Source organism: Lepisosteus oculatus, chromosome 5 (genome assembly GCF_040954835.1).
Source record: "Lepisosteus oculatus isolate fLepOcu1 chromosome 5, fLepOcu1.hap2, whole genome shotgun sequence".
Classification (NCBI taxonomy): Eukaryota; Metazoa; Chordata; class Actinopteri; order Semionotiformes; family Lepisosteidae; genus Lepisosteus; species Lepisosteus oculatus.
In genome coordinates this window covers 28,030,622-28,102,710 of record NC_090700.1, presented here as the reverse complement: position 1 = coordinate 28,102,710, position 72,089 = coordinate 28,030,622, and the positions used below count along the sequence as shown (strand labels likewise).

General features: G+C 37.2%; 1 protein-coding gene across 1 annotated transcript; it reads right to left on the bottom strand.

Moving 5' to 3' along the window:
• Nucleotides 1-24,058: 24,058 nt before the first annotated feature.
• On the bottom strand, nt 24,059-59,021 carry LOC102697084 (Fc receptor-like protein 5). Its single transcript, XM_015342058.2, has 17 exons — nt 58,916-59,021; nt 49,022-49,057; nt 46,434-46,724; nt 44,896-45,189; nt 44,074-44,367; nt 42,369-42,662; nt 41,543-41,839; nt 41,122-41,415; nt 40,556-40,852; nt 39,561-39,860; nt 34,516-34,617; nt 34,171-34,236; nt 34,027-34,089; nt 33,608-33,658; nt 33,132-33,176; nt 28,377-28,421; nt 24,059-24,862 (listed from the first exon to the last, which is right to left on the bottom strand). The coding sequence occupies exons 1-17, from the start codon at nt 58,944-58,946 to the stop codon at nt 24,822-24,824; spliced, it is 2,841 nt and encodes a 946-aa protein (XP_015197544.2). The 5' UTR covers nt 58,947-59,021; the 3' UTR covers nt 24,059-24,821.
• Nucleotides 59,022-72,089: the final 13,068 nt, after the last annotated feature.

The following is a 72,089-nucleotide window of genomic DNA, read 5'->3' as shown; positions in this document are numbered from 1 at the left end:
ATGCATTTTAGTTTCGTTTTGTGCTGGAACCCGTGGATTGATTAGAGATATCAAGTACATACAAGTCATTTTTTAAATGTTGTAGTTCGTCTTGAAAAAATGCTACGAGTACATCATCTATCAACAATTACACAGGTTCTGTTTCCATATTGCGGATTTTGGTTAGGTACAGTATTATCAAATCCAGTGGCACTGTGTGTTACTTTACTGAGTCCCAATCTGTGATTGAAACCTGTAAAACCGGTTTAATTCGTCACAGCCAGCACTCTTCAGGTGTGAGGGTCTTCTGCTCAGAATGAAATGCTAAAATGTTTGTGTATATTCTAATGGTAGCGGGGGCAGGGTGTGTGGGAACAGGTTTGTTCTTCACACCTGAAACATTTTCTCTGAAAGGATTTTCTTCACAGTTTTACAGATCTTGTTACAGCATGTTACAGTTTACTATTATTAACCATATTAATTTTAAGTGCTTAATGTAAAATCTTGTAAAAATATATTTTCATTGTTCAAATATACATTAATATACATTAAGTCTGACTATCATATAATAAGTTAAATACAAAACTAAAGAAAAAATAGGGTTAAATATAATTCAAAATATTTTGCTAACAATGTTAACTGTTTATGAATAATAAAATGTATTAACTAAGGAGTAGGATGGCACAGTTGTTAGTATGTTTTTTGTTTTGTTTCTTTTTCATAAATACAACAGTAGTACCTGATGTCTCAGTGGCTTTCAAAATTAAATTATGCATGCAAACCTGTGAACTAGAAAGATAACTAAGATTTTAATACTAATTAAATGACCGCGGGCACTTTCCACCCCCTCTACATTCTCAGAGTAGAACAGACTAACCTTCTAATGAAAGACGGTCCACCCCCCACGGACAGGAAAAGTGCCCACAGGCACTTAAACTTAATATGGTCAGTAACAGTAAACAGTAACATGGTAAGAAGGAGCACGTACAAACGTTTTCGAAATAACCACATGTAAGACTCTGATGCTTAAAATGTTTAGGGAGAAAGTGGAATACTGGTGTGTATTTTTTCTTTAAACTACCAATACCAGCCATATACAGTCTGTAACGTAGGGATTTCTATATGTCTTTATTTAGTGTTTACATTAGTGACAAAGGCTAAACTTTTAGCTTCAGTAACGTGTACATATCTCCCCTTTTTATAAAACGACTTGGTTGAAAACTGTTCCAGAGCCACTGTTGTTTCATCAGTGAAAAGTACATCATGAAATGCCTCTCCCTGTTCAATCCACTGGAAAAAAGAAAAGGAGCATAAAGCTTCTGATGGTCATAAACGATATTCATTTAGGAGCAGCATCAGAGGTATGTTTTTAACTGCACTGCATTGGAGAGAATACCATAGTGTGGTTTTTTTTTTTTACTCCCTGGAGGAAACTGGCTTCCAGAAGAATCAGTATGGCTCAGAGATTAAACAAAACTTCACAGACATTAACGAAGAGCATAACGCGTGTACTGTATACACTGCAAGTACAACCCAACTCTCTGCAGGAGTGCTGGCTGTGACGAATTGAACCGGTTTCACGGGTATTTTCAAAGTAGGAGGCGAGATTTCCAGCGAAAGACACCCCCCCTCAAAAACCCAGTAAATACAGTACTTACTAGTTAAAGGCTAGGCTCCCGACTACGGCGAAAGGAACCCTTCTTTCATTAGAAGACAATGAACATATTTTAGCCCTGAATGAATTAATAGCAAACATGGTTTACATAAAAGACATTTTTCCAAGAAAGTTTAGCCTTTGTCACTAATGAAACCACAAAATAAAGACATAAATAGAAAAATCTTAAGATTTTTAAAATACATGACTTTGCTAAAATTTATTTGAAAATAAAAACAATTACAACCGCCAGGGGAGAGAGAGAACAGGGGAGGGATGTTGGGTTTGCATAAGGGGCGGGGCTATGGAAATTAGGTCTGTTTGGGAATGTGTAGTTACATGTTCTGGCTGTTTGTGAATTATCGTTGTTGAGTATGGAGTGTTGAGGTATTGATTTTGTGTAATGCTTTATGTTGAAAATTGAGGTGGATTTTGTTTATGATAAACAGGATAAACTGGGATGGGAGGAAGGTTTGGTTCTGCATAAGGGGCGGGATTATGATAATTGGAGGACTTTGCGAGTGTAAAATGGTTTGATTATTTGATTTTGTATTGTGGTTGTTATCTATGTTTTTGGTTGGTATTATGTTTATATGGTTGTTTTTGTTGGTTGGTTGTTATTATGGTTATTAATAATACGATCTATAGTTGAAATCTGAGCCTAAATAAAAAGAAAAAGCAAGTGATTAGGTTTATGAGCAATCTAATTACTTATTCGTTTAAAAAGCTATATAAAATAAAGTTTATTATTAATTTGCTGGACACAGCGGTGAACATTATTATGCATAAGACAAAGATAACGATCCTGATCAGTTTAGAAATCTGTGTACGCTGTAAGGTTTTTACTTCTTAAACTTTTAAAATACACGTTTTGAATAGAAAGAAATCCTCTTCCTGGTATAGCAAACCAGCACGTCTTTTTTCTCCAATCAGAGGGGTGTCAGATGGTGTCAGCCAATCACCATTCTGCGTTGGGTAGCAACGGGTGACTGTTCTCAGGCGGAAGATGTAAACAGATTAATGTTCGTGTTAAATAATTTTTTTAAATTAAAATTCATTCTATACAGCAATCGCATATTTGGGTACCGTTTCATAAAACTTTCATGCTTAAAATGTTTAGGGAGAAATGGAAGACTGGTGTGTATTTTTTCTTTAAACTACCAAGACCAGCCATACACAGTACAGTTTACATACATACAGTAATGTTTATGTTCCTAAATTAATATCGTTTATGACCTTCAGATGCGTTATGCTCCTCTTCTTTTTATGCTCAGCTACTAAAATTTCCCTTTAGTGGTAAAATCCATATAAATATTCAAAACTAAGCGGATTAAAATGTGCACAGTAAAGACATTAAATGATTAAATCTTTGCACTACCAACCAATGCACCACGAGTGCCCCTGTCGGTCATTTTGGCCAGCCAATCACTTGCCCAGCGGTACCCTCCGGTGCCCCGCGGTGGCTTGTGGGTAGGTTACCGTACCGCGGGTTTTTACCGCGCATTTTGAATGGCTGTACTGTATACTGCTGGTCTTGGTAGTTTAAAGAAAAAATATACACTAGTATTCCATTTCTCCATAAACATTTTAAGCCATTTTAAGCAAAGTCTTACATGTGGTTATTTCGGAAACGTTTTTACGTGCTCCTTCTGACCATGTTACTGTACTTTTATATACTTTGTGAAAAGTGATAGTTTTAACCTTTTCTGCGAATACGCTCGTTATCAGATTAAACAAAAACATACTTTTAGAATTGGATTAATAGGGAATATAATCTGGATTCGTGTATCTGAATAAATTAATAACGGTATAACTATATTCATGTACTGTTGCACAAACAGTACTATAAGACTTTCCATTGATATGTATTTGTTACATGAATGCCTTGGTGGTGTAATAGCTTAAGTGACTAACTTATAACCATGAGGTTGAGTGTTCAAACTCAGCTGTCGCCATCAGTTTTCTTTTAACAAATAAGCATTTGTTTGAAAAACAAAAAAAGCAAATATTATTGGCATTATATTGACATTTTTTATATTTCTAAATATCACAACATGTTTGTACTGTATGTGCACTGCGGTACCGCAGAGTGTAGGGCGCATATCCACGTGAGCCCGAAAGCCCTACATTAATGTTACACATTCGCCTGGCACTGCACGGTTATCGCATCTCTCTCTCTTGCTCTCTCTCTCTCTCAATAGGCGGGTGCAGAAAACAGACAAAACACATCCAGAATCATAGTCAGCAAATGAGGCATAGTTCAAAGCCGGATAGACTCGATGGATGCACAAGAAAATATCTGAAAACCAATCTCCAACGAAGTATTCCAGTTACATACTGTAGCCAAGCAGAACAAGAGAAATCCAAAGCCTGAGTTAAAGCATGCAAAAGTCTAAAGCAAATACATATAAAGATTGGGAGCAAAGCAATGATGAAAATCTATAATGGAACACAAAGCACTGCTAGGTCAGACTTTCACCAAGGGAGGAGACAAGGGAGGATGTGATTATCTACAGGTGAAGCAAGCTTCCTGTTTAAAGGAGTTACCATGGCAACCAGCCTCACAAGTGGAATGAGCTTGGCTGGCTGCCATGATAGAACTAGCGAAAACTGCAGCCCTCCAGCAAAAGCAGTCATGACATGCTTGAATTGAAAGCAAGGCCCCAGTGATGAGAGACAGTAATGCTAATTACTGTGTCACTGTGCCACCATAGCAGGTTATCCTTTGCACACAACATTTTCATTAAAACAAGTATAATACCATAAAGGAAACAAGGGGCATCAATTTTGTTTTTTATGGTAACTGTTCTTCTTATAATCTGCTGCTTGCGAATCCATCCATTTCTAACTACTACTTCCAATTCAGGGTTGCAGGGGAGCTAGAGCCAAACCCAGCAGAAAATGGGTCCAAGGCAGTGTATACCATGGACAGGAAACAAATCCATCACAGAGCAGACTGATTCCAACACAGATACACACACACCAAAGGCAATTTACCCAGAAGCCAAATAACCTACCAGTTTAATTTTGGGCTGCTGGAAGAAACTCAAGCAACTGGAGAAAATGCACACTACTAAAGGGAGAACATACAAACTCCACACAGACAGCACCACAGGAATTGAACCCAGTGTCTTAGCACTGCAACGCATTAATGCTAACCACTGTGCCACTTACTGCTGTTTAATGTTAATATTAAAGAAATGGTCATGCAGTTTCAAGACTACTTCAAAACAAAACTCAGATTTGATTAAATGATTGATTGAATTGATTTGATTAAAACTCAGATTTTATTATCTCTTACCTGCATGTTGAAGAGAAAATGCCAGTACTATCAGAACTGAGGGACCAAGAACACAAAAAAGTTTTTAAATACAATCTAAAAAGTTTAATTTCTATCTTATTATTTAGTCTTGATAAGAATGGTAATTCAATACTAAACCTACTCAAGATCTGCAAATCTTAGATATAAATTGTGATGCAAAGAACTACAGTAATTCTGAAAGAATATTTAGTGAAGCATATTTTTACAGCAAAGCATTAAAATCATCTCTTGAAGTGGCAAAACCTAAATCTGCACAATTGAAATAGCCATTCCAAAGTTGCAACACTGTCAGATATTTATGACAATTAAAAAAGCATCAGAATGCCCTGATTCACAAAGATCACACTTTTTAACTTGGTACAGTAACTCTAGATCAGCCATGCCAAAACTGCACTCTTAACTACGAGAGTGGCTGTACAGTGTCATGGATGCCATGAATGGAAATTGAAGCAAACCTTGATTTTTTTATGTGCTTTGTCTCACTGAAATTCTCATTAGACAAAGGAATTTCATGGGGTGTCTGGAGTGACACTGTTAATATTGAATCTTGACAATATATTGATGATGTATACACTGCTCGAAACATGTTATTGTTATTTTAATGATCGCTTGCAAAACAGTGGTGTTGATAATTTAATCTACTGTAGATGAAGGCATTCTACAACGGCAATAGTATTTATAACTGAATATTTGAGAAACACTGCTAGATGACTCCTAATAATCAGTTTGAACATTTTTTTTCTTGTCTGGTAATGTGCTTGCCCTTTGAAATAGGGGTGATCACCTATAAGAGGAAAGCTTATTGTGGGAATCTGGCAGTAAATTAATTATTGCACAGTATATGTTCTGTGGGTGTCTATCCTAATGTTTTGGCTTCTTGTTCTTTCTCAATTTGAAATATTTCTTTACAATTAAGTGTTGACACAAAAAGTTTCAAGTGCTTGAACCAAGATAGTGCACTTGTACCGCCTGCTCGCACTCAAGGTCCAGCATTTTCTCAGATCTCTGCTAGGGTTTTTTATTTTTTTCGAATCACTATTTGTAATTTAATCACTATTTGTAAGTTTTGTTTATGTGTAATTTTGCATGGACTCCATACTGAGATATTTGCTTAATTATAAATTCAAAATAGTTACAATCATGCATCTTGTGTGAGTATTGGATTCAAGTCGTTTTTTGATTACTCAAACCCTTTATGTTCTGTTTTCTTTCAGATAAGGGTCTGTAGTATTGCATCTACATAAGTTATATTTTTGTAAGGAAGAAAGATGTTCTTCAATAGAATTTGGACCAGCGCAATCATGAGGTTCAAGTCAAATGTTGTACAAAGTACACAGAACTGGTTTACTTCCACAATCTTTCTTTGATTTGTGAAGCTTTACTTTGATTTTAATTTTTTAATATGTCACTGTTTTATATGCAATATGTGTACTGCAAAAAACATGGTTTATCTGGCAAACAAAAGCTTTTAACTGTGAAAAAGCCCCCCATTACTAAGTACTAAAAGGTGAAAAGAAAGTGAAAATGTTGACTGTGGACGAGCCTTCTTCTGTCCTCTTACTCTTCCATATTAAAAAAACCTAAATGAAAGTTTCACAAATCAAAGAAAGCTTGTTGAAGCTCCAGAGTGGTTGTCTGTTGGTTGTAGAACACTTGGTTTGAACATCATGGGTGCTCTCATTAAAATGAAATATTGAGTACAGATCATCTTTCCTTGTGCCAAGGGTATTGCATGTTCAGTTGATTCTTATCTCAATGAAAAGTTTCAGGAAAAAGAAATGTTGAACCCAATGCTCACACTAGATGCACAATTGTAACCAATTTTGAGTTTGTAGTTTTTTGTTTCATATGGTCTTATGATAGAGGATGTATTTATAGTTTTTAGAATCATTTGGCTTTCAACATTAAAGACATTAAAGCACTTTCACATGTAGCACCTTTCAGTGAATTATTTCTGATCTAACACAGGAGTGTCTTGCTCATGTAGTAAAACAGTATATTATGTATTTTGAGTCTGTGCAGAATGCTTCTTATTCTAGCGATTGATTCCTATAGCAGTTAAAAGCTTTTGCAATTCACTGCTGTTACAATGTCTAAATTGTGCCAGTAAATTCACACTCTACAGTTTTTTTCTTTTAGATTATAAAGCGTGTAAACTATTTCCAGAACTTTCACTCCACTTTGATAATATAATTTATGCAGATCACTGAGAAAATCCCATAAAATTGTGTTTCTGTTCACGTTTGCAACATAACAAATTGTGAAGAAATTCAAGGGGGAAGAATAAATACTTTCCGAAGGTATTGTAGAAAAATGGCTGTTCTAAAGCTCTTGGCAACTTCATTAGCTAAAAGAAGACACTTTATTTGTATTGTTAAATATGTCCATATGTTTTTCTCTATAGAAAATATTCTGAACTCAATAATGTATTCAAAACAGGATATTTAACTTTTAAAACAGGATATTTTTTAACTTTTACTATTCATATTTAGAACATTCTTCATTTCCATACACTAGATAAAGAAAACCTTTTGTTCTAGTTTTATGCAGAAGCATGCTTTTGTCTTTTCCAGATCCGATCATTGTAATGCAGATTTACTGGTGTACCCAAACCTGTTCTTAATATGCTTCCTTAGCACCTCATATTTACCTAAAAACTAAAAGGCTAGACCATTTTAATGGCTACTGTAACTCTCTGTGCACTAGCTTTTAATGGTTTGAATATTTTGGCTCCTTACAATTAATTGTTAACCCCCTTTACAACAGACAAGGTTTGGCCTCTTCAAACTATGGTCTTTCATTTCCTAATATTAGGATACCTTAACTACAAACTTTAAATTTCTGTCCCACAATCCTAGCAGCTTATTATTGACAAACAGAATATAAACACCCATATTAACACATGGATAACTACAAAAACTATGACTATTGACTATACATTAGAACGTTTTTTTTTAATTCATTCATTTATGAGTTTTACATAAGGTATTAGCCAACATAAAGTATGTACATAAATGCTGGCTAATCAAATATGGCAGTTTAAAATATTCAAATACCGTAACTCTCACACTATCTGAAGCAAAATACAGCTTTGTAAATTTAGCAAAAAATTGGTAAATTAACATATTATATACAACATATTAAAACAATTATTTTAATATATAGTTTAAAACACTTACTCATTGTTCTGCGTATTCCCCTCTGCTTCATTTTTCTATATAAATCTGTCAGACACAACCGAGTGTAATAAAATAACTTCAGTTTCCTGAGTGGTTTGCGCTATTGTCACTGAGGTCTGCTTTCTTAAAAAAATGCTAGTTTTATTACTGATGTTCTACACATCTTATCTCTGATATTTATCTTTAGCTCTTTCTGCTTATCTCTTATGGTATGCTATTTTTTCTCATTTTGCTAAAATATGTATTACTTCTACAAATAAAATTCAGAAAGCACGTTACACTAAATCACAAACAAGAAATTAGTTAGTAATAGTAATATTTAGTAATATTTTAATATTCCCCTCTCCCCTCTGGTTGACAAACTGAAGAAAATGACAATACATTAAAAAAATAGCTTTTTCTAACAATGAAGAAGTGTGTGTCCTAACACAAAAATTAGTAATCACATTACTATTACAAACACAGTATATTCTACATCAATACCATATGTCTAATATCTTTTCAAGTTCTTGTGGTACCAAAGTACAGTATGCATCACTCTATGCAAAACACAAGCATTAAAAATATGACAAATACACAAAAGAATCCAACCATTTAGTGTGGAGATAAAACAGAAACCAACAAAAAACATAACTTATAACTTAGAGTATACTTGACATGTCATGAAAACAGGCATGAAACTTGCAAGACCCTTTTCTCTTTAGATACGCGGTTCCATATTATATTCCCTATTAATCAAATTCTAAAAGTATGCTTTTGTTTACTCCGATATCCAGTGTATTCACAGAAAAGCTTAAAACTATCATTTTTCTCACAAAGTACTGTATATAAATGTACAGTAACATGGTCAGAAAGAGCACATAAAAACATTTCTGAAATAACCACCTTAGACTTTGATGCTTAAAATGTTTAGGGAGAAATGGAATACTGGTGTGTATTTTTTTCTTTAAACTACCAATACCAGCAATATACAGTTTACATCATATGTTTATGTTCCTAAATTAATATCGTTTATGACCTTCAGATGCATTATGCTCCTATTCTTTTTATGCTCAGCTACCAAAATTTCCCTTTAGTTGTAAAATTCCATATAAATGTTCAATACTAAGCAGATTAAAATGTGCATAGTAAAGAGATTAAATGATTACATCTTTTCACTACCGACCAAAGCACTACGAGTGCCTCTGTCGGTCATTTCGACCAGCCAATCACATACCGTGGTACGGCGCGGTGGCTCGTACGTAGGTGCGTGCGGTACGGGTTTGTACCACAAACTTTGAATGGCTGCATGTGTACATTAGACCTAGCTCTGCGTGACACTTGTGTGTATTTAACTGCCCCACCAAAGCTTTTCCTTGTTTTTCTAATCCTACATTGCTTTCTGGTCTTGCTTTTTTTGTGGATGTACCACTTACATGACATAAAACTGTGGACAAATCAGTGATTGCTACCACATTAGTGTGAGGAAGCAGTTAAGCTCCTCCTCCAGATTCCCCTGATGGACAAGTAAGAATCTGCCAGGAATGATTCAGGGTTTCTAATCAGACAACTGGATAGGCAAGACATTTTTGTGAATCTTTAACAACAAGTGATACATCAGAACTAATGAACAAAAAAGTGTTATAATATAAAAATGAAAACCCATTGAGATGCAGATACTGTGCTTGGACAAGGTTCAAGAAGAAGCTTGAACTTGAACTTCAACTTTGTTGCCATACTTAACTGGTACACATACTGGTACAATGGAATTCTTACTTACAGAAAGTCTCTCGTTTGTTAAAACACGTGTAAAAGCACAAAGTGCAAACAGTGCATCAAGACAATATACAAACAAACAGTAGACAATGTACAAGTAAACAAGTAAACAGTTTGAATGTAAACAATGCAGACGTGTAAACAATGACTGTAGATGTGCAGTAAATAAGAAATCATAATGAGGTAGATGGTGTAGGTGTGATCTGAGGGGCATGGCTAAATGAGTTCACCAATCGTACTGCTTGTGGATAAAAGCTATTGAAGAATCTAGTGGTAAGTGTCCGTATGCTCTTATATCTCTTGACTGAGGGCAATGGGGTGAAGAGCTCATGCCCGGGGTGGTGACTGTCCTCTGTGATGGCCAGAATTCGACCATGGCAGCGGTCCTCATAGAGCTGTTTAATCTCGGTGAGACCACAGTCGATGATCTTCTGGGCCATATTGACCATTCTTTGCAGTGCCTTTCTCTCTCGAGAAGAGGTGTTGTCGTACCACACGGTGATCCCATTAGTTAGGATGCACTCGATGGTGCAGCAGTAGAAGTTCACCAACACAGGTAGTGGCATCCCCCATCGCTTGAGGCACCTCAAGAAATAAAGGCGCTGCTGAGCCTTCTTCAAGACAGAGTCAGCGTTCACAGTCCAGGTTAGATCTTTAGAAATGTGAATTCCCAAAAACCCAAAGCTGGTGACTGTTTCCACTTCCGTTCCATCAATACTGAGTGGACTGTGAGTGTGTGGCCTCCGAAAGTCCACTATTAGCTCTTTCGTTTTATTTACGTGACACCAGCTAAGCCTATTATAGTGGTGTCATCCGCAAACTTAATGATGAGGTTGTTGCTGTCTTGCTGTGCAGTCGTGAGTGAACAGGGACTCAGACAGCAGCTTTGTGGGGTTCCAGTGCTCAGGGTGAGTGGTGTTGATGTTTTATTGCCTATCCGCACCACCTGTGGTCTCTTGATTAGAAGGTCCAGCAGCCAGTTGCAGACAGAGTTGCACAGACCTAATCCCCAGAGCTTTGTCACCAGTTGACTGGGTATGATGGAATTGAATGCTGAACTGTAGCCCACAAACAGCATTCTCACATATGAGTTCTTAGTGTCCAGGTGTTCCAAGGCTGTATGTAAAGCCAGGGAGACAGCATCATCCACTGATCTGTTGTTCTGGTAGGCGAACTGCAAGGGGTCCAGGGACTCCTTGGTGGAGGAGTTGATGTGTGACAACACCAGCTTCTCCAGGCATTTTATCACCACAGATGTTAATGCTACTGGGCAGTAATCGTTCAGGCACGTCACTTTTGCCTTTTTGGGGAGTGGAACAATAGTGTTTTTATGAAGCAGATGGGGACAATGCACTGTGACAGGGAGGAGTTAAAGATGCCCGTAAACACTGTGGTCAGCTGGGCTGCACATGTCCTCAGAACATGAGGTGGTATTAAATCATGCCCTGCAGCTTTACGGATTTTCACCTTGCTCAGAGTTTTCTGCACGTCCTGCTCTGAGAGTTGCTAGCCCTGCACACTTGGGGTGCAAACTCGCCCTGCACACTTGGGGTCTTCTCAGCAGTGCCCGTGTTCAGAGCATCAAAGTGGGCATAGAAATGGTTCAGCTCGTCAGGCAGGGATGCGTTGTTTGTGTCAATCTCCTGGCTGCAGCCCTTGTAGCCTGTGATTGACTGTAATCCCTGCCACAGCCTCCGGGTGTCAGCGCACAACGCTTCAAGCCGCACTCTGTAACTCCGTTTAGCGCGATTTATGGCTTCCTCTAATGCAGTGGTTCTCAAACTGTGGTACGCGGCGTGCCGCCAGGTGGTACGCCAAATGACCCTGGAACTGTGTTGTGTGCACTGAAAAAATCGGGACAGGTTTTCATATTTTGTATTTTTATACGTGTCAAATACGCAGCCTACGTACTACGATACAGTGCGAGCTAATACTTCAGTGGACACAAGAGATACTCTGTAATTCTATACCACTCTATAGGAATGCGTGCTATGGGCGCAAGTGACCAATTGTATTTAAAAAAAGCTACTGTATCTCCAGCAAATAGGGAGAAAGGAGAATGTGCGTGATTTTGGAACAATGCCAACGTTGTAAACACAGGAATGCATAGAAATGTGTGCTACGAACACTGGTAATCTTGTGAGAACAGGAAAGCGTGAAAAATAACAGAAAAATATTTAAGAACTGTTCTAAGTTAATTTGAGAAAAATACACCGAGCGTCTCTGTGTTTCTCTCCCATGCGCATGAAATAAATACTTAAAATAAACTCTGAAATAAAAACAGAAACGTGGAAAAATGCAAGCTTGCGGATTGCTAAAGCAGGTAAGCCCCACACTATTATGTGTGGAGAAAAAGCTGCTGAACAGCTCGACCTGCTGCCCCCCCTGAAAGACACAGTCATTCATAGAATTATTGAAATGAAGGGTTATATCAAAAGTACGCTGACAGAGCGCGTTAAGATGAGAAGATGTTTTTCACTGCAATTAGATGAGTCTGTAGTCGATTTAGCCAATTTGCTCGTTTACGTTAGATACGAGTTTGAGGGTACGTCCCGTGAGGACTTTCTGTTCTGTAAGCCGCTACCAACAGGATCTACAGGAGAGCACGTATTTCAGCTTCTGAATGAATTTATCGAAGAGAATGGTATCGACTGTGTAGTGTGCTCTCTGAAGGCACCAGTTCTGTAGGGTTTGGGCATTTACTGGGACAATTATTAATTGTAGCAGTAAATCACAAAATTGATTCTTTTGATGGCTTTAGAATCCAACCATGCGATATAACTCAAACAACGCACACACACAGGTACTAATACACGAGGATACATTTATTAATACATAGAATATGCATATAAACCTAACAGATCTTATCGAGAGGGTTATCAGAATACAAAAGGTATATATTCAGTCAGTTACAAAGAGTTACATATATCAAGAGGACATACGTTCAGTATATCATTCATTTAGACCGTTTCGTAATTGAACTTGGTTACAACTTTTACATTAGATACTCAAAACAAGTACATAACTCTTAGAAATTAAATTGATATCAACTGGTTGGGATAACAATTGAATTCTCGAGCTGTAATGCATCGAAGTTGAATACTCATCCAATCTCTGGGGATTCAGATCTCCTGCTGGCTCTCTGGCTCCGTGCCAGGCTGTGCTGTGCGGCTTGCGACGGTGCGCTGCTGAGGCTCACTGACCGGCTAGTTAGTGTTGGCTTTAACTAGCACAGTTTATGCACAGGAAAAAAGATGACTGTGGGTCCCAGCAGGTCAGGAAGAAGACCGGTTCATTCCTGATGAAGCGCTAGTTCTGAATAGTGATTCAGCTATCCACAGTTCCGACCTGTTCACGAGGCTTGCTGCTGGTGCTAACCTTGGGTGGATCCTCTGGTTACTCTCTGGCAACCTCCACTCTAGACTCTTAGAACAAAGGAAAGTTATGGCACTCGGACACACTGGCCATTCCGTGGTTGCCTGGGCTGAGTCTCAGGATGGTCAGGAGGCGCGCTGCGAGAATGTCCTGCCCTTGGGAGCCTTCTGCTCCTGGGCTGTCCTGCCCTGGAATTCTCCTTTGAATTCCCTTTAGAAAAGTCCACAGAATTCTCTCAGGCCCTCTGTGTTACTTGTTTTTACCTGGAGGAACTTCAGCTCGTTCATTGGCTGAAAGTTCCATGGGCATCAGAGTCCCACATGGGTTACTCGGCCCTACCAGTCCCTGATTGGTTGATCAAGGTGAGATATGAGTCACTTACTCCTGACACTTAGGAATGCAGTCCAGATGTCCATCTTTCACTCCCTAGACAGATAGGCGCCAATGGATGACCATTGATCATGATAGCCAGGCTTAGCTAAGTGCATCCCCCTTTGGGAGCTGTCCCTTATCAAAAGAAAACATCTTTAAATCAGCCTGCATGAATAGTTTCTCTGTGGCTGCACCACATAGATGAACAGAGAGATGAGGCCTCATTTGGGAAAGCACAGCAACACTTTATTCTGTCTTATTAACAAGCATTGCCGCTACAACTGGATAAAATGTTTCGGAGTTTGTACTAACGGTGCTAGAGCAATGACAAGCCGACACAGTGGTGTAGTTGCACAAATTAGAGAGGTTGCTCCAGAAATTAATGGTTTCATTGCAACATCCACCGCGAGACCTTTTTCGTCAAGAAAACGCCTGACGATTTAAAATCTGTTACACTGTTGTGAATTGTATCAAGGCTCGAAAAATTAATTCGCATCTGCTTTGCTTGACTAAACACGCTCACCCCTCTCACTGAAATGGTGCTTTTTTATTTTTATTTGTTGTTGTTTTTTTTCTGTAAAACACTTTGAGAAGCCACATTTTAATATATCAAACAAAGTGTATTGTTATAATATTTATTATATGTATGTGTGAGTGTGTGTGCACGTGCGCTCTTGTTGGTCATTGAGAATGTCTGGGGTTCCTATGAGATGATGACTTGTAGGTGGTACTTGGATGCTTTGGTTGGATTAGGGGTGGTACTTGGTCCAAAAAGTTTGAGAACCACTGCTCTAATGCATACTGTGATTTCCTGTACAGCTCTTTGTTCCCCGATTTGAACGCGGTGGAACTATCTTTTATTTTATTGCGAATGTTGTTGAACCACAGTTTCTGATTGGGAAATGAACTAATTTTCATTTCTGGTACACAAATGTCGGTGCAGTATTTAATATAGCTGGTGACCGTGTCTGTATACTCATTTAAATCTGTGTCGGAAGCTCTGAATGCATCCCAGTCTGTACTATCAAAGCAGTCTATTAACCTGCTTACCATCTCCTCAGACCAACAACGCACTGACCTGTTCGCAATGGGGGAGGTCTTCAGCTTCTGTTTGTACCCAGGAAGCAACAGGAGAGTGATGTGGTCCGACTTACCTAAAGTTGGTTTGGGAAGCGCTTTGTATTCTCCTTTTATTGTTGTGTAGCAGTGGTCCAAAATATTGCCTCTTCTTGTCGGTACAGTGACATGCTGAATGTATTTTTGCAGTACTTTCCTCAGATTGCAGTGGTTGAAGTCCCTGACTACAATTGGGATGGCTTAAGGGTGGGAGTTTTCGTGCTTGTTGATAATGTCGTGGAGTTCGCTGTGTGCTGCTTCCACGGAGGCTTGAGGTTGAATCTAAAAGGCTGTAATAATGGTGATGGAAAACTCCCTCGGCAAATAAAAGGGCCAACATTTTATGGTCAGGTATTCTAGATTCGTTGAGCAGGATTTAGAGATTACCTCCACGTTGGTGCATTTGCTGTTGACTTTTGTGTTTGCCGGTTGCTTGGTGGTTTCTGTCCATGCGGTAAACGGTGAACCCCTTTGGCTGAATGACGGTATCCGGGATGCATGCATTCAGCCAGGTTTCAGTGAGGGCGTATACACAGCATTCCCTCAGGTCCCTTTCCGCATGGATCCGACAATGTAGCTCATCTATCTTATTGTCCAGTGACTGAACATTAGCTAACAAAATAGACGGCAGCGGTGGTCTGTGCGGACGCCTCCGTAGTCGCTCGAGTATGTTGCATCTTTGTCCGATCCGGCAGGTGGGGTCCAGTACGTGAAAAAAGTTGTTTGATGACCCTAAGGAGTCTTTCCTCAGGTTTAAAAGTGTTTGTCTGTCATATGTAATGACAGACATTGAGGGTCTAAAACAGAAAGCTTTTTTACAGAAAGCTAACTCACTAGCTAATTTTGTTTCACGATCCTAGTCTATGGCACAATTAATTTGTTGCCATAGACTAAAATGCCATATAAACACACAGCCCCTTTATTAATTTTGTGTGTATTGTCTGCAAGAATGTGCTTTGTTGGGTAGTGGTTACTTCTCTTCTAATGGTTATGTTGATTCGACTATCAATCTTATGTCATGCTACAACTGTAACCATTCAGAATGCGCATTAAAAGTCTATAACGCACTACAGTGTCTGTGTTTTACCACGGCATGTGATTCAAAGGCCAAAGATGATCATTAGGTGGCATTTGTGGGGTATTAGATGTTAGTGCTTCATTTAATCTTTCTACTGTGTATGTTTAAAATTGCTTTATATGGAATATTAATATGGAATTTTACAACCAATTCCAGGCAGGGAAATGTTGGTAGCTGAGCATAAAAATAGGAGCATAACATCTCTGAACATCATATCGTCATAAATGACATTAATTTAGGAATATAAATATATTATACGTACTGTATATGGCGGGTAGTGGTAGCTTAAATAAAGCATACACAACAGTATTCCACTTTCTTCCCAAACATTTTATGCACCAAAGTCTTTAACTTAATCACTTACTGTGGTTATTTTGGAAAAGGTTTGGCGTGCTTGTTCTGACTATATTAAGTTTATATACTTTGCAAAAAACTATAATGTTTTAACCTTTTCTATGAATACTTGCTTTCGTTATTTTGTATAACAAATGTGTACTGTTTAGAATCCACTTAATAGGGAATATTAATATGGAATTATGTAATTAAATAAATTAATAATTATATTAATTTAAGAATCTAAATATATCAATACTGTATTTAAATAGCTGGTAGTATAACCATAGTCCACTTTCTTTGCAAACATGTTTTATTTTTTCTGACTCATTCACTCGTGATTACTTTCGAAATATTTTAAGGTGTTTGTTTCAGCTGTGTATCTGAGTGGCCCATTGGTGCAGTGGGTTTGTCAATAGGGCTCCATCTAGGGGGATCATGGTTTAATACTTGCTAAGAGTGCAAGTTTTTTTTCTATAACAGAAAGACTCCTTTTAAAAAATAAAATAGTAAATATTATGTACACTATATTAACAATTATTTATTGTTTTTTATATATCACAAAGTATTCAATGTTTAATGAGATTAATAATGAAATAATAACATGAATGAGCAAACATGAATACTGTCAACAGTGGGAGTAAAAACCAGTTCAACTGGTTTAATTAAATTCAAAACACTTTACTCAGTGGGGCAATTTAACACAAGCCTTTACAACAAGCCTTAAAACCAAACCGTATATATTATAATTATATTCAAGAAAAACAAAGAGGTATTAAAAAGACCACTGGAACTGTAATAATGTTTCTGATCAGTATTAATTTATTAAGGATAAATAATAATTCCAAACATCTTGTATTTTGTTTAGGGTCATTTGTCAGGGTCAGGGTCATTTGTTTTCTCCGGTTTTCATAACCTTTGTTTTCTTATTAAAGCACCTATTTATGAGACACGATGTTTCAGATGTCAATAACTTTGAGAATAAATGATACAGAGCCTTTAGACCACAGGCATTTTAAAGATCATGATTTTTGAAAATTTTCACAACTTTTATCTAAACAACATCATTTTAAGAAACAGTTTGAATAAAACTGATCCCAGGTGTAAGGGAGTTCATAACGCAAGAATTACAGTACAATTCAAAAGCTAGTTATTTAGTTTTATTAAAATTAATATATTTGACTGACACCACCTTTCTAGTTTACCTGTTCAAAGTAATTCTCCACACCTTCTCTATCATCCACACTAAACAATCTTTTTGGAACCTTTTGAGAACTTTAATAGATAAACAGAAGTTACCTGCATTTTCCAAACGTAGGGTCCAAGACAACATTACTGAATTAACCTTCCTCGAAACATTATGTGATGTGAAAGAATATTGTAAGAGACATTGTAATATTGTAAGAGACCTAGCCGTGAATCCTGCAGAATGTAGAGTAGCACAGTGACAATATCCAAAACACGTAATCCAGGGGCTTGGTCAATTAGAGAAGCCATGAGTCCCTAATCAGAGAAAGACAATCCGAAAAACAAAATCCATAGAGCGTGGCACAAGAGAATACCAAGGGAGGCTTCTCAATAGTGAGCATGTGTTGGTGCGTGAGGGAATAAATACTGAAGGGAGAGGGACATGGTTGGATAATTGGTCCGGAAGTGAGAATTTGTGGAATCTGGTGCCTGTGAGAATGTGATGGGTTCAGTTAGGAATGAGATCGTGAAACAGTGGGTTTGGGAATGTAACGGCGTTTGCAAGGCAGAGTGCAGGGGATGGCAACATTGTGATGCCACCACCATAGGGCCAACACAAGCCCTATAGCCTCCCGGGGAACTTTTTTGCACTTTTATTTCTACTTTTGCACATCCTGCAAGAATGGTAAAGAACATAGCCCCCTTTTCTGGGTACTAGGACACATGGCGCACATAGTCAGAGACGTCTGGGCCCTGGGCTTGCAGAGTCTCAAGCCCAGAGTCTCTAACTCATTCCACTGTCCTTTGTAATCTTCTCCAAGATCATTTTAGGTTATGGGCATCACCAAGCCCTTCTCTGTGGATTCCCAGACTTGTAGAGCTTCATCTGTCACATGCCTTCTAGTTGGTCCATTTTGGGGAGAGGTCAGTGGTTACCCTGCTCTTTCCCCCAGTACCACATACAGTATGGCCAGGTCCCTCTGCCTCACTTCCCTCTCTTACAACTTAACACAAACTAACTCACATCAACTCTCACACAGTGAACTTACTGGACAGCCCTATTCTCACACTAAAACAAGCTGCCTTCTCTTTAAATCTCTCCAACTCTCTTGAACTTTTCAGCTTTTCTCTGAATTACAATTACGCATTTCCCTCTGTGACTGCCACTCTTCCCAGCTGCTTCCTGGTTTCAATAACGTACATATTTTTCTGCACAATCCCCTCTGGGACTGTCACTCAAGTACTCTCCCCATAAAGGGTTAAAACTACAGCTTCACTAGTCAGCCTTCTCTCTCTTTTTCAGAAGGCAGACACTCGCAGCTTAGACACATCTCACACTCACTTCTAGCATTACTTCATCCTGGTCCTCTTAATGCCAGGTCTCGGTATGCAGGAGACATGATCATACATTTTCACTTGTCTGCGACTAGCATAGGACTGAGAGCTTAGCTTAATCTCTGCTGAGGGAAATAGTCATTCTGTTCTTAAAGCATGAACTCAGCTGAGTCTGATTAACTGATTAACATGCCCATCTCAATAAGGGCTCTGCCTCTTAAAGGTGCCAAACACTGGACAGCGTTAACAAGAGTATCAAACCTTTAATGTTTTACTTATAGTAAAAATGGTATATTTAAATCATACAATTTTCTATTATATAATTAGGTAATGGGGTGACATGTGCAGTGGTTAGAATAGCTGCCTTGCAGCACTGCGGTACAAGGTTCAGTTCTTGGGGTGCTACTTGTGTGATGCTTTAACGTTCTCCCTGTGTTAATGCGGGTTTCCTATGGGTGCTCCTGCTGAACTTGAACATTATTGCCATATGTAACCAGTACACGTACTGGTACAATGGAATTCTTACAGAAAGTTTCTCGATTGGTCAAAAAGTGTAAAACACAAAGTGCAGACAGTGCATCAAGACAATATACAAACAAACAGTAGACAATGTACAAGTAAACAAGTAAACAGCTTGAATGTAAACAATGCAGACATGTGAACAGTGACTGCAGATGTGCAGTAAATAAGAAATCATAATGAGGTAGATGGTGTAGGTGAGGTCCGAAGGGCATGGCCAAGTGTGTTCCCCAATCGTACTGCTTTCCCTCCAAAGTCAAAATATACAGTATACTGGTAGGTTAACTGGCCTCTTGTGTGCTCCCTGTGACTGACTGGCATCATGTCTAGGGTGTATGCTACCTTGCATCCTTTGTTTGCTGGTATAGGCTATGGCTACCCTTTGACTCTGTATTTGATAAAGAAAAAGAAACTGGATGGATTACCATATTAAAATATATTATACTAGTTTAGATTCATTTTGGGTATGCCAAAAAACTTCAATACATTTAGCAAACCCTCAAGTTGCTAATAGCAGTGATGTTTGTGCACACAAAATGTTCCTGTTTGCTCAGTTTTGAAAGAATCAGAGGGTACATTGATTACAACCTATCAGAAATAGCCTTCACTGGACACAATATACGTTCTGTAACAGTGTTTGCATTTGACGGTGCCTGTTAGGAGAGTCAGCTCTTTTTTTGTTTCTCAATCCAACAATATGTTTACTATAAGCTGATAATATTGACTCCATTAAATATAATACTCTGATCAAGAAACACTGTGCTAGGGTATTTAGTTAGATAAGTAAGTCTTTGCTTTAATTGTAGTCTCTTTCAGAATCACTGGAGTACAGTAATAGCTGTTGCTAAAAATGTTCAGGCATTCCAAGCAAAAAGTGTCTGTGTGATCAGAACATAAAATTGAAAACAAACATTGCAGTATATATTGTTTTTTCACCAACTCCAGACCTGGAGTGCATTTTAGAGGCAACATTTACTTACAGATGCAGCCATTCAAAATGGGTAAGGTATTTCATATTCACAACGTGAAATCTAGAAAATAATATTACGTAACCAAAATCCACAATATGGAAACAGAACCTGTGTAATTGTTGATAGATGATGTACTCGTAACATTTTTTCAAGACGAACTACAACATTTAAAAAATGACTTGTATGTACTTGATATCTCTAATCAATCCACGGGTCCCAGCACAAAACGAAACTAAAACGCATACCGTTTCGCGCTTCTTATTAGTTGCTCAAAAGTAATTTGACCGTATGAAATGCATAATATAAACCTAGAAACATATACGTGAGCAGTACTGTAGTATTGGTGTTAAGACATACCTCTCAAATATTGTAAATCAAGTTAAAAATATCTCAAGACCGATTCTGGTCATAATGAAACCATGTTTCGTGTATGTTTTCTTTTTCATCTTGAAATAATTCATTTCTAAATACCTTTTACACTGTTAACATCTTGCAGCAACTCTGCAACAAAATATACACTCTGACAGTTCATCCTGCTACCAACATTAAATAAAACAAATCTTAAGATTTCTATATTTATGTCTTTATTTAGTGGTTTCATTAGTGACAAAGGCTAAACTTTCTTGGAAAAATGTCTTTTATGTGTTGCGGAAAAAACTGACTTGCTTTAACAAAATATGTTTACAAATCCTTTCACCTGGCATTTTCGTAGTTAGAAATTATGGAACGCTCTCTTAAAAGCAAGGGAGTTTTTATGTCCGTTGCAGTTCTTTTGCAACATGAATATAATTATATCGTTATTAATTTCTTGAGATACGCGATTCCATATTATATTCCCTTTTAATCAAATTCTAAAAGTATGCTTGTTGACTCCGGTATCACGTTAGTTAAAGACTTCGAAGCTTACAATGTTTAGGGAGAAATGGAATACTGGTGTGTATTTTTTTCTTTAAAGTACCGAGACCAGCCATATACTATATGTTTATGTTAAGATTTCCCTTCAGTGGTAAAATTAGATATGAATATTCAATACTTAAACGGGCACAGTTAAGACATTAAATATACATATACATATTGTATACAGTACAGTTTGCATACGGTAATATGTTTATGTTACATGATCAAAAAACAAATAAATAAAACTGAAAGGTCCAGCACTAGCTGGATTCGAACACACAACCTGCCAGTTGGTAGTCACGCACCTAGACCAGTAGGCTACAAGTCAGCTCGCATGAACAGGCAGGCGAAACAGCCCTGTCGCAGTACACGGCTATAATCATACCGTTCAACCAATCACGCACCGCGGTACCCCGTGTCATCTTACCTGCGGTACGTGTCTGTACCGCTCACTTTGAATGGCTGCATCTGTAGATCATTTACTGTACATCAAAACATGATAATTTCTATATAACTAATATATGTAGTGTACTTTTTAAATAAACATCTGTCAGAAATTAATTGTTCTCTGTATTTAAGCTCAGTAATATTTACAAAGAAAATTGAATACTTGAAATCATGTTAGACTTTTCTGCATCAAGTGCCTTTTTGTTCTTAAATTGCCTCCTTCATTGTAGACAAACATAAGCTGATTGTTGTGAGGCACCCTGTCTCAATTCCACTTCACTCAATTACATCTCCTTGAAAAACATACACTCCTACTATGCCCAACTACAACATTGAAGTGCTTGGATTGAGTGAGACCAGACCGTTGCAAGCAGGCCAGTTGAAGCTCTTGTCAGGTGAGATGACAAAGTTGCACAGTGAACACTTATCAGCTGGGAGGCAGCAGGCCCAAGAATCATCCAGGCTTGTTTTAGAGCCAATGACAGGAAAATAAAGCCAAACATCCACCAGTGATATGCATTCACTTAAGACATGAAGAGACTTGAAAACTAAAGATGAATTCTACTATAGACTACAAAACAAAAGCAATATAAAGGACCTCAAAGATAAAGGACATCAGTGTAATTATAAGCACCTTCTATGCTGAAATTGGATGAGATAACAATGGTTTTGAGGAGGTCATGGGAAGACACAGGTTTGCCCAGATGAACAAAAATGGAGGGATGTTTGTCAACATTAACTTTTAAAGCAATTATTTCCCTAACACCTAATGCACCACAAGTGCCACCTGTCGGTCATTTTGGCCAGCGAAGCACGTACTGTGGTAGGCTGTAGATCATTTCCTGCAGTATGGATTTTTACCACGCATTTTGAATGGCCACATTTATATATCAATAATATATACCATCAGTGATTTATTTATCTTTCATCTATAAACATAGCCTACATTATCAGTGTGTGATGCAGATAACCTGAATTTATTCATCAAATTCATAACCTCCTAACTAGGTTTAGAACTCTGCAGCTAGATTTTTAAATCACACCAGACCTTGACAGCATATCACTCTCACACTTAAATCTCTACCTTGGTTGCCTATAAAGTCACATATTTAATACAAGATCTTGTCACTGACTTTTTAGGCTTTAAATAATCTGGCTCCATCATACAGTACATCTCTGAACTCCCATAGGTTCTGTTCAGTTGTAGCTGGTCTCCTAACTGTCCCCCAAGCCCATCTACATTGTATGGGTGACAGGGCCTTCTCCTGTTATGCCCCCAAGCTCTGGAACTCTCTGCCCAAGGATATCAGAGAGTCACCTTCTGTTAACTCCTTCAAATCCAGACTCAAAACCTTCTTCTTTAGAAAAGTCTTTACCTAAATGGTTCCAATCTTTACCCCTCTGCTTTCCTTAGTACCACCATCCACGGTCTCCTCTATGTATTGTAATTGTGTTTTATCTTGTGTATTCTTTTTATTTATTGTTGTTGTCATTCTGTAAAGCGCTTTGAGAAGCCACCTTTAAAGGCGCTATATAAAATAAAGTTTATTATTATAATACTTCCATAGCTGAATAGAGGCTAGCTGAGTACAAAAACAAATTAGTTCCAAGGGAAGAGATTTAAAACATGCTTTGCTCACTTTATCTAGGACTAAATCTCAGACTTTTGATTACCTTGTTTTTCTATTGGTGCTTATTATTATTATTATTATTATTATTATTATTATTATTATTATTATTATTTTTCTAACTGCCCCTGTATGATAGCCATATCTTTATCAGATCTCAAAAACTCAAAAACGATTTATTTGCACTTTTACTATTGTTCGATGTGCTAGAAAAAATGCTTCACATTATTTTTTGCCTATGTTACAATATTCACTTTCCCTCTCTTGCCAATTCTAATATTTTTCTTCAGCTCTACATTTACAAGGATTTGGTGCAGAGAATTGTTTCTTTCTTTCTTTCCCGCTATTCTTTAAGACAGAAATTCATCATTGTATTATGTTGAGGTATATTTCCGGTGTTGGCATTCTTGGTTCTTGGTTATGGTATATCTAATTGTATGCTTCCTTGTTACTAGACAAATGGCACAATGGAAAAAACGTGCATGACTTACAGTAGTTTCATCTGTAAAGGGATACTTGAAAAAGTGTATTTATTTCAAGTATACTCAAATCTGTGAATTTATGTCAAAATTACAAGTTAAAACAAAAAGAAGAACAACAAAACAGTTTCGATGCACATTATCCTTGAGTAATTAACAGTTTTTGTATATTATATCTGCTTATATTCTATTATGATTTTATTCTATTATGATTATGATATTATGTTTTGCCAGAAAAGATGCACAGTTCCATCTGTTGCCAGTAGAGGGTACTCAACACCCTTTTGAGAGTCACTTTCAAAATGAAACTATTGAAAATACAAGTCTCTGTCCAGTGCTCACAGTTTTGTAAAGACAGAAAAAGGCAGCTTAGAGTGCAAAATGATATCTACTTACACAGGTTAGCTGAGTAAAAACAAATGAGTTCCACAGAAAGAGATCTAGAACATGCTTTATTGAGGACCATTAACAGGTCATGCATGCAAAAAGCATGTCAAAGCATAAAAAAACAGGTTAAGGTTAACCTTTTTTAATCTTAATCTTTTAGTGGCACTGACAGATTTAACCTTCAGAATCAACAGTGAATTATGAAACCAAAAAATACAATTGAAACTAAGAATTAGTATTTTTTTAAACATTTTTAAACACAGTCTAAACTTATATTCTTGTAATACAATATAAGTATTAATTTATTATTAATTTATGATTTAAGGGGACACTCCAAGGTGTTCCCTTAAATAAATTATATACAATAATACCCTGAAGTTCTATATAGGACAATAGATGTGAGATGTGAACAGACACATTTAGAAAAAACATTTAAAAGTAATTTACTAGACAAACCTAGAAAAAACTAAACAGAAAATACAAGATATTAATTATATACATTAAAAATAATATTTAAAAGCTAAAAGGCACAGGAGATAATCAGTTGAAGACTAGAAGCCACTTATGATAATTTTAGTCCCACACCTCACACCATTGCTAATTAATTTAATTAAATTAAGCATGTACTCACATTAATGATATACAGTATATTCATGGCACTGTTTAGATGCTGTATCGTTTCTCAATTTAGTCAATGTCCTTATAATTGTCTGAGTTCTATGTAGAGTTAATACTCACAAATATACAAAAAAACAAAAATACTATCTCTGAATTAAAACAAAACATTTTTTCTTCTCCATGCACATTTCACTGTATGAAACTCTGACTTTCATTGCTTGTCTTTCGCCCTGTTTAATCAAAAGAGAGGAAAAATTAAAGAAAATAAAGATTCAGAAATTAAATTGTGACTATTATTAGGATTACAATAAAAATATTTTCTTCAGTAAGCCTGAATACTAATGTATAATGTATATTTCAATGTTCTACTTTAGTGGATTCTGCTAACACGAACAGTGTTTGCTGTATATACCGTACAATGTTTATTTAGTTCACAACTGTTGCAGAGTAAATGTATTCTAATTTATTCTAAGAAGTTAAAATATATTCTAAGAAGCTGAGAAATTTAGGTTAATGTGTGGAAGTGTCAAAGAAAAGAAAAATAGATAGATACAGTAATACTTTATTAATCCCGTAGGGAAATTGATGAAAAATGTGTATTACATAGCATAAACCTAGCGGAAAAACTGACTATCCTTATTGTGAGTTACGAACATACTGTATTAGGCCATTGTATAGTAATTATATATGCTATAATATCTCCTTAATTCAACAAGAAAGGGAAAATGCTTGTATACGAGCATTTGTAGCAATGTGTTGTGAAGTACTGTATATGAAATGCAAATGTGCGTACTGTACCTAGAATACCACTGTGGAACACATATGACCTGTTTCCTGTCCTAGTAAAGCAGTGAATCAATAATTCTCAGCCTCTCAGTGTATGCAAACCCCTTCTACTCCTACAAAACAAATTCAGAGACCCATAAGGATAGGCAATCCTGGTCATTGTGTTACCAGTTTTCTTTAAGTTTTAAAAATACCTTAGCGTCATCACTCAATTAACACTGAAATAAGACCTGGACAACACCTGGAGACTGTATGGGTTGTTCAGGATTGTGTCCGAAAAATGTGTTGACAACAACATACTGTACAGTAATTTACTGTATTTATATATTATATACAGTGCTACAGTATATTCACAACATACAGTATTGGTGATATCATTAGCATCCGTACACTTTATTTTCACTTTTATGACGATGATACTCAAATTAATGTACCAGCCTCAACAATCAATATATTATATATTATTCATTTGCTTTACATGCAGAAAAAAAAATATTTCTTTTAACTTTGGACAGAATCTCAATTCCACTGTCTGAAGGGAGCTATATAAGACTAAATTTGTATTGTATAATTATCTTCTTCTATTGCTCCCTAAAAAAAGAGCTTATTGAATTGCAGTAAAAGTAGGACTCAAAGGGAGTAATCTTTTAGGCAAGGGATTTTTCCAGAGAAGAGAAAGGAATAAAAACATGATGATAGTAAAAGATTTTTTCAGAGATTTAAGTATAGATCCAAAGGCAATAGAAGCAATGCATTCAAAAACTCATACATGCTATATATGCTGTGTATCTCGATATTAATATAATTAAGCGTATACAGTATTATTTAAAATGTCTCACACTACAACTCACAGAACATTTCACCAGTCTTAAACAACGCATGTGAACTGAAATACAGCACTGAGTACTATATTAAAAATAATTGAACTGCGAATATCCCACAGTGAGGAGGCTGTCATTTTATTCTCTATTACCTGCTGACCAGAAGCTGACAACAACTACAGTAAAATGCGATTCAGTTAAACCATGTCTCCAAAAATAAATAAAACAAAAATGAGGCAACAGTCAACATTGTATTATTTCTGATATGTGACAACATCACATGGTGATATATCTCTGAGCCCAGAACAATAATTATATAATGTATTGTCTACGTTATTTATCTATCCATCTATCTATTTTCTAACAGCTTTATCTGATACTTGGTCACAGGGCAGCCAGAGCCTTACATTGTCTACCAGTTATTATTTATCATATTTATGAACTTGTAATAATCCATGTTAACGTACAGTACAACTAACTCCTAAATAAAGGTAGGACTATTGAACATTATACTGTAGGATGGATCGCCCAAAATGAAACCCATGAATAGGGAGTATTTTTGCCCTCTTATACTGTTTGTAACCAAGTACTAGTGTTTCCTCCGTTTTTGATTGCTGTACTCTGCATTGGGAATATGTCATAACACTTTTCTGTAGAAGTGGAAGACATTGATCCTATCATAGGATAGCTCACTAAGATGGCTTATTTTTTAGACCAGCAATATGACGGTGTGGATGTGGCATTAACTACCTAATACATGTGGAACTGCAGTTTTAGATATGCAAGTCTTTCACTCCCAAGTTATCCTTTTCTAAGCCTTGAAATGTAGTTAGCATTAAGAGAACACACTGCTGAGCTGAAAACAGTACTGAGTTATCCTTTTCCAAGCCTTGAAATCTATTTTGCATTAAGAGAAAATATGACAAAATATTACTGAGCTGATATCTAACCTAACGTTGCCATGAAAACATTAAGAAAATCAATGTCATTAAAAGCAACATCAAAAGAATGTCAATGTGTAGTTTTGTTATCAAAATTGTCAGATAACATTGTTAGATCACAATGACAATGTCACACCTGAAGAGGGCTCCACAGCCAAAACGTTGTGTTTCTTTTTTTTTGTACTGAAAATATTTTACAAACTCTAAGTAAAGAAATGTGATCGATAAGCATATACTGTAGATGTCTAATCTAAGATTGTTTTGAATAACAGTTTGAATTATCAATAAGAAATATATTAAATTATCTATAGCAAAATAGACCAAAAACTGAAATTAGACCTTGTACTGACTATATGTTTTTGGTCACTGTTCTGCTGTATAGTGAAGAGCTGTCCAGGAGATACTGTACAGTATGTCTACAGTATCTACAGTAAATATTATTTAGGTTTCATATATGAATCAACATGTATGCTTATTCTTTCAAATTTAACTCTCTCAACAGTTTTTGCAGGACTGCAGAATTCAAATTGATTTAGTTCTTTCATGTATGAAAGATAAGCCAACTGTTGTAGGTTTGGATCTATATACTGAATGTCATATACTGTGGTATTTTCAAAATGTTCTAAAAACATTTAAAGTAGTTGTTTATATTCAACATCAACTCACACGTTCTTTATACATTGTATCCTGCAGTGGACATTAAAAATATGCCTTTTAAAAAAAAATATATTGCTATAACATTTTCCTGTTCCATGTTGAGATTTTTAACCCCAAACAGATCCTGTGCAAATATAGGCCCCTGCCTTTTCAGCTTTTGTGAAAGCACTTGCCACACCCTGCCAATACTCAAGACAATAGTTTGCATTTTTATGAAGACATTGTTTACTAAATTAATTTAAACTTAACTGCACTAATATGAGTCCATACTTTTCATGATCAGTCAATTATTAGATGATTAAAATGTGCATGTTACATAATCCATGTACAACTTACTGAGCTGTGTACATGAATAAGTAAACTGAGCAAACATATTAGTAAATATTAGTAATGGTTTACCTGAATTAGTAGATAGAGATTTGAATTTGTTTACCAATGATTTTGTAAACAAATTGATCCTGAGACTTTATTTTTTTCAAGTATATTGGGGGCTCTATATTTTGTTCAGTTTTACAAAGAAAGAAAATGTAAATTATTACCTATGAATGAAGAGAGTTCACCCATTTCTTCTTTTACTGGTTGCTCTGCAAGTACAAAAAAGTGATACTATTTGAAAAACTATTTTAATTGAATTTTTAATTTATATATATATTATAAAATCATACAGAAAGACTAGGAATTTTAATTAACAGATTAAAGGTTAAGCATGAAAAATAAACATTAAAAAGGGAGCTCTGCAGAAAAAGAAAGGTTTCACAGTTCATGTGGTAGCAATATACTGTATATATACTATAATGTAACTGTGTTTTTCATAAAACAGATTTCAGAAAATCAATGCAACTAGCTTCGATAAAAAGGTTTGTAGCAATTGGAAAGTCATCACTGAGATGGAGCAGTTACAGTACAGTGGCATCTGGGGCTTAGAGCCATTGCCAAACCAGTCTTATCAGAGAGTACATCTTTCTAAAACTATTCTGTTACAGAACACAAACAAAACTTGTCTTGGGAGGTTCACAATGCATTCTGAGTGTATCAATGGACAAGAGAGTTTTAGGTGGTTTCTGGTTAGTACAGAAGTGATATACTGGAAGCTGCTATACATAGGGCCCAACCAGATGCATGCTTTGATGAGAATTACACCCACATTTCGTGTAAATATTCTGCTGCTCTGAGGAACATGCAGTCTGAATGAAAGGGCATTTTGTTGTATCTCCATATATTCAATTTTCAATCTGCTATCAGGTTTATGAATGTATACTGACTGTATCTAGTCTATTGCAGTGTAAAAGATGATTTTTGTACTTTTTTTACTTAGGTTCAAATTGTTGCTGATTCTGAAGGACTGCTTTGAGTAAAACCAATGTGGTTTAGGCCGGAAAGAGATGAAAACATATTGTTAAACTGCAATGAATGTATTGTTGATTTTTAATAAAAATGTTAATTGAGTGCAGATATGATTTTAACATATAAAAATAATATATAATATAATATATATATATATTATAATGACTGTTGAAATGATTATATCAGCCACTGGGTAAGAAAATATAATATCCCATGGGCATGAAGGGTTGAGCAGAGTCTGGGATGTACAAAATGTGAAATATACAAAACACTCCTTAATGCTTGGACACTAAGTATAAATTCAATCTAAAACACAAGAACCAAATCTGAACAATTTTAATTGCACAGACTAGCTGTGATAATCAGCAGTTTATAGTACTGGTCTGTTCTGACCAGCACTGAAAGACCAAAAACTAAAAATAGCGTCCATTGTTTCAAACTGAGATATAAAACACACCCACAATATACAGTACAAGTGCAGGCAGTTACATGCAGGTAGCTTAAAAATAGAAATGTAAGTTAAGAAAAATAGTGCTTGAAAATGCAACTCTGTCAACACATCATTTTCTTCATCAGGACAATGTAGAAGGATTTTATATTTAATTGGAACAATGCATTAAAAGACTGCTGTCATAATGAAAGAAAACAATTAGAAATTAGAACAATAAATTCTGTGAATACTTCATGGGAAGTATGAATAAATCATCATAAATGGTGACATAAAATTCAAAGGAAACAGATCAGAATTTTCTTTAATTGAATAATTAAATGTGCAAAATTAATCAAGAGAAAAGTGACTATATATGATGCAATATGCCATGATACATAAAAATTGCTGATCCATTATTCAGGGATTACAAGAGGCTGTTGCTGTCCAATCCGCGCTCTCTGGCTCCGTGCCAGGCTGTGCTGTGCGGCTTGCGACGGTGCGCTGCTGATGCTCATTGTTGGCTTTAACTAGCAAAGTTTGTGCACAGGAGAAAAGATGACTGTGGGTCCCAGCAAGTCAGGAAGAGGACCGGTTCGTTCCTGATGAAGAGCTAGTTCTGAATAGTGATTCAGCTGTCCACAGTTCCGACCTGTTCACGAGGCCTGCTGCTGGTGCTAACCTCGGGTGGATCCTCTGGTTATTCTCTGGCAACCTCCGCTCTAGACTCTTAGAACAAAGGAAAGTTCTGGCACTCGGACACACCGGCCGTTCCGTGGTTGTCCGGGCTGAGTCTCAGGATGGTCAGGAGGCGCGCTGAGAGAATGTCCTGCCCTTGGGAGCCTTCTGCTCCTGGGCCGTCCTGCCCTGGAATTCTCCTTTGAATTCCCTTTAGAAAAGTCCACAGAATCCTCTCCAGAATCCCTTCTGAATCTTGTTGAATCTGAATCTCAATCTGAATCTTAATCTCTCAGGCTCTCTGTGTTGCCTGTTTTTACCTGGAGGAACTTCAGCTCATTGATTGGCTGAAAGTTCCATGGGCATCAGAGTCCCACGTGGGTTACTCGGCCCTACCAGTCCCTGATTGGTTGATCAAGGTGAGATATGAGTCACTTACTCCTGACACTTAGTAATGCAGTCCAGATGTCCAACTGGCACTCCCTAGACAGATAGGCGCCAATGGATGACCATTGATCATGATAGCCAGGCTTAGCTAAGTGCATCCCCCTTTGGGAGCTGTCCTTATCAAAAGAAAACATCTTGCATGAATGGTTTCTCTGGGGCTGCACCACAGAGATGAACAGAGAAATGGGGCCTCATTTGGGAAGCTCAGAAACACTTAAATCTGCCTTATTAATAAGCCTTGCCGCTACACAGGGTAGACGGCAAAGATTAAAATGGCACAGGAGAACAAAAGCTGGAAAAGCGTAGGAGGATGGAGAGGGGTAAGGAAGAGAGGCCAGTCAGAAATTGCAAAGTGGAGAGGGGTGGAGAAAGTTGTGAAGTCAGAACCCGCATGAGAATAAAGATGATTACACGAAAATAAGTCTATCACGGAGAGAAGGGGGAAGGTGTGAACCTACAGTAGTTTCAGGATGAGTTTAGTTTCTGTTGTCTTTCTGCTGTGGGAGTTGAGAAACCCTTCTTTGAGAACAGAGACAGATCAGTGTGATCATGGCTGTCTGAGGTGAAATGAGAAACTATGTGCTTGGAATAATCTTTAATCTTCACAGCCCTAACATGTTCTCTGAAGCAGTCTCCTAGTCTCCTATAAATAGCTGGGCATTTTTTTGTAAGACTGTATTTGAATGTCCTAGAGAGAGTGGAATACTGGATCAAGTCACAACAGTCCAATCTTTGTTGGCTCTGTGGCAATGAAGTCCAGTGGCACATACAAAAGAAAGTATTTCCTACTTTGCTACTTCCTGCAGTCAGCTTCCTGGAATGCAAAGAGTCTCTGAGGTCTATTCACAAGTAAGGAATGAGTTAGTCTGGTACTCATGGTTGTTGCTGTTATGATGAATAGCCAGTAGCTACTCAGTGGTGTTGACAAATATCCAATTTTATTATTTTGTTGATCAGGCAAAATGACAATTCAAAGCTTGTCCAAACTTCTCTTGTTGCAGACAAACTCTTTGGCAGAGTTCTGGTTTATGCCAGTCTTTCTCAGTCTGGCAATCACTTGAGGCTAAGCTGTTTGAGTTGCCAATCTGACAACAATAGTAAAAATTATAGGATTCTTTTTGCTGTGAGATATCAGACGTTAAGAGAATGAGAAAGCAAATCCCAGTTGCTGTGCAGTATCTTTTAAGACAAGTCATCACAAGCAGTTATTGGTTGTGAGGTAATGTAGTTTTCTTCCTTACCCAATACCCTTCTGGGAATGGTAGAAAAAGAGGTATGTATATGGACAGTTCATTACTGAGGGTGTCATAATTGACCCAGTTTATGAGGTCCTAGTTTGTGTCAGAATTCCATTGCATTTTGTTTATTGGAAGTTCATCATACTTACCAAATTCAATACAACAGAAAGATTATTTTACTTTATCTGAATGCTTTAATTCTACAGCACTACTACTGTATGTGGAGAAGTGTTGTCTTTATCAATGGTTAATTTTCTACACTGTACACCGAAAGAGAACTGGTATCTGGTATCGTGGTTTGAGTGAGCATCACAAAGTGAGAGCTATTATCACAAGAACTCTGGTAAGAAAAATCTAAAACCATAGGTTGTACCCATTGGTAACTGTAAGCGTTCTTAAAGTGGATTAGGTTTGGATTAAGTCCTGAACTCCATAACCTCAGTGGCCACGCTCAATAGATTAAATTTAGTGATTTGGATTCAGTAAAGACTGCTGTGCCAAACAAATTAACAACTAAATAGAATTCATTTACCATAGCTAAAGCTGGCTGGGCTAGTGGTTGTATAAAGTGGTGTTAGTACCAGTGGAAAGTCAGTTTGAGTAAAAGGAATACAAGCAGTGAATATTAAGATCTAGTTATAGACAGAAAGTAAGGGTGAGACCTCTGGAGAGGTTCATGACAGGTAGTGATTTAAAGGGTCTTTTTCCCTCAAAATAGGGAAAGTTTTCTCTGTGCTGATAGAAACTCAAACGTTCAGAACAGCTTAGAAGAATTCCATAAAAGGCATCACTGACAAGCCTTTCATGAAATGACTTGTGAAGAGGAACTTGTAAATAAGAGAAACTCCAATTTTTTCTCACCAATAAATACTACATACACTAAGCTGCAAAAACAAACTTTAATAATATATTATTTAGTTTTCTCTTTCAATTTTAAAACCTATTTAACATTTGTAATAGCTCACATTTGTATTGTTAAGAGCTCTACTGCAGACATTTAACTGTTAAAGATGAAAATCTAATATAATGCTTTCATGTTATTTCTAACCCGGTGCACCTAGGAACTGTCAACTAAATGAACTGATGACATGTAAATAACAATATGGTTTATGTAAATAGCAATTTGTTATTTTTTTGACGGAGAGAAAAGGGGCACTTACCTTTAAAAGAAGAGAGTATACCTATATTTTTTTCTGTGAGTTGACCTGCAAGCATAAATACGTTTTATTTGTTTGCTTAGCAGAAACCCTTACCTTGGGCAATTCAAATTCATACTGTATATGAAAACTACAATGAACATCCTTCTAGGTTAGGGTGGAAAGAGCTTTCAAATTTTTCACCATGTACAGCAGTTTTCTCCTCATTAGTCATTGATAACATTGACCAGTAACACCCATCTTTTGACTGCAGAAAGAGCTCGTTAATATTCAGACACATATGTTTTTGAATTTTAAATGAGGACAATAATAATCATATACAAACAAAAACATAATAAAATACAACAAATAAGCAAATCACACCTGCTGCCTGAGAATCAATGACATAGTAAAAAACATATTTGAAAGCAGACAGATCACAGATGGTTGAAACAAATAATTACATGATATTACATGGAGGGGTTGTCTCATAGACTCACTAGTATCTTTGTTGAGAAACTTTAAACTGGTAGTCTCTTCCATAGAGTTTCCTAAAGGATATGAAAATAAGAAACGTGAAATATAGTAAGTGTACTAGAAAGGAAGAGAAAAAGAAAGAGTAATACATCTGAAAAAAATGCTTAAATGCTGTCAGATTAATTTGATTTCTTAAAAACTATCTATGGTTTCATATTAAGTTAAGCACACATTTTAATAAGTAAAATCCTAGATTACATAATATGTCTAATGCTACAGGTTTATTTAATTATTTCTACAAATGCTTTTGTAGGGTGAATGAGTCTTGTAATTATCTTAGAGTGTGAGGATTCACACAGAAATAATAAATGAATAGATTAACTTGTTTTTTTCTGAACATGTTCATGACGAACTGAGAAACAGTGCTGAATTTTTTACTTACCTGCATATATGTTTTCAAGAGAACAGTCTTTTATTTTGTAAAGATTCTGAATTATGGGATTACCTGGAGTAGAGAAGACATTATTGGACAAGTCAAAGAGAGTGAATAATGGATCATGGAGTAGACCGAAACATTATTTTTTACCTGAGTTTTGGGATTTTTGGTCGTTCATTGAAATAAACATATCTTCTTGATTTTTAGTGCTCTGACCTGTGAAAATTAACAACATACAATGAAACAGAAAAGGTAGAGAAAACAGCAAGTCAAAAACATTAAATATAATGTTTAATATATAGTAGTTAGTGTCTATTTTAAGCAGATATATAAGTACTGTATCAACAGACCACAGAAGAAACACTAAGACAAATTGATGCAGGTAGAGTATCTTCAAAACTCAACAGCTGTCATTGTTCAAATTCAGTACAAAAAAATAAATTGGATAATGCAAACAATGCCACAGATGTAATTTGAATTTTCATCAGATCTCACCTGATGTTTTGCAGATCCTCATACAAAACAAGAACAAGACTACAAGAAACACAATCAGACTCAGAGTACAAGAAAAACCCACAATGACCTTCCATTTCTGAACTGCAAGAAGAAAGACAAAAGGAGAAATATACATTTTAGATTGTATTATGGTTCAAATATCATAATGCACTTATAGTACAAACATTTAGGGAAAGGAACATTATATTTTATCTCATTTTAATTTGCAATCAGTTTGCTTTTTCATCACCTATGCATTGACTTTGATTTAACATGTTTTCAATTAACCAAGAAATCTCATAAATAAACATGGACTTTGTATCTTGTTACATTTACATGCAAACGATCTAATGGCAGCAGCCATATCACCCTGTAACTCACAACTGGGAACCCACTGAAGCTAAGCAGGTGTGAGCCTGGTCAGTACTTGGATTGGAGACCTCCTGGGAAAAACTAAGGTTGCTGCTGGAAGAGGTGTTAATGGGGCCGGCAGGGGGCGCTCACCCTGCAGTCCATGTGGGTCCTAATGCCCCAGTATAGTGACGAGGACACTATACCGTAAACAGGCGCCGTCCTTCGGATGAGACGTAAAACTGAGGTCCTGATTCTCTGTGGTCATTAAAAATCTCAGGGTGTTTCTCGAAAAGAATAGGGGTGTAACCCCGGCGTCCTGGCCGAATTTCCCATTGGCCCTTACCTATCATGGCCTCCTAATAATCCCCATCTATGAATTGCTCTCCTCCCCACTGATAGCTGATGTGTGGTGAGCATTCTGGTGCACTATGGGTGCCGTTGCATCATCCAGGTGGATGCTGCACATTGGTGGTGGTGGAGGGGAGTCCCCATTACTTGTTAAGCACTTTGAGTGGAGTGTCCAGAAAAAGCTCTATATACAGTAAGTGTAAATAATAATTATTATTATTATTAATGTAAGCATTCTCCTGGAAATGCTTTCATATCCCAGAAAGCTATCCAAGTAAGGGGCAAGAGAGGTACAGTATATTTAAATCAGCCCTCTTACATTCTCAAGCAGTTACGGTGCAATGCCACAAAACATTGTTTACCGAATTACAGATGAGTTATAATGTGTAGAGACCAGACTTCATTTAGAATTAAATGTTATTAAAGTTATTAAATATATCTAATAATCTTGGTGTGTCTTGACCAAGTAGCTGGTGCCTCTCTCCAAATGCAGAGGGATGCAGCTAAAAAGGCCCCTCCGATAAAAGATGTTGTAAAACTTTATCAATTATGTACATTTAATAATATATAGTGTCGATGGGCTCCATCAAGTCTCCAAGCTGATTTCTTCCCAGAACCACAGGTGAAAACCAAGTCTCCTCTTGTATTTTGCGAAACATTTAGGTTGATGTACTTTGCATGGCAGACTTATCAGGAATCTGATGAGGATGTTAACTTTAATAGTTTATTCATTGCAAATCCTTCACCCATCGGTCAGAGACACGATTGTACTGCATGCAGATGCAAAGACAATGAGATCATCGGCTATCAGAAATATGGCGCAAAAAGCATATTCATGCTATAAAAGCAACCCTGGCCGATTTAGCCCTGAGGTGGGTAAAAGCCATCAAAGTAGGGTTAACCATGCAGCGGTCAATATTGACAGAGCCCCGCACGACATCCAAGCCTAGGAGTAACCAAGGAGACTCCAATGCCACTCGCTTGGCTCCTGGTAGTGTGAATTAGGTCAGGGCCACTCCCTCGGCATTGCAGTGCATGCCCCACACATGTGTCAACAAGTCAGGACCTTCTTCCTCCTCCTCTGACTGTTACGATCCCTGCCTCTCGGCAACGAAAGAGGCAGAAGAAGGCGTAGCCTTAGTTCATCAGTCCACCTATCACGGTACGCGTTCACCACCACACCTCCGTCTCATCTGGTATTTAAGCATTAGTCTTTCCCTACCTCCTCGCTCAGTATTGGTTTCCCTTTCGAGCTTCTTAGTTGCGCTACGCCTTCAACCTCCTCGTACTGTTCTGGTTCCGACTTTGGTTGTTCCCCTTTTACTACCTCTATTGGATTACGGCTCGGCTTCGGTTGCTTTCTTCTAGTTTGGTTCTCTGGCTTCCCTTGGATTCTCGGCTCTCCCCTTCATCTACAGTTTTGGATTACTGTTTGGCTTTGGCTATTTCCTCTCGGTTTGGATCACTGGCTTCCCTTGGACTCTCGGCTCTCTCCTTCAGCTATGGTATTAGGATCACGACTCGTCTCTGTCGGCTCCCGCAAGTGGGTTCACTACTTGGTTTCACTGACCGAATCTGTAACACTGACATCCCATCTGATTGGGTGGGAGAACCCCAGGAAGGGTGAGGCATGTAGATCGCAGCTTGGAACTTTGGACACACACCAACCCAAGTTCAGTGAAAAGAAAACTGTCTTCAAATTGGCTCTAGGCAGTTTGGTACAGAAAAGCTAAGCAAATCACTTATATGTCAATGTCACCATTAAAAATACTACGCACTGTAAAGCATTGCTAGACACCAGGACTGCAGTATGTTTAGTCTCATCCAGCCAGTTCACAAAGATTAAACAAAGCATACAACATTTTGGAAACTTTCTCAAAGTGGAAACTTGTAATATAACAACTACTAATAGCATGTAAGACACTTCCAGAATAACACACAGGGTAAAAGTTTAAAATTTGGCAAAGAAATTGTAAAACATCCCATCTACTGTATATTTCCAGATTTTCAGAGCCTATGCTTATTGGACAGAATGGGCTATATAGGCTGCCACCTTTACTGGATTGCCACCAGCTATAGTGGTGGGCTCAGGTCAAGTCTGCCAGAGTTGTTTTACACTGGAAAAAGGGAAGAATTAATATGCAGAAGTCAAGTAAAAGATGCCAGACTTAGTAAATGCTGTTTAGCTTCAAGCTGACACTTCTGGAGAAATAAATAATAATAGTTTGTTTTTGCCTCCCTGATGTGCAGGGACTGAAAGTTCTGAATAAATCAGATGCTAGTGACCAATTCATTGAACACCTGTCCTGAAACCATGCTCCAATGAGACTACTAACAAACTGTCTGCTAACAAACCAATATGGATCTATGGAACCTTCTCAGTTTCTAGCCATATCAGTGAGAACCAGTTAGTTCACTACCCTCCGGTAGCACCCCAGCTGTCTCACCCAGCCCAAGTAGGTGCAGACCTGATATTGAGACCTAGCGTCCTGTTGGATACCATAAGCCACATGTTACAGACACATGTGAGGCCAAGGTGACAACTCCCTGCATGATGACCTAGAGAAACATCATAGGGAAAACTGTTCCTCAGACCCACTAGGTAGTAAATGAGGGTGACATGGTGGTCCCCACATTAACTGCAGATGTCGCTCTCTACCTCAAATAGAGCAGGGGACCGAGTAAGCAGGCAGAACAGTATTTTCTCATCCGTCAACACAGGTTGTAACATCAAACCTGATGGTCTGCAGCACCCTTAACCTGAACAGAAGGATCAAGTCCTCTAATTGCTGGCACAGAGCGAAGAGGGCATGGCAGGGTCTCTACTCACACAGAATGGGTCTGCCAAATGCTCTAACCATTAAGTCACTACTCCAGCTTCACAAGTTTCCCAGTCCCCCGGTGAAAAAAGGGGGTAGCGAACAGGTACCACTCTAAGTCCAAGTGGATGACAACTGTCCTACTGGTAAAGGGTTTCTTCAAACCTGGGTTAGGCAGAGTGCACCTTAATGATAAGAGTGCAGCTCACACAGGTGCTCAGGAAAAGCTTTCCACAGACTTCAGGGTAGATGCAGCAGCTATACAACTACCAGACAGTTGTGTAAAGCAGATAAATAGAACAAATAGAGCAGATAAAATAGCTACACAAATCTAATCTCTGGAAACTGAATTTCTAAACTTTCAAGGTTTCCAAGATGTTTTCACAAAGGAGGCTTGTGATTGCAGCCTAACTGAACTGCACACTGTGTATAGCACCACTGTCACGTATGTCCGAAAGGACGAACCGTAGAGAGACAGGAGAGCCATTAAGACCCTAGGCGTAGCGACGAGACGGGGGTTAGCCCGGGCTCAGCTGTTCAGGAGAAGCTGTATAGAAACCGATGCCCTCAGCCCAAAGACAGGAGTGACCTGGTGCTAGGCGGGTCTCAGGGCAGATACTGAAAATCAATGCTGAGCAAGTGGCAGAGCAGAAGCAGGAAATAAATAGGCTACACAACAAGACACACCAGAAAGACATGAATAATCACAGGGAACTAGGAATAGAAGGAAAATAGAGCACCCTCTAGGTGTAGTGAGCGTGACACCACAGTTCCTGAATCCCAGCCAGCTGTTGAGAAGCAGTACAATATTTCTTCTGCTATGCGTGACTCAATCACAGACACACTGCACTCTCTCACAGAACAATAACTTATGAGTGAGTGAATGAATTTCATTGGTAAATCACTCATATTGTAAGTTCCCACACCTTCCAGTGCTGAAACCCAATGGGTTGATAATTGATTATAGACAGTTGAACAAGCAGGTGCTCGTGTAACACTGGCCATTGATCTGTGATCTGACCTTACTAAAGTGACCACCTCAAATTCTTCTACCACTGAGGCTATTCTGAGTAAAACAGAAGAGGTCAACAACCCTCAGTTAGGACAGGAGAACAGCAAATGCCCGGTTAGTGCTTCACTGTTAGGTGTTACTGTAATTAATGATCTACATTATACAGCTACAGTACCACAATGCAGGGTCAAAATCAGATTGCTGACCTCCCAGTTCCAGAGGAAAGTCTAACTCACAGTCCTGACCTACAAAGGTCGATAAGGTAAATGTTGTGTTAATGCTCATGAAGATCATACCCAACACTATACTGTATATGTAATGTTTTTACAATATTCATGCTGAAAATACTATGGTTTAATTATCTGTTTTGATGACACTTTTATCATTTGTGTAAGTCTAAAGTATATACTTATGTTATTTGACTTGAGTTTAATTATTATATTAGCATACAAGGAAAATTATTGTTGCTATTTATTATTGTATTTATTTAAAAGGAAAAAAAGATGACTCACTGATATCCTTGGGTATAAGAACATCACTCTCAAAGGAGTAGGTGGGTTTCATTTCCCTCTTCCCTCTGCAGCTGAAATTAGATCTCTGTGATTCAGTTGCAGAATTAAATGTGAATCTCTCTGCATATCCTCTACCAAAGTCACTTGCATTTTGTGGAACCTCCTGTCCATCTCTGTACCATGTGTAGTTCCACTCAAGAGAGCTGTCCTTAACTTCACATTTTATTGTCACATAGTTTGTAGTGAAAATCTCTGTCCATACAGTCTCCAGGATGAGCACAGCCTGAGGTCGAGCCTCTACTACAATAAGATGGAAAAAAATATTGTTTTAAACTTGTACATTTGTATGAATTCACATCACCATAACTATGTTAAAACATATTCCTTCATGCTAAGTGATTGGAATGCGTTACGTCGCGTCTTTGCAGACAGCCCAATCCAGAATGGAGTGAAAAGACACAGGGACGAGACTAGAAACAGGGCTGGTAGATGAACAGGGGAGCACGATGAAGATGCTCGAGGGGGGCGTGGTCCAGGCAAACAGTCCAAAGAGGTTCTCTTAGGGAAATTCATAGGGAGGCAAATTACCAGAGCCGGGTGGTCCATCCATGACAAAGACAAATGAAGTTAAAAGCCGGAACAGGATCCGACGAAGGGTCGGGGGAATAAAATAGGGTAACAGGGCCAGGCGCTCCAAGCCCTGGACGCAGACGGTCAGGACACCGGGGAAAAGGCCTGCCTTCAGACAACCCGGAAAATAGGCAAGCCTTGTGGCGTCCATCTTCCAATTCTGAGCCCGGAATAGTGGGAACCTCTGGCTTTTAAGGGGAGACTGGAACAGGAGGCAGGTGCAGGAGATCAGGTAAAATGTGAAAGAGCTGGAGCGCCCTTAAGGGGAAGGGGTTCAAATCATGACAGAATGAAGTTCTTTATGTTCTCCTTTGACAAAGAAAAATCTGATTTCAAAAGTAAATCAAAATATTTCAGTACCATACCTGATATGTTTAATGTAAGAGTATCACTGCTTTGAGAATGAAAGGGCACAGTCCCCCTTCTGGCTTGACACCTGTACTCTCCACTGTTGGATATAGTAGCAGACTCAATGGTGTAACTGGACCCATCAGTCCTGCTGCTGTCTGTGTTGAGGAGAACTAGTCCTTGTCTATCTTCGTACCAGAGATACTCCCATCCAGCAGAATTTCCCACAAGCCCACAGGTCAGGGTGACCCTATCTCCTGTGTATATCTCTCCAATGGGGAGTTCCTGTGTCATAATTGGCCTTGGCTTTGTTTCTGAAACACAAAAGTTAAATAATGTGTTCTGTCTCAACCACATTGTTCTAATACAATGTTATTAACACCAGGTTAAGATTCCTTCAAGAAGAAAAATAGGGTGATTACTTCCCTTTCATTTATAGCATTTTATAAAGTCTTATGTTCTTATGAAAGGAATACAATTAGAAAAGTGGTCTAGCAAGAAGAACTTGAAGAGATATCATCATTACTTTTGTTATAAGAAAAAATATCACAGTTAGAATTATGCAGTATTAGATAATACTTACCAAATACCTTCAGTATCACAGAATTACTGTTGTTGGAGTAAAATGGATTAAAATTACTTTCTCCTCTACAGGTATATTGCCCATTATGTAACTGAGCAGCAGAGAGGATTGTGCATGTGTCTCCATTTCCCTTACTGGGGACTGTTTTGTCTACAGGAAACTGCTGTCCATTTCTGTACCATTTATAGCTCCAGTTAGCAGAGCCCGTCTCAATCTCACATCTCATCGTCACACTTTCTGTTATGAATATCTCTGTCCATCCAGACTCCATGGTCAGTGCTGCCTGTGGTCGAGCTGCACATAAGACAAGATTGAAACTACCAAATAAAGCAGTTGTGTATTGAAATAACATCCACAGTATCAAACATTAAGATAACACCAAGATGTAAGGATGAATCATTTTATTAATTAAATTTGTTACCTATGATTTCTATATGCAGAGAATCACTGTGATCAGTGTAATAGAACACTTTTCCCCTTCTAGCTCGACACCAGTACTCTCCACTGTGGGACAGAGCAGCAGAGCTAATGGTGTAACTGGACCCATCAGTCCTACTGCTGTCAGTGTTGAGTAGGACTGCTCCCTGTGTGTCTTTATACCAGAGATACTTCCAGCCAACAGAATGTCCCCCAGCATCACATATCAGGGTAATTCTATCTCCTGTGTATATTTCTCCATAGACGAGGTCCAGGGTCAGGGTGGGCTTTGGTTTTGTATCTGAAACAGAAGTTAATCAGTTATTGCTATGTTTTTGCTGAAAAGACATTAGTATACAATAAGTCTAGTCCACTGTATATAAGCTTCATATCATTTAAATCATTCATCTCTGAACGTTCTGTAAAGCTGCCAAATGGTCTTTATGACCTTACTAATGTATTACAAAGCCTTAAAATAACTTAACTTAATTTTAAATTCTACTCTACTGCATGTTAAAAATGGATTGTTTGCCTTGGCCACACCTCCCCCGTGCACCAGCGCACTTTGGACACCCCCCCTGTTTTCAGCCCCGTTTTCCTGCATGATGTTTTCCTAGTGTTTCCCCACTTCTTCTGATTGTGTCGTCCGCATAGGGTCCGGAAAGAACTGTTCGTTACACTATTGTTGCAAAACTTGAAGATATTTTTAAATTGAGTATGGAAGTACAGTGTTCATTTTTTAAAAATAAAATGGAGAAGCTGATATTTCAGCAACTTTATTTTGGGTAGTTGGATAACAGTTAGAATGAATATGTGTCAGAAATACTTACCAGACACCTGCAGTGTCACAGCATCACTGCTTTCAGAGGGAAGTGATTTTCTTCTATGTTGACCTCTACAGGTATATTTTCCACTGTCTGACTGAGCAGCAGAGGAGATTGTGTATCTGTTTCTGTTACTGTTGCTGAAACTGGCCTTGTTTACAGGAAGCTCCTGTCCATCTCTGTACCATTTATAGATCCACTCAGCAGAATCCATCTGAATCGCACACTTCAGAGTCACTTTCTCTGTGGTGAATATATCTGTCCATCCAGACTCCAACGTCAGCACAGGTTTAGGTAGAGCTGTGAATATTAGAGGGTCAGAAATGTTGAGTTATGTAGATATGAGACAAGATAGATGTTTAAGTTGTAATTCAGTGCACTGGAGTTTTATCTTGCCATAATGTAAAGAAATCCTAGAACACACTCCATAGCCACCTAAATATCCAACATAAATTCCTATTCTTTCTCTCCTCTTTTGGGGACCACTGAAGATATGCAGGAACTCAGGATTAAATGCCAACTACTAAATTGAAAATATTACAGTAATATATTAATTTCATTTCTAATCTTAAACATTTTACCTTTTAAAGTGTTTTTATTTAGTGTGGTTTTGGTTATAACATATTTTATGAGCAAGCAGGTTATATGAGAAGCAAATGACTAGTGAGAGGGGAGAGAAAACATTCAATGACACATTTCATTTTTCATATTCTTAGATTAAATTCCTCTCAAATGCATTCGTTCTAGACCTAAGAGTTCAAGTTGTTTTGTAATATCTGTATAAGGCAATCTGTCCAAGCAATTATTACTGTTACTCATGATGATCTTTCTCTAAAGGTTCAGTGTGTTTATGTGATATGATGACCAAGATTGAACACAATATTCCAATTTAAGGTCTTACTAACGCATTGAAAAGTTTGAATATAACTTCCTTGGATTTTAAATTCTGCTCTCTTAAATGTGAAAGTAAAAAATGAAAAACAAACATAAATTGAATGTTTTAAAGTTAATCTTTGCTCAGGACACAAGGGCACTTCTATAATCCTTTAAACCAGAATAAAATAAAAAATAAAGGAAACAAAATGAGTTAAAAGAAACATACTCCCTATATTGTTTCCTGTGCTTCAATACAGTATTTCAGTATGAAACAATACTACAAACAATGCAATAGGCCAAAATACTGTAGCTCCATTTTATAATCAATCTTCATCCCTTACAGAACAGTTAATAAAGACTTTAGACATTGTTGCTTAAAATGGAGTTGATAACAAACATTTGTGAAGTATAACAACAGCCAAATAAAATTAACCTCCGCTGTCAGGATTTTAAAATAATTCCAGAAGTAATTTACTCATATAAACTCTATATGCCATACATAATCCTGCTCTCTCCCTTTTTTCATCACTTCTCCTCCGTATCTCCACCTTTGCAGCTACCCCTTGTTAACTTCTCACTCTACATGAGGGGCCCAGTCTCTTCATCCTATGGCCAGGGGGCTGATCCTCAGTCAAGCAGGTTGAGGCAAATTTGTGATTGTGTTGTTATTCCTAGGAAATGTGTATTCTGAATGGCAAAACAGGAGGGCATTTTTAAATTAAGTATGAAAATACAGGGATTAACTTGGGAAATCAAACAGAAAAAACACTGAAATTTCAGCACTTTCAAGTTAGGGAGATGGATAACAGAATGAATAGGTGTCAGAAATACTTACCAGACACCTGCAGTGTAACAGCATCACTGCTTTCAGAGGGAAGTGATTTTCTTCTATGTTGACCTCTACAGGTATATTTTCCACTGTCTGACTGAGCAGCAGAGGGGATTGTGTATCTGTTTCTGTTCCTACTGCTGGAACCGGCCTTGTCTAAAGAAAGCTCCTGTCCCTCTCTGTACCATTTATATATCCATTCAGCAGAATCCATATTAATTGTACACTTCAGAGTCACTTTTTCTGTGGTGAATATCTCTGTCCACCCAGACTCCAGAGTCAGTACAGGTTTAGGTAGGGCTGTGAATAATTAGAGAGTCAGAAAAGGTGTTTTTTAATGTTAATACAGATTTTATAGTACATGTGGGTTTTTTTTTTGTCTAAATGCAAAAAAAAGTCCCCGAACAGCTTACTGTCCATGTGTTTTTTTTTTCTTTTTCTTTCTCTGGCAGAGAAACACAGGGCACTAAAGTAATGCATGAACACAGGACAAAATATCACTTATATTCATTTTTACTTTAGGACTGTAGGATTTTTAGGTTTAGAACTTCAAATGTAAACCTAAAAATTTAAATTTTTAATCTCAAAAGTCTTTTATATTGTCAACGGTTTTATGGATCATATAGTATATGAACATGCAGATTGCATAAAAAAACATCACAAATATCCAAACAAAATACCCGTCAAGTAGTTAGTATCCAAGTGACCCAAGTACTATATCTCATACAGCATTTTCTTGAAGAAAGCCAGAGTATTAGTTAAAAAAAACAAACACAACAGCACAAACATAGTTGGTTATAAAATAAATCAGTGTCAGAAAATACCTACCGGACACCTTCACTGTAAAAGCATTGCTAGTTTCAGAGAAAAGTGTGTTTTTTCTGTTTTCCCCTATACATGTATATTTGCCACTGTGTGACTGCTCAGCAGAGAAGATTGTGTATGTGTCTCCATTTCTCTTACTGGGGACTGTTTTGTCTACAGGAAACTGCTGTCCATTTCTGTACCATTTATAAATCCACTCAGTAGACTCCCCCTCAATCTCACACTTCATAGTCACACTTTCTGTTATGAATATCTCTGTCCATCCAGACTCCAAGGTCAGTGCTGCCTGTGGTCGAGCTGCACATAAGACAAGATTAAAACTACCAAATAAAGCAGTTGTATATTGAAATAACATCCACAGTATCAAACATTAAGATAACATCAAGATGTAAGGATGAATCATTTTATTAATTAAATTTGTTACCTATGATTTCTATATGCAGAGAATTACTGTGATAAGTGTAATAGAACACATTTCCCCTTCTAGCTCGACACCAGTACTCTCCACTGTGGGACAGAGCAGCAGAGCTAATGGTGTAACTGGACCCATCAGTCCTACTGCTGTCATTGTTGAGCAGGACTGCTCCCTCTGTGTCTTTATACCAGAGATACTTCCAGCCAACAGAACGTCCCCCAGTGTCACATTTCAGGGTAATTCTGTCTCCTGTGTATATTTCTCCATGGGAGAAACCAATGTGCAGCATCCACCTGGATGATGTGACGGCAGCCATAGTGCGCCAGAACGCTCACCACACATCAGCTATCAGTGGGGAGGAGAGCAGAGTAATGAAGCCAATTCATAGATGAAACATTACTGAATGAAATAAAACATTACTACAGATGATTCATCTACAGTAAAAATGCTCCAATGAAGACCATGCAATACAGTACTATCTAAAAAAGATTAAAGAATGCTACAGTTTCAGACTAAAATGTACAATTTGATGTTTTATGTATTGTTCCTATTTTTACCAATATGTGATTTTATAAAACAACAGTCCAATTTCGAGTACAGGAGTTATATGTTTATGTAAAGAGAAATTATGATTTGGCCGAACATTTCCTTCCTGAAAACAACTCTCCACATACATATGAGTTTACTTTGTTTTTCCACAAATTATCACTACATGGGATGATTATCTATAACACATTTGATAATCAGTACTAAAACACATCCAATGAACACAGAAAAAGGAATCCTTTGTCAATCCATATTCAGTTAAACAGAAATCAGCCTTGTTGCATTTTAGTCCAGTTCTCCTCTTTATCTCAAAAGGTTTTTATTCCTGTTGGAGGGGGTGACGTTCTGTCTAGGTACAGTAGGGGCCACTTCTTGTCAAGCACTCTAAGCTTCAAAACATTCCCTAAGATGGCAGGGATACCTTAAGAACAAGGCCTAACGCAAATCACCTAACAGAGAAATGTGAATATTTAATGAATATCTATATATTTGCATAAGCTCTCCTGCCTGAAGTGAAGTTCTATTCTATAGCATTACGAGAGATTGAAGATAAAATTTAAATATTTATACAGATTCTTACCATGTATATTTAATTTTAAAGAATCACTGTATTCAGAATAAGAGCCTGTACTCCTATTCTGAGCGATACACCTGTACTCTCCACTGTGTGACAGAGCAGCAGAGCTGATGGTATAACTGCATCCAGCAGTACTTCCACTGTCACTTGTGGGCAGTTCCTGTGTGTCTTTGTACAGGAAATAATTCCAGCCTTCAGAACCTTCCCCAATTGCACAGGTCAGGGTGACACTGTCTCCCGTGTATATGTCTTTACTGGAAGGTTCACGAGTCAAGATGGGCTTATGATTGATTTCTGAAAAAGAAGTTAATTTTATTATTATTATTATTATTATTGAAAATGTTTTCACCCTTTTCTATATTTAATCTATACAGGAAACATTTTAAAGTCTTTTTTAAAACATCACATATCTCTTGCTCCTATTATGAGCCAGAAACTCACTATTACAATGGCAACATGAGAAGCAGTGATGTGTAAGGCTGTCTGTCCTGTTTTTTTTGGTTTAAGTCTATAGTTCACATTCCTATGCACATACTTTAAGTGAAGCAAACAAACATATAAATAGTTTTGTTAACTGCAATGTTAATATTTAATGTATTATTATATAATCCTAACATCATGTCCCAAGGCCTACTATCATCTCAAATCATACAGTATATACTGTACTGTAAATGGCTTTCAGGGGTACTGGCCAGTCCAGTTAACACTATTATCTCTAAGTATTCATTTATTGTCTAAATAGCTGACTGGTTGAGGGGGTTACGGGCCAAGTAAACAATGAGATCTTATCGTTTAAAATGAACCAGTATTTTTTCAATTAGTACAGTACTTTCAATTGAGAAATAAAATAAGAATATAACTATTTATTTGTATAAATATTTTAGCATATGTATTTGCATTTGCCAGAATGCTACTGTACTGTATATACACTATATTATTTCTGCTAAACACATCCTGTAAAGCAAAGAGTAGGAAAAAGGAAAGGAGATATGATACAAAATATCAGGTCACTAAATTTAACCATGATTCCCTAAAGAAGAAGAGTCATTATTGTCACCAGGTGCAGATTATTAAATATATCAGTGGTGTCAATGTGCCGATCAAAACCAGAATTCCATGACTCCACCATGTCTCCTGAGAGAATACTGTATATACTTAACAGAAGTCTTTCTGTTTCTTCCAGTTCCTCTTTAACTGAAACATGCTTCATTTGGACTGCTAAGTGGACAAAAGATTGTGGTGACTACTTTATTTACTTTCAGAAAATCAAAGTAATACTGTTGGCTATATTCCCTCTCATTTCCAAAAGTAGCCACTCCCTCTGGAATAGTATACCCATGAAAACTGATAGAATTGCAGCTGGAGCTGAATACTTAAGCATCAAGTCTAGGATGCAACAATGTCTTTAAAACTTTATTGAATTAAATACAGATTTAATGAATGGCTCAAGGAGACACCTAGATCAGTGCTCTCAGCATACCTCAGCATACCTAGCCACTCTGTGCTCTACACATCTTATTTCATAATAATACCTTGTAACTGGTTAATTGCCTGTCACCTGTTTGCTTTTGTTCAAAATGTTCACATTTTGTGAGAACTGTTACAAACACCAATTATTCTTAATATATATATATTTTCCTTTAGCTGCTGAATTGTTTAGGAATTGTTTGTCTTTAAAGTGGTGGCTGGCTTTTGGAAATTCCCTTTAAGTTGCTGAAAAGGTGAATAAACTGTTGGTTAATAAAATGTCTATCCTGTTTCAAAAGTGGTAATTTCTCTACCACTCCCCCTCTTCCGTGCACCCAGCTGCTTATCTCTGGCTTCCTGAATATCCCACAACCTACAGTAGCCTCTCAACTCTTAGAGCCAAGACAAGTCTCCTCAAGCATGTTTCTTGAGACCTAACCTATTTCTTCTCTCCTACTCAAACTCCCTCCTGTATTTTATAAACCTATAGAACCTATGGTCTCTGATTTTCCCCTATTTGAGAACATAAAATCCCCTCAGGATTTATTACAATATCCATACCCAGCAACTATCTGTGGACCCCTATCAGGTCATATGGACCTGATAGGTAGCAGCAGTACAAGACCTTTCTCAGTTAATACCATTTGACCAGGCCAGCTCTACCTTCTTCTTGACTACATGACTGGCAGGCCTCACTCCAACAACCAATCTACTGTAGCTACTGTATTACTTCACTTCTCAATGTCCCTGTCTGATATAAAGTCTAGAGTCTAATCAGAAAGAGATATGATGGCTTGTCTTAGAAGACTACTGTCTCTTTGACCCTATTCAATGCATGAGTTCTTAGTCTGAAACATATCTAACCTAGACAGGTGACCGCTAGCCTTCCAAGACACTTCTGATAGTCTTGAGCTCATCCCACTGGACTCTCAGATGTTCTCTCCCCCCTCTGTGCTCTGTTTTCTTTGAAGAGATAGACTAATTAAGCTATGGTTGCAGCATACTGCTGTAATATCTGAGCTTAAATTACTTTCATGGGAAAATATGCATTCCAAACTCACTCATTGCCTTTTCTCTGATAAGCTTTAGAATTTTATGATGCTGTGCTTCTTATGTTCCCTTACCTGATTCTTGAGCAGAGCAAGTCAATGCCCTCAGAACTAAAAGGCAGAAATAAGACAGTAAGAACCAATTTGTTAATACACTGTGAGCTTTGTATTAACACAGACCAGGAATAGCTATGTACACACATTGACTTGTTTTCTTTAGTACATTAGACAAGCCAATAATAGTATTTAAATAATAGTATTAAACTGTGTATGTGAAACCATGGTTAAATTTTCAAAGTTAAGTTATTATCATGTGTACTCCAGGAAAACAATCTGCTTAAGATCATTGAAGTTCCTTATTCAATAAAAGAAAAAATAGTCATAAAATTCCACTTCTTTATGCATACATAATAAAAAATAAGATATATTTCATTACACTGTATTATTATTCATACATAAAGGGAGAAATATGTTTTTCTATTACATACAATAATCAGTGATTCAAGAATTGAACAGAAGATGGCACAAGCACCACATCTGTATCATCTTTCTATGTACAGATGTAGCCATTCGAAATGGCTTTATTATTTTTATAGATCACAATGTGTTAAATGATATTGTGTTAAAAGACATGAAGGAGCAAACGTGAATACTGTCAACAGTGGGAGTAAAAACCAGTTTAATTCTGTTCAATTCAAAATACTTTATTCATCGCCATAGGGCAATTAAAAACAAGCCTTTACAACAAGCCTTAAAGTGTAATCATATATATGTATTATAATTATAATTGAGAATAACAAAGTGGTATTAAAAAGATCACTGAAACTGATCATTATTAACAATAATAATTAACAATTTATTATTAATAAATAATAATTTCAAACTTCTTGTATTTTGTTCAGGGTCATTTGTTTTCTCCGGTTTCATAAACTTCACTTTCTTATTAAAATGCCTATTTTAAATAGTATTTATGAGACACGATGTTTCAGATGTCAATATCTTTGCTAAAAAATTACACAGAGCCTTCAGACTACAGGCATTTTAAAGATCACAATTTTTATTGCATTACTATTACTTTTATTTAAACAAAATCTACAACCTGGTTGCATTTTTAGAAACCTTAGTTTGAATAATGCGGGTCCCAAGTATAAGGGAGTTCATAATGTGAAAATGACTATTCAACTGTCCTGCACCCATTGCTTGCTTAGATGTACTGGATAGAGATTAGAAAATGGATGGAATTAAATGTATGTACTGTATGTGCAACGTCTGACCATATAAAGCAGAGTGATCGCTTTTTCACAACAGCACACATTATGCTAATTTTTTTATGTATCAGTCGAAGCGTTCTGAAGTCTCTTGAAAACTTTAAAAAATGTAACATACAGTACCTGTTATACTGTATGGCACGATGGGTAACTGATTCTTTTATTTTTTTAAAGAAAATCAAAAATAAGAAACAGTGACATGCCCCTGCGTAAGAAAAAGTGTTTAGATAGTTTAAAACCCACTTTTATGCAAGTTAATCTGGTGATTTTTCTTCGTCATGAACAGCTTAGAATCTCTGTGTAAACTGTATATATTTGTTTACTTTTTAATTTAACCTTTAATTTAAAACGTTTAATTTCGTAAACACAACACGCATTTCGTACAGAAAAAAATCATATTCTCCAGTCTTCCCGTGGTGTGAAGCAGATCAGCAGGTCACTAAGAAAATAGCACACCGCCCACTGAGCTCAGTCAGAGAAGCCTGGCACACCAAGGGCACCAAGAACGTCTGCCTTTTAAACTAATCAAACAATGTAAATCATTTTGTTTAACTTCAAGTCTTTTAATTATCATTTAACACATCTTTCTTAGCAGTTACTTTTATTTTTGAAACCATCGTTAAACAAAGCAGGAATTTATTAGATAAGATAAGATCACTTTATTAGCCATGTACAATTTCTTGTATTAGGAATTTGTCTTTTCGCATACCCCAGCTTGCTCTCCATGAGACACACAGACGGGAATAGAGAAGCTTGGGGCCGGAGCGCAGAGTCAGGCATTTATATGGAGCAGTTGGGGTTAAGGGCCTTGCTCAGGAGCACAACGGAGTAGGATTCCTCTGCCGGCCACAGGATTTAAACCGACAACCCTACAGCCACAGGCGCTGAACCTTAGACACAGAACCACCGCTATGCACCTATTGTACTTCCTAATGACATTACACTTGGAAAGAATATACATTTTGATCGTTTTAAATGTTTTATAAATTTTAGAAAAGTTACATCTGCACAAACACCACAAACTATTCTCGATTATATATTTCTGAATGTTATGTCACAGTTACTTGAATATTTTATATACATCTAAATAAGAAAGTTAGGTGTTAGCATAAACTATTGGAAATCAATAATTAATATTCCAATTTGCACCTTAATAAATTGTTGCACTTCTTCCACATCTTGTAAAAATATTAATTTACAAGACTTTGTTCAAATATGTTAAATCTATTAGAAAATAAATAAAATACAAACATAATAAAATAAAAAATGAAGGTAAAATATAAAAAAAAATTAAATATTGTACTAACTAAACAATAATTAGTAACGATGTTAAACAATGTAACTGTTTATATAAATTAAATATATTACCTAAAGAATAAAGTGACATAGTGGTTAGCATGCTTTTTGTGTCTTTTTTCAGAAATACAACAGTAGCACTTGATGTCTCAGTGGCTTTCAAAATTAAATAATGCATGCAAATACAAAGATACAAAGGAATACAAAGGAATGAACAAATACAAAGGAATAAACCTATTACTTGTTCCTTTGCAGCCTACGCATGCTGACGCAGCTACCCACCTGAACTACTACCAAATACAAAGATGACTACTTATCCATTTCTAATCGTAGCACAGAGGTTAACATTGCTGTCTTACAATGCTGGTGCCCTAGGTTCAATTCCTGAAGTAATGTGTATGTGGACTTTGTACTGTATGTTCTCTTTGGGTTCACATGGGTTTCCTCAGTTAATCTGGTTTCCTCTTGGTGTGAGTGTGTGTGTTTGTGTCTGAGTATCTGCCATGACACTAGTGTAATGTCCAGGGAGTATCCTGCCTTGCGCCTGTTGCTTGTTGGAAAAAGCTACAGCTTCCCTGTAGTGGATAAAGAGATTTGAAAATAGAGGGGACTAAAGATACTGTGTAACTTCACACAGTGAACTTCTATGACAAGCATAGCTAGTGCTGTCTCTGGTGCATTCTTCTGCAGGTAAAATTTCACATTTTAATGAATAAGAAAATTAGATTGCTCAAATTTCTAATTACGTATTTTACGTCAACACAAAGTAGTTGCTCTCTGAAAATGTTTTTCTTGTTTGTTTTGGAAACCTTGATTGTAATTTATTTGAGAGGTCAAAAAGCATTTATTTTATATTTGTATTTCTGCTCCAGAGAAATTACACATTTCCAACATTCCTCTTTTTGGTGAGATTTTAACTCTGTTCTCAGGTTCGTATTTAGACTATAAATCTTACATTAATTACTTACAGTAAATCCTCATGTTTTCCTTCCCCTTACCACAAAACATATACAGCATAAATACATTGTAGCTAGGATTCACTTTTTTCTCTCTCACCCGCTGCAATTCTGACACAGAATGGTTAAAAACGGGAACAAGTCAGGCAGCCAGATGACTATGACTAAAATAGAAGAATTTTTACCTCAAACGTTTGCCCACAAACTAACAAGCAGACATAAATTAAATAACAATACAAAATGTATTTGCAAGAATAGTTATTACAAATGTTTAAAAAAATGTACTTGCAAGATCACAGTAATGCACTGTTATATTAAAACTAACACTCCTTGGGCACTACACTGTGAGGAATGCTGCCGACTACCCCCCTTTCCCAAAACTTCACAGGGGCAACGTCTCAAAGCTAATTCACAGCTAGATACAATTTTATCTTGTGAAACAGAAAATCCAGACATTTGGCAACATATTTACTAAAATTATCCATCTCAGTAATCTCATTGTGTCAATCTCACTGTGCGCTCCTGTGCTCACTCAGTCTTCACACTCCCAGTACAATAAAAACCCTGTGTTTTCAAGTGTGAGATATATGTTGTAACTGTTAATGTAATGACGAATATAATTGTGATTCTCTCACACTAAAATACTACGCAAGCTACTGTATATTCACATTTCTGATAATTGTACATATCAAATATTAATATTAATAATAACATGAATGAACCTCCAGACCATGACCAAGATGGACAGAAAGAGCTCTGGACGGATTGGTTCATGCAGCCAGCACATTATCCCCTCGCACTAGGGGGAAGGGAAAGTACTGGTGGGCTTTTATTTCATTCTCCATCACTATTCCCAACCCCCACCCCCCGGACAAACATAGGTGATAAAGGTGATACAAATTCATTCAAAAGGGTGTGGAGTGTTAACACAGACTCTGCAAACAGAGCCGCTTGTAAGAGCAAGGTGACTTTCTGCTCAATTGATTGAAAGCTGCAGATGAAACAGATTTTAAATTATTCAAGAAAAATTATCTGTTTGTAAAAATCAAATACTTTGCAAACAGTACACAACTTCCTTAAAGGTACCTTTTTTTCTCTCGTGCAAACACATCAAAGGTTTATTTGTTTTATAATTTCTAAACTTGAGCAGTATGCCTTTAGGAACTCATTTATAGCATAATCATAACAGAGTTCCCCCGTGTGTTCAGTACTGAGAAGAAGAAGTACAATTGTAAGTGTGCTATTAGTTAAATAATAGACGATTGTGTTCATCTATTATTGTGACTTAGTTGAAGATCAGACCACATTTTTATGAGTAATTAATGCAGAAATCCAGGTACTTTCAAAGGGTTCACAAACTTTTTCTTGCAACTTTATACTTTTTGCACTTTATTACTGAACAGCCACCTTTGCTGTTCAATGTTCTCTCCTGCTGCCTTCCTGATCTCCCCCTGTCCCGTTCTCCCAATAAACCTATCCAGCAGCTGAACTAAAGAACTCCACCAAAACCATTTCAAACTGCTCAACTGAACAAAACAACAACAGGACCTAAGCTTACATTAATATTTCAATCAGCATTGCACCTTTTTTACAAGAATAATGGCAAGTGTTCTTATTACATATTCTTCAAAAAGTATAAAACAGGTTTTTATGAATTATATAAACTTTGTACAGTTAGAACAAGCACATCAAAACTTTTCCAAAATAACCACCCCAAGTTTCTGAGGTAGAGACTTCGATGCATAAAATGTTTATGCAGACGGTAGAATACTGTTTATACAGTACTTTGTATTTTTTATATTTAGCTACCAGTTACTGTATATACATTAGGTATATTCCCGATGGGACCTTTAAAGGCTTTAAAGCCACTACAGTAATTTTAGGTTAAATTATCATGATTATTCATTACTGAAATTTACATTAAGGCACAATATAGATTATCTCAATGCGGATGCAAGCCTGAATGAATTATATTTGTTCACAGCAAGCCACAGTAGAATAATAAACTATTTTTCATATATTGAACTGAGTAATTTTGTTTTTTTAATATTACTGTTACAATAACTACTGTACTATACAGTTTAATATTGATAAAAGTCGAAACATTAAACATTATACAACTTAAATTCTATAATGAAAAGACTGTCGCTCAGCATTGTCATCAAGCATTTTCTGGCGACAGACCAAATGTTTCTACACACCAAGTTCAGCTTTCACTGCTCCACCTGTTGGTTTTACATAGTAGTGCAGTCCTTTAACTGAATATTTTTGTAAAGGTGCAGTAAAACGCAGCGCCTGCACTGCAAAGTACTGTATTATCCCGTGTGCATTCTGAATGGCTGGATCTGTTTTTGAGCTCATGCCTACATGACTGGTAGTTCCTGTATTTTTGCTTTCAGGGTCCAGTCTTCTTTTTCTTGCAGAATGCAGTGGTCAAACTACTACATTTGATATTCCAGAAATATTTTACTCTGAAACTGGTTTTATAATATACAGGTCCAAGTTGATATAATTTTGACCTCTTCTATCGTTTGAAATTTAATTATTTTTACAGGCACACATACAAGCAGACAGAGTGAACGTATGTGACATGTTTGAGAGTTATTCGAGAATTTGTTAGTAAAAAAATAGAGCAAACAAAGGAGAAGGAGAAGAAAAAACAGATGCTAAAAGTGGGAATAGGAAAGAAAAAACTACAATAATATTAAGGTGGGTAGCTGCGTCAGCATGCGTAGGCTGCAAAGGAACAAGTAATAGGTTTATTCCATGCTGAAAAAAAAGAAGAAAGAAAACACGTCCGAAACACACATTAATTTACAAATGTGCTGAATTCCTTGACACTGCAACCTTTTGACTGGATATTACATCTTTCTCAGACTTTCTGGGGATGGGAGTTGGGGCTATTGTCTCCCTTCCTCAATTTAACATCTGATACGTCCCCATTATCGCCATGGGGTTTAAGAGATTATGAATATAAAGTTAATATTTAATACTGTGATATATCAGATTAATAAATATGTCTATATAATATACAGTATGTATTCATTTCATTCAAGTAGCAGGGAATACTTTTAATTATTTAAGATTTTAATTATAGAAATATATTAGACAGTGACTTTAAAATGTTCATATTTTAAAGAGCAGATTAAAACCAAAAATTACTTAGCTAAACCTGCATTAGTGACTATTGGTAATGTGTATTAATGGAGAGAGGAAATAAAAGCCCACACCCAGTTTCCCTCCTACTGCAAGGAGATGCAGTTCCTGTGCTACAGTACATTAGAAAAGTTAAACTGAAGTAAGTGCACTACAAGTGCAACTTAGTTGTTCTAAATGCTGTATGTTTGTAAAATACTCAATTGCCATTTCTGTTTAAGTGCATCTTTAAATTTCCCTGCTCTTTATGAGCATCTTGGAGATAGTCTGTAGGCTTATTCATATTATTACTCAAATTTGATTATGAATATTATTATTAATATTTGACCTACTCTGATATGTGCAATTATCAGAAATGTGAATACAGTTTGAAGATTATTTTATTTTGAGAGAATCACAATTATGTTTGCCATTGTATTAACAGAAGAGGAAGAGGTGCTAGTGGGGCCAGCAAGGGGCGCTCACCCTGCGGTCCTTGTGGGTCCTAATGTCCCAGTATAGTGACCGGGACACTATACTGTAAACAGGCACCGTCCTTCAGATGAGACGTAAAACCAAGGTCCTGACTCTCTGTGGTCATTAAAAATTCCAGGGATGTTTCTTGAAAATAATAGGGGTGTAACCCCGGCGTCCTGGCCACATTTCCCATTGGCCCTTACCAATCATGGCCTCCTAATAATCCCCATCTATGAATTGGCTTCATTACTGTGCTCTCCTCCCCACCGATAGGTGATGTGTGGTAAACGTTCTGGCACACTATGGCTGTCGTCACATCATCCAGGTGGCTGCTACACATTGGTGGTGGCCTGTAAAGCACTTTGAGTGGAGTGTCCAGAAAAGCGCTATATAAGTGTAAGCAATTATTATTATTAATATTATTATTATAACAGTTAGAAAAGATACAGAATACAATTAAATATACAATACAGAAAACAATTAAAACATATCTGAGATCTTTTAATAAATAAGTTATTAAACCTACTGTATGTCACACCTGCATATGAGATCACTTTTTTTTTTGGAAGATATGACACTTTTGTGATGACACTCAAAATGTGAAGACTTTTGCACCAGGGCGCTACTGTATTTAACACAGTGAGATTACTCAGCCGGATAACATTAGTAAATATATTGACAAAAGTCTTGATCTTTGGTTTCACGAGGCAAGACTGAATTGTATTCAGCTGTGAATTAGCTACTGTATGTGAAGCTGGCCCTGTGAAGCTTTTGGGAAAGAGATTTAATGGGCAGTGTACACTACTGTGTAGTGCCCACAGAGTGTTACAGTAGTTTTAATATATAAGTGCATACTGTGATCTTTATCTTGCCTTTTTTAAACATTTATTAAACGTTTGTAATTGCTATTGCTATTATTGCAAATACAGTTTGTATTGTCCTTGAGTTTGTGTCTGCATGTTTTATTTGGCTTTTATGTTGCTTTTTTATGTTGCTCCTCACTTTCACTTTGCCATAACTATAGTGGAGATTTCAATTTTCTGGGCTGGTGCTGGATCTCTAGGCACATGTGCACTTGGGCTTGTTTTAGTTTTTAGAGGTCCTGTGTATTACAGGTGCTGTGTAGGGGTAATTGCGGGTGTGTCTGTCATGGCATTCAGCTTACAGGATTTTACTCTGTGCCAGACTTTGGAGCAGTTTGAGAAATGTCACAAGGCATATATTTTATATATGCAGGTTTAGTAGGTTTCTTCTAGTCTCTTGGTTTACCTGAGGATATCTGAGAGATAACTTCCCTGAGCTCTTTTAAATCTAGACTCAAAAAGCTTTTTTTAAAAAAGATCAGACTTCTTGTGACTTTAGTGTGTTATAGCAAGACATAGAGATACAGTATATGAAAGTGCCATTACATGCTTTGCATTTATAGTCCCCTGTTATTACTGGGTTTGTTAAGGTAGGGGTGCAACCTACAGTATTTTGTTAATTTTTTACATATTTTAGAGACTTCAGAATGCCTCGATCAATGGGTAACAAAATGTAACATAATACGAGCTTTAGTATAAAAGCTATTGAGCATAGAACATCTTTCTAGATAGAACATAGAACATCATCTGTAAGAAGAATTGCATATGTAGTTTATTATTATCTGAATACTACAGAAAATACAGAAAGAGTTTCACAAATTAAAGAGAGGTTGAACCCAATATTCATACAAGATGCATAAAATTGTAAAGGATTTTGAGTTTGTGTTGTTCTGCTTTATATGGTGAGGTTTTTGCATACATACTTAGCTTTTGAATAATAATTCTCACAATAGGGATGCGCTTTATACAAGCCTATGCATAGTTGCGCATACACAAAAAAATAAAAATAAGGTTTTTAAAATGCAAACAGATACTAGATGTTATTTAAATAAAAGTTGTGAAAATTTTCCATGGGTTTTGCTTGCAAAGTTATTGACACCTGTAACTTTGTGTCTCAAAAATAGGCATTTTAATAGAAAGAGTGTTGGACTACCATACAGTACATTCACTTTAACTAGGTAAATTTAAACTAAATTCTTAATTTTTAAAATGTATATATTTATGGAGAAGAAAACATAAAACCTCTTAGCTTACATTCTCCTCTAGCTTTTTGTTAAAGGGTTTCTCGAGGTGTTGTACAAAACAACTTAAAGCATTGAAACAAATCTCCAAGAATAGGTAAAAAAACACCAAACACTAATACAAAAGAAACCAGCAGAACTGCAAAACTGCAAAGTCATAAGGAGTACATAACCCTTCTTTTCAGATTACAGTTTTAAATTGGTGTATAAAAGAGACATACTGAAGTGATGCAGGTGATAGAGGGCTTCAGTTCTGTTGAACCTATTTACTGCATGGATGCCAGAGAAACAAATGAAGGGGTACTGCAATATCCAGACAGATAACAGTAACAAACATTCCCTGGTGTTCTCTAACACACCCCAGGAAATCCAGATTTATAGGAAGTAACAGGAAGTTGGGTTTAGCTTTACTAAGCTTTCATGCTGCAGTGTTCCCAACAAGCTTTAGTTTTAAAAGCTTCATGTTTGGAGGCAGCTTGCAATGTAGTAATTGCTCCAAGTGAACATCAGTTAATCTGCTGCTATAACAACTGCACTTATTAAAAATGAAGATATATTCTACTGTCCTGAGAGTTATTGTACAAAGATGAATGACCATTTTCAATCATGTAACCTGACATAATATATATATAATATATATATAGTATATGCTGAAGAAAAATAATATTAAAAACAGAATTTAAGCAGATCAAAATAAAGTTAATTAAACAATATACAGGCTGTTAATACTTACTTATTGTTATGAGTAATCCACGCCACTTCATTTTCCTGTGCGACGCGGTCAAACAGCAACAATAATTATAAGATCTACTTCAGTTTCCTGAGTGCTTTATGTTGCAGTCTCCACTATAGGCAGTTTGTCATTTATGTTTTTTTTTTCAAAACAGCAGGTTTTTTTGTCACATTACTTATGCTCTTTGTTGCATATTCTGCTTATATTCTTTTACATACTAGACGAATTTATTCACATTTGAAGAAATAGGAAATTTATTTAATACTATTTAATCTAGCAATTTATTTCCAGAATACACACATGCAATAGAAGAAACCAGGAATTAAATACACGGACAATGATTTTGAGCTGTACACATTTCCATTTTTTTAAAGAATTACTATACCATTTCTTTCTAGCTTTCTGAGAATGCATACAGTAGGATGTAAAAGCAATTGTAGTGAAACTGTCAGTGCTGGGAACCCGATGCTTGGTTGTACAGAAGTTCTTGATATAATGCCCCAAAGAGATGAATGTCCACTGTTACAGTCTTTAGTGTGCAGTTTATGATTAGTTTCACTGCATTTCCCTGTTCTTTCATTACTTTATGATTTAATATGATGCATTGTGTGTTCTGCTGGATACACTCTTGTTGTTTAGTCATAGGTTTTACTCCATATATTGTAAGCATTACGGTTAGCTCTTTCTGAATTGGTACTCATTCAGAGTAAAACAAAATAGCTAAAACTCATGAGTGGATCTGGAGTTACATTGATGTATTTCTGCTTACAGTCCTTACAAATCTACAAGTGATGATGTGTGTTGTGAAAGTATTGAGGCAAGGCAAATAATAATAAAGCAAGATTTGTTTGAACAAAATTTGTTTTAACTTTTTCAAACATGTTTGTACCACAATCTGGTGCCAGCATAATTTATACTAAGTAGAAGCAGATCACCTGTTGTAATTTTGTGATAATGAGATAATGAGAATTATTTGTTTAGCTGGTTATGGCTCCTATAGAATGTGTGATACTGTACAGTATATTCTAAGTAGTAATGGTACCTACTGTATCTGAATCACATTAATTATTTGAATGACATGTTTATTAAATTATTCTTATTTGTCACAGGCTGTTCCTTTTCTGGAGACGTTTACATTACCAGGTAAAACCTGACCGTATTTTCAGTTCTGACACATCAACTGTGATCACTAGTTGTAAAAATGCAGCAACTGCTGGTATCCTTCTCTGAATCACATTCCCCACAAAACTGTACAAACAAGCTGCTGCCATTCAGTCTCCTGAAAATTTGCTAGCTGAAAGTGTCTGCTAGATGCTTTTCTGCATCTGGATATAGACCAGCTCCACCAGGGGGAGAATGAACAATTATGGAACTATGGAACTGTGAGTCTCAAGGATGTGCTGGATATTTCTATGAGGAGTCTTAGTGAGAGACAGGAGTTTTACATTTGTTTGATTTTGATCCCAGGAAGCAGATTAGCTGCCCGCTGTGATACAGAGGTACTTGAAAAAGCCTAGTAAGCAGCTCTAAAGGGAAATAGCCCTGTATTTTGTTTGGCTTGCTTTGCATTTTTGTCCTGTATATACTGTAACAACATATAACATCACCTGGTGTGTCTGTTATCCTGGACCTGACAGTTTTAAAAGATTCTGTTTCGGTACATCCAGCTGGGGTGTCAACCATAATAACCTATGGGTTATAACCACAATGAAATGGTTCAAGTGTATGTTAGAGACAATGCAGGCGGTCACTGAGAATGGCACTCCATGCCAAATAAGGCTATAATCCATAGCATCTATTATTAAGTGGAATGTAAAGTATTGTATATATATATGATCAAGCTTGATTTTCTAAAATCCCAAACCCTCTATTCAGCACTCATTCGTACCTCCAATTATATGGATTTCCAGAAACTTTTAAAAAATCTTTTAAAAAGTGAGAGGACTTCATTAGGCTCTTGTTTATTTGGTAGTTTAGACCTGTGTTCTAGAGGAAATAGATTTAATTATTTTAATCTCTTTATATATTACAATCTTTTGATCATTCTTGTTGCTCTGTTGCTCTTTTTTATATCTTTAAGGACATAAACGTGTTGTGTTATTGTAACCAAAACTATTCTAAATGTGGCACTTTAAAGGTTGAGGATCATTTCTTTTCTTTTCATTTAATTCCACAGTTGCTGCTACTGTATATGCTAAAGCTTTTTGGATTCTAAACACCAAGAGCCAGAACGTATTTTCAGGTGATGCATCTGATGCATCTGAGCAGGAAATGAGGAACAAGTTCTGTGGTTCAACTGAAAGTTCAGCTCGAATTATTTATTATTGCAGCAGGTGTTTTTGCAGTATATGCTCACGCTACCATCTGCACCTTAACTAGTTGGAAGTGAGAATGATACAAGTAAATAAGGCAAAGCTCTACCAGATCACCTAGTGGTGATTGAGATTTCAGCCAGTCTTTGGATCTCTGCCACAACAACTTGTTACACTTATGATCATGACTTTGATCATGACATGACTTTGCTGTGCTGAAAAGAAAGATAAAAACCTAGGTTAAATGCTATCGTTTCTGTGCTAAGGCTACCATAATATTAAAAATATAAAAAATGCTGTTTGAGGAGACCATGAGACTATTATACAAAATAAATTTGTATAACCCATGTGCAGTACTAGAGTTATTTTGTAAGACTGAAAGGAAAAGACTTAAAAATGTATGTGGTCCTTTAACCACATCCGCATCCTTTAACCCCTAATTTAAATTACCCTTTATATGGTCCTTTGAGGCAGTATGCTGCATGCAGATTGTATTTTCTCTCTATGTTTGTGTTGGTTTCCTCTGGGTGCTCCGGTCCAAAAACGTACTAGGAGTTTAATTGGCTTCTGGGAAAATTTGCTCTACAGTAGGTCTGTTGGACTGGCATTCTTTCCAGGGTGTATCCTGCCTTGCTCCTGTTGCTTGCTGGGACAGGCTCCGGCTTGCCTGCAACACTGAATTGGAAGAAGTGGTTAAAACATAGAACATTCCCCCTGACAGGGGAATTGTAGGTTTAGAGAGATCTTTGATCCTCATTTCTCAGACATGTTCCCTGAAACAGTCAGCCAGTCTTCTTTCTGTCTCACTGATGTAAATGACAGAGAATTTTCTGCAAAAAGTCAGTAAATAACTGACCACATTACCAATACGCATGAAAATTCAATGGGTGAATTTGAAGTATGAGGCACTGAGTACTGTATACTGTATGTGTGATACTGTATACATATTTGCAGGTGAGGCTGTGACTTTTGTTACAGCAAGAGGTGCCTGATGTAGATAGTTGATGGGAGGTTACAGGGACTGTGGAAATGAAGTTTGTACATATTAGGTGTTCAGCAGTATGAGATGACAGGGGGATCCAGGGAAATGATTCTAGTTGTGGTTTCATCCTATAAAATAGAGGTTAATATTGTTGATCCTAATAATAGGAAGGATGTAAGGGGTTGAAGGAAAGCACCAGTGATTCCAGTTCTGGGTGTGGGTGTGATTTTGGGTTGATTTTCTGTGACTATTTTCTGTGGTGTTAGGTAAGGGTCCTGTCAATAAAGAATAACTTTTTAAAGGCTTAATTGTGGAAGGCCTTTTCATCATTGCATGATTGACAAAATCTGAAGAACTGTGTAAAAGGGAAAGAGTAGTAGTTTAGTAGTAGTTGGAGGCAGGTGTGTGAATCAGTGGGTTTGTAATAAATAGAAAAAAATTCTGGCTGGTTGATAGAGAGTCAGCCAGACTTGCTGTAGCAGATTGTAGAACACGTTGAGTGGGAACAATTAGGATGTGTTTCACTTTTATTATCTTTTGCTGTTGTTTAATTTGATGCATCTATACATAAACAAAATGAATCAAACAGGAAATGAAGACAACTTTGTTACTGCTGTCTGAAGATGTTAGTGGTCTGTAAGTGTAGGAAACCACAGGTTTCTGAAAACGTGAAAAGTGAACCTACCATGCGAAGTTTACCTTTAGAAATGTAAACATCATTGTGAAGGCGATTCACTATTATCAAAATCTGTTTTCCAAGTTAATTGATAATGCAATAATATTATTAGTCTAGTGGTGTCGTTTTATTTGAGATATAATGTCCCCAAAAGAAGTCATTTGTTACCTATGTTGGAAAGAGATCAAGAGATCTTTGCTTTACAACAGAATGATGTGACATGCTTTGTTTTGTTTTTACTTTTTCAAAGATGTGTCCTTTTTTACAATCAAACCTAATTATAGGATTCATATGATTTTAGTGTTACACTAAGTGTCCTATTGTTATCCACATTGGAATTAAAATAATATAACTAGCTATTTTCTAACTGGTTCAATTAATTCAAGGTCAAGGGGAAGCCTAAAATGATGTCTTTGACTTGTGGGAGAAAAATGGAACACCCAGCAAAAACAAGTAGAACATACAAACCACACTACGTCCAGAATCACACCCAGGGCTCCAGCACTGTGAGGAGGCAATGCTAACTATTCTGCCACCATGCTGTACAGGCATTTGTGGTTACAATGGTTTTAGTTTCTCAGAATTGCAGCTTCGAACTAAGCTCTGTAGTTTTATTTTCTTCCCACAGAATGTTTGTACGATTTCTTTTTAGTCAAATAATAAATGAATAGAGTGTATTTAGCTGAAGTGAGGCACAGTTCAGTGTACAAATATAGTGGAAGCATTATTTCGACTCTCTTTTTATCTTCTGTTGTATTTCCAGGATTATGGGACTAGGATTGTTTGAGTGGTAATAGAACTGAGTTTCTAGCTTTCCAAAGTTATGAAACATCTCCTGTCAATCATAAACCTTATAAAAACATGCAGAAATCAGAATGCAGCTAGTGAAATAGATATTTCCTTTCACAAGAAAATACATTAATTAGCCATTATTCAGTTCTACGAACTACTTAAATCAGCTTAAATTGTATATAACATGAACTCATACAGTAGTACTATATTAATAAGCAGTATTACCCGCAAAGAAAAATAATAAATTTGAGGGACAATTTAATATATTGGGTTGCTAGGAGTTGTTCTTAAAAACAACATATCAAACATATCAAACAACTTGTATTTTAAAATACTGAATTTGCTTATTCATGATTTGGTCTGTCCTGACGCTCCTGTTTGGGACCATTGCATTGGTATAAGAGGTCGTTCTTTTTAATAAAAGAATTCGGACATCCCTGGCGAGCCTCTACCGGTTGCCCTTTCAATTCCTTCATCTGGTCTCGGGCATGGGCCAGGATGCCCACCTCCCATTTGTCAAGGGGGTCTCTTTGTACTGTAGACGGCCTGGTTTGCTCAGATCTCGGGAGCGCATAGGTAGATGCATTAGGTTTAGTTTGGGTAGCGCCCCCTTTTCTTTTGCATTTTCCCAAGGCGCAAATGCCTACCTCTGGCTTGGAGTTTTGTTGGTGCTTTGGTTTCTTTACCAAGCCTTAGTTAGTTTTAGAGCTGGTCACAGAGTACAGCTCGCTGAACACGGGAACATTTCTTCCGAGAATGAGGGGGTGTGGCAGCCCCTGTACTACGGCAGCTGTATTAACTACCGTCTGCCTTCTGAAACGGAGCCGTAGACGTGCTACCGAGAGTTTTCGTTGTTCCCCATGAATGTAGCCTACGGTGATTTTGTGGTGTTTTTCAACCTGGTGTGGTCGCACTACATCAGGGGTCACCAAACAGAGAGCGCTCCCGGAATCAACGAGGGCTTGGATGGGCTGTCATTTAACAGGATGGGTTCCTCCGGAGGATTCATATGCACCGTCTCACTTCGCGAGTTACAATCTTGTTGACAATCTTCTGTGCCTCTTTGGATTCCGACTCTGCCTGCCTCACCAACACCGACCTCACCTAGCCCTATTGGAGTCGTTCGCTACCTGCACAGGGATGTTCTCAACTTACCCATTACATGTACTCCCTTGCTACATTGAGCTCTATGCACATCTTTTCCAGTACCTCTCCCTCTACCCCAACCTTCAGCATTACATGATATACCCTGGTTTAGTCATTGGAAGTGAGGCCGATTGTGGCAGCACTGACCCTTGGCCAATGCTATCATTTCCTCAGCCAAGTGAGTTTCTTAACTAATGTATTAAAAATATGCCATCCCTTTATATTTATTGGCTTGTTTCATTGTTATTTGAATTGGTCCAATTGACCAAGGAGGCTCAACCAAGTTTATTATGCCACTGTGCTAAAAAATACTATGGACATAAGTTAAAGTGAGGTGCAAGTCCGCTAAAACCAGACAGGTGTGTCTTAATGCACTTTAATCACAATTATATTTCAAACCCAAATCACTGCTGGCTGTAGTAAAATGGAAAGACCCAGCTTGTGTTAAATATGTTATGCCAATATGTACCACATGTGCTGGCTTGCCAACTTGTCTTTTTATGCCCCTGCTGCGTGCACTCATGTGTTCTGTGGTACACCTGTGGTTTGTGGGTAAGAGTTATTTTTGAAATGGTAGGCTTTTAGATAAAAGAAAAAAACAGACATGAATATAATGTCTCACAGTGATAAAAACTAAAACTGCAATATGGTTTATCAAAGCTACACAATAAAAAATCATCAAGAAATAAAAAATGCATACCAAATTGAATGCAGTGATGTCCAATAGAAGTTGATCAAAAACATTGAAAAAGCAGAGTGACATTCAATGGACAAAAACATAACAAAAGAAAAATGTTTATGATTTTTAAGAAACCAGAAATTTAAGGGTAACAATACTGATCTGCATAATAGCTACTGTATCTTAACTCCTTTAGATCATTAGAAGATATTTATATTGTTCATTGTACATTTTCAGATGCACTGTACGAGAACAGTGATGAAAATATTTCCAGCTTCTAAAATTCAATTCAAACCAGTTGTCCCGGATTTCGGAATGGACAAACCGTGGAGAGGCATGAGAGCGGGAAAGACCCACATGCATAGCGGCAGAACGGGGGGTTAGCCCGGGCTCAGCAGTTCAGGAGTTGTATAGAAACCAAAGCCCTCAGGCAGCGGACGTGGGGCGACCTGGATGCTAGGCGGGTCTCAGGACATCCGAACGTCAATGCTGAGTGAAGGTGAATAAGTGACCCAGAAATATATAGTCCCAGAGAGAGAGACACCAGAAGGACAGCAAAGCACAGGAAACAAGGGACAGGACAGAGTAGGAGCCCCCTCTGACTGCAGAGGACGTGACACCAGTAAGAGAAACAAATCCTGGTACTGAAAACATTTTAGACAAGAGATTAGAAAATAATTTGCTGTTTGTTTACAGATTGTGCTAATGGGGTTTTTCATTCATTGGAATTTAATTCAATTTATTTTAATGAGGGGTCAAATTTTTGTCTGTGGATTTTTGTGTGAGTGTGTGCTGACAGGACAGTGTGAATTTTTTGGCAGTTTTATGGTAATTGATTGCATTTGTGTGATTAGGTAAGGATGCATTCTCACCTGCAATTGTTTTCTGAAGGTAGAATAGCTATTTTGTTTAGAATGTAATTTGCTGTTGAAGCGTTTTGCCCTTGCTAGTTTTGTACATTTTTCCTGGCTGTTATTTGTATCAGTAAAAAAAGCATCACGGAATAAAAGTTTATCTTGTGAATTTTTAGCTTTTATTTCTTTGTTGGATATTTGTCTTTTAAAGAGAGTGATTTCAGTTATCCCTTAGTCATCATGTAACAACGAGTTTCATTGCATGCAAGGAACAATGCAATCAAAGAAGTTAATATAACACATTTCAGCCGATTCTGATGCAAATTGTTACCATGGTAATGAGGGGAGGCCAGTGTGTTCGGACATTCCCCAGACCTTGAACACTTTTGATGGTCACATCTTCCCATAGTTAGGGAGTCTCTAGCTCGCACTTGGAATCTCTTATCAGTTAACTCCTGTCCTTGCCATAACTCACAAGTGATGTTTCGTACCAAAAGAAGTCTTTGTGCAGAAAGAAATCAGTTAACCCTTTTTCACATCTCAAATCGTTCTTCTCTGCCCATACAATATGTGCTTCCTTTCCTTTCATCTATCATATTTTATGAGGAATCACAATACCCTCAAAATGCATGTGCTTAAGATATTTATTGAGTATTTAATGTAGTGAAATTTCACTTAACCTGCTTAGCTGAAAGCTGGCCCCCAGGCCATAGGACAAGAGGGCTGGGACCCCCATACAGAAAAGTGGAATTAACCAAACGGGAGCTTGGTGGAGGAGGGATGCATGAGACAAAATCAAAAACAAAATGGATTCATGTAATACTGTATATGTAAAGCTTGGAGAAATTATGTTGGGGCCGATTATGATTTAGAACAACTGAAGCAAAAGACTTGTTTTTAATTATCTTACCAACACTTCAGTTAATAATTTCCATTTACCAAAATCAATTAAACATTTAATCATGAACATGTTTAAAGTGCGACAGATGGAGAAAAAGGAAAGTTTTCTTGGGTATGTTGTAGCAATTACTTAAAGGTGGGAAAACAAAGGCTTACCTAGCCTGAAAGTCTAGAAAGTCAAGTGTAACAATAGAACAAGGTTTTTTTTGGTTTAAACAAAGGCGGAGTTGGAAATATAACTTGTGCTGGAAGTGTGCAATGTCTTCTTTATACTGGAAAATGTGCTTTATAAATCTTTATTAATCTGCTTTATACTGGGAAAAAAACAACCAGACACTCCAAAATGCCACAGATGATAGTTGAAAGTAAAAGCGGGAGCATACTATCAAATATACTTGATACAACTTTCACCTTTCTGAAACAATTTAAAGTAATTTAAAGTAATAGAGACAGAATGTAAACTGCATGCCATCATCTCTGATGTATGAGATTAAATTTCTTATTTATTCCAAGAACAGCCAAGAATCAGAGCAATAGTTTTTTCAGGACTGATCCTATTAATGCTGTCAAACAACAACTAATGTGACATTGTGACATAAAAAAACATTGTTTCATAGGTCCCATGCGTAAAGTACAGTACCTTTTTTCTACTTATATCTAAATTAGATATGCATATATTCAGATAAGAAACATTTATCCCTTAAATTGTGAGCTTCACAAAAACATTGTAATCATGGTTGCAGGAATACTAAACTTGGGCAGCAAGAAGAGACATTTGATCACTTCCAGGAAAGCTGTACAAATTGCAGTGGAACCACAGCTTAGCACAATCAACACAGCGTAACGAAATAATAAAATAATACAACAAAACAATACATACAATAGAATCAGTGAGAATTGCACTGAAAAGAGTTGCTCACAGGACAGAATATACAAAAAAACAGAACAGTACACAAAAAGTTGTATTGCACAAGTCCCTAGCATATATTGCACAAAAAACAGTTGTAAAAAAGAAAAAAAAAAACAGATGTAAGCAGAGAGTTTAATGTTTAGTCCAAAAACAGGTCAATGTCAATGTTGCGTTGTACAGTCTAATGGTAGAAGGCAAGAATGACCTTCTGTAGCGCTCCCTGTCACACCGTGGTTGGATCAGCCTATTGCCGAATGTGCTCTTCATTCTCACAAGCATGGCATAGAGGGGATGGGAGACGTTGTCCATGATGGCCATTGATTTTGACAATATTCTCTTCTCAGCCACTATCTCCAGGGGATCAAGGTCACACCCAATGACAGAGTTTGCTCTTTTGATGAGCTTGCTCAGCCTGTTAGCATCCCCTGCTCTAATCCCAGAGTGCCAGCACACCACTGCGTAGAAAATGGCACTCGCCACAACTGACTGATAGAACATGCTGTATGGAGCATCTTACTACACACATTGAAGGGCCTGAGCCTCCTCAAGAAGTAATGTCGGCTCTGACCCTTCTTGTAGATGACCTTGGTGTTCTTAGACCATTCCAGTCTATCGTTGGTGTGCACTCCCAGGTACTTGTATGAGTCCACTATCTCCACATCACTCCCATGGATGTAGACAGGAGAAGGTTGGACACTCTTCCTCCTATAATCTATCAACAGCTCCTTCGTCTTTGCCACGTTCAATTGCATGTGGTTCTCCCCACACCACTCCACATTAGGGCAGTATAGAATTTTGTATTAGGGCAGATGATTAGTATGGAATAGTAGAATATACTGTATTAGGACAGAGTATATAATTTTGTATTGGGGCAGATGATTGAGTTCCCACTGCACAGCTGTCTTACCAACTGCTAGTAAGTTAGACATGGCAGAGATTCAGTGTTCCTTGTACCATGAGTGTGTAGTGTGCTCTCACGAGGCACCAGTTCTGTAGGGTTTGGGCATTTACGGGGACAATTATTTATTGTAGCCGTTAGTCACAAAATGATTATTTTAATGGCTTTAGAATCCAACCTTGCGGTATAACTCAAACAATGCACACACACAGGTACTAATACACAAGAATACATTTATTAATACGTAAAATATGCATATAAACCTAACAGATCTTATCAAGAGGGTTATCAGAATACAAAAGGTATATATTCAATCAGTCACGAAGAGTTACATATATCAAGAAGAAATACATTCAGTATATCATTCATTTAGACCGTTTCGTAATTGAACTTGGTTATAACTTCTACATTAGATACTCAAAACAAGTACATAACTCTTAGGAATTTAATTGATATCAACTAGTTGGGATAACAATTGAATTCTCGAGCTGTAATGCAGTGAAGTTGAATACTCATCCAATCTCTGGGGATTCAGATCTCCTGCGGGCTCTCTGGCTCCGTGCCAGGCTGTGCTGTGCTGCTTGCGACGGTGTGCTGCTGTTGCTCACTGACCGGCTAGTTAGTGTTGGCTTTAACTAGCAAAGTTTGTGTACTGGAGAAAAGATGACTGTGGGTCCCAGCAAGTCAGGAAGAGGACCGGTTCATTCCTGATGAAGCGGTAGTTCTGAATACTGATTCAGCTGTCCACAGTTCTGACCTGTTCACGAGGCTTGCTGCTGGTGCTAACCTTGGGTGGAACCTCTGGTTACTCTCTGGCAACCTCCGCTCTAGACTCTTAGAACAGAGGAAACTTCAGGCACTCGGACACACTGGCCGTTCCGTGGTTGTCTGGGCTGAATCTCAGGATGGTCAGGAGGCGCGCTGCGAGAATGTCCTGCCCTTGGGAGCCTTTCTCCTCTTGGGCCGTCCTGCCTTGGAATTGTCTCGCACCCCTGGAATTCTCCTCAGAATTCTCCTTAGAATTTCCCCTTTCAGAAAAGTTCTTTTGGCTCTGTGTTGCCTGTTTTTACCTGGAGAAATTTCAGCTCATTCATTGGCTGAAAGTTTCATGGGCATCAGAGTCCCACGTGGGTAACTCGGCCCTAACAGTCCCTGATTGGTTGATCAAGGTGAGATATGAGTCACTTACTCCTGATACCTAGGAATGCAGTCCAGATGTCCATCTGGCACTCCCTAGACAGATAGGCGCCATTGGATAACCATTGATCATGATAGCCACGCTTAGCTAAGTGCATCCCCATTTGGGAGCTGTCCCTTATCAAAAGAAAACATCTTTAAATCAGCCTGCATGAATAGCTTCTCTGTGGCTGCACCACAGAGATGAAGAGAGAGATGAGGCCTCATTTGGGAAAGCACAGCAACACTTAATTCTGTCTTATTAACAAGCATTGCCGCTACAAGTGCATGAGACGAAGAGAAAAACCCCAGATAAAATACAAATAAACTTAGTGGCAGTTGTGACTTGTTTTGTAAATATGCAGTACATGTGTGTACATACAGTATGTCACCAGTGCTTGAAATATGGAATGTACATTTTTGTCTTACAGTTGCTACATGTCTATAAAGTTGTTTCAGAAGCACAGTACAGAAGGTGGTAGAAGGTTGGGGGCTAGTAGCAGCCACCCTTTCAAATATAATTGATTTTAGCATTTTGTTTTATCATTAAAATAAAGTCAGGACCTTTAGGTTTAAAATAAACCTTCTGGTTGTAAACCTTCATTTACAACAGTGTTGTAAACAAGGAAAGGTTGTGCCTAATTCCACTTGAGCTCCTACAACTGCTAAGATTTACAAATAGTGGGGTGTTATAATTGAGCAATAAACACATTTGTTGTACTAATAAACACCTTATTAGTATGTTTTATTTATATGCAGACTATATAATTAATTTAGGGAAGAATGAAAAAGCTATAAATGTTTTGGTAGAAATTTGTTTTTAGTATTGCTTTAGCTGTCAGGGTGGTTTAGAATTTGAAATGATTTGAAAACCTTTATTGTCAAAGGTCTTACACAGTACTTTATTTACTATTGTAATGGTATAATGCATTGATTTAATTACAAATTGTAATAGCAAATTGCAAGAGTGTGTTATGGCTATTTGGAATTAATTGGACATGATAACAAGCAGTATGCTGCACATAGATTAAAATTATACAAATATAAAATGTATTAACACAATCCCAAAAGATGCATAGCAAACTATGAAGATAATTATTAAATGATATAGCAGAGAAAGAGAGTAATGTGATGCCCTTTTAAAACTTTTCAATTGCAGTAATCAAGGCTGGTGATTGATTGTTTCCTACTCCACTCAGTAGGTTCCTCATTGGTTTGTCATTGTTTGTATGACTGATCATGTCCTGCAGCTAGGATCATCTTACAGATGTAATGGTTTCTGTGTCTATATATAAATTCCGGTGGCTGCCATTTATCATTAAAAGTAAGAGCATGGAGTTTTAAGGCACTAGGTTGTTTTAAAGACCCAGAACCTGTTTCTTATGTGTCTTTTTGCATTCCTGGAGCTTTACACAGAGGACTAAGCTGTTAATATTATTGTATGGTCAACACAATAATAATAAAAATTCTTACATTTATATACTGTAGCACTTTTCTGGAAACTCCTCTCAAAGTGCTTTACAGGTAATAGGGACTCCCCTCCATCAGCACCACTAAAGTGCAGCATCTACCTGGATGATGCAACAGAAGCCATAGTGTGTCACAGCACTCACCATACACCACCTATCAAGGGAGGAGAACAGATTATTAGGGTTTATTGGGAGGCCATGATTGGTAAAGGCTATGGGAAATTTGACCAGGACACTGGGGTTAGAGTGAGTAATAGAAACGTACATAAAATACATAACTTTATACAGTAGCTACTGAAAGCAGTAATCTTCAGGAAGATGCAATGTAGCTTGAGAGGAATGTTGAGAGGAGTAACGCAGAGAACACATAAGCACAAATT

Excerpts from the sequence above, each read along its gene's own strand:
- LOC102697084 (XM_015342058.2), bottom strand. The coding sequence starts at position 58,946 with ATGAAGTGGCGTGGATTACTCATAACAATAA. Across the intron at positions 46,725-49,021 it reads TTGCTCTGCTCAAGAATCAG|AAATCAATCATAAGCCCATC; the intron begins GTAAGGGAACAT and ends CTTCTTTTTCAG. Across the intron at positions 39,861-40,555 it reads TCTTACATTAAACATATCAG|TAGAGGCTCGACCTCAGGCT; the intron begins GTATGGTACTGA and ends ATCTTATTGTAG.